We start from the raw sequence: 72089 nt of genomic DNA on the forward strand, positions 1-72089 counted from the left end.
TGTATCCCTCTGACCTTCTTATTGACGATGAAACACAGAAATTGCATCCGAATTAAATACAAAAGGCACAATGCCGACTTAAGTACAAGAAGTCTGACTCTTCTTACTGTCTATGTTTTGAACCATCCCTCTGACACTAGTTATAGTTTCCGATTACATCCCTTGGTCCTTCTTTTTGACGAAGAAACACAGAAATTGCATCGGAATTATATACAAAAGGCACAATGCCGACTTAAGTACAAGAAGACTGACTCTTATTAATGACTATGTTTTGGACCATTCCTGTGACACTAGTTATAAATTCCGATGCTTCACTTCGGGTTTACTGTATCCCTTGGTCCATCTTATTGAGGATGAAACACAGAAATTGCGTCGGATATAAATAGAAAAGGCACAATGTCGACTTAAGTACAAGAAGACTGACGCTTCTCACTGACTATGCTTTGAACCATTCCTGTGACACTAGTTATAGATTCCGATGCTTCACTTCAGGTTTACTGTATCCTTCTGACCTTCTTATTGACGATGAAACACAGAAATTGCTTTGGAATTAAATAGAAAAGGCAGTATGCCGACTTAAGTACAAGAAGACTGACTCTTCTTACTGTCTATATTTTGAACCATTCCTGTGAAACTAGTTATAGATTCCGATGCTTCACTTCAGGTTTACTGTATCCCGCTGACCTTCTTATTGACGATGAAAAACAGATATTGTATCGGAATTAAATGCAAAAGGCACAATGCCGACTTAAGGACAAGAAGACTGACACTTTTTACTATCCATGCTTTGAACCATTCCCGTGACACTAGTTATAGATTCCGATGCTTCACTGCAGGCTTACTGTGTCCCTTAGACCTTCTTATTGACGATGAAACACAGAAATTACATCGGAATTAAATACAATAGGCACAATGCCGACTTGAGTAGAAGAAGACTGACTCTTCCTACTGTCTATGTTTTGAACCATTCCTGTGACACTAGTTATAGATCCCGATGCGTCACTTCCGGTTTACTGTATCCCTCTGACCTTCTTATTGACGAGGAAACACAGAAATTGCATCGGAATTAAATAGAAACGCCACAGTGCCTACTTAAGTACGAGAAGACTGAGTCTACTTACTGGCTATGTTTTGAAACATTCCTGTGACACTAGTTATAGATTCCGATGCTTGACTTCTGTTTTACTGTATCCCTTGGACCTTCTTATTGACGATGAAACACAGATATTGCATCGGAATTAAATACAAAAGGCACAATGCCGACTTAAGTACAAGAAGACTGACCCTTCTTACAGTCTATGTTTTAACCATTCCTGTGACACTAGTTATAGATTCCGATGCTTAACTTCAGGTTTACTGTATCCCTTGGACCTTCTTATTGACGATGAAACACAGAAATTGCATCGTAATTAAATAGAAAATGCACAATGCCGACTTAAGTACATGAAGACTGATTCTTCTTACTGTCTATGTTTTGAACCATTCCAGTGACACTCGTTATAGCTTCCGATGCTTCACCTCTGGTTTACTGTATCCCTTGGACCCTCTTATTGACGATGAAACACAGAAATTGCATCGGAATTAAATACAAAAGGCACAATACCGACTTAAGTACGAGAAGTCTGACTCTTCCAACTGTCTATGTTTTGAACCATTCCTGTGACACTAGTTATAGATTCCGATCCTTCACTTCAGGTTTACTGTATCATTTGGACCTTCTTATTGACGATGAAACACAGAATTTGCATCGGAATTAAATAAAAAAGGGACAATGCCGACTTAAGTACAAGATGACTGACCCTTCCTACTGTCAATGTTTTGAACCATTCCTTTGACACTTGTTATAGACTCCGATGCCTCACTTCAGGTTTACTGTATCCCTCTGATCTTCTTATTGACGATGAAACACAGAAATTGCATCGGAATTAAACACAAAAGGTACAATGCCGACTTAAGTACAAAAAGACTGACTCTTCTTACTATGTTTTGAACCATTCCAGTGACACTAGTTATAGATTCCGATGCTTCACTTCAGGTTTACTGTATACCTCTGACCCTCTTATTGACGACGAAACACAGAAATTGCATCGGAATTAGATACAAAAGGCACAATGCCGACTTAAGTACAAGAAGTCTGACTCTTTTTACTGACTATGTTTTGAACCATTTTTGTGACCCTAGTTATAGTTTAGGATGCTTCACTTCAGGTCTACTGTATCCCTCTGACATTCTTGTTGACGATGAAACACAGAAATTGCATCGGAATTAAATAGAAAAGGCACGATGCCGACATAAGTACAAGACGACTGACTTTTCTTACTGTCTATGTTTTGAACCATTCCAGTGACACTAGTTATAGATTCCGATGCTTCACTTCCGGTTTACTGTATCCCTCAGACCTTCTTATTGACGATTAAACACAGAACTTGCATCGGAATTAAATACAAAAGGCACAATGCCGATTTAAGTACAAGAAGACTGACTCTTCTTACTCACTATGTTTTGATCCATTCCTGTGACACTAGTTACAGATTGCAACGCTTCACTTCAGGTTTACTGTATCCCTCTGACATTCTTATTGACGATGAAACACAGAAATTGCATCGGAATTAAATACAAAAGGCACAATACCGACTTAAGTACAAGAAGACTGACACTTCGAACTGTCTATGTTTTGAACCATTCCTGTGACACTAGTTATAGATTCCGATGCTTCACCCCAGGTTTACTGTATCACTTGGACTTTCTTATTGACGAAGAAACACAGATATTTCATCGGAATTAAATAGAAAAGGCTCAATGCCGACTTAAGTACAAGAAGACTGACTCTTTTTACTGACTATGTTTTGTACCATTCCTGTGACACTAGTTATAGATTCCGATGCTTCACTTCAGGTTTACTGTATCCCTTGGACCTTCTTATTGACGATGAAACACAGAAATTGCATCGGAATTAAATACAAAAGGCAAAATGCCGACTTAAGTACAAGAAGACTGACTCTTCCTACTGTCTATATTTTGAACCATTCCTGTGAAACTAGTTATAGATTCCGATGCTTCACTTCAGGTTTACTGTATCCCTCTGACCTTATTGCCGATGAAACACAGAAATTGCATCGGAATTAAATAGAAAAGGCACAATGCCGACTTAAGTACAAGAAGGCTGTCTCTTCTTCTTTGTCTATGCTTTAAACCATTCCTGTGACACTAGTTATAGATTCCGATGCTTCACTTCAGGTTTACTATATCCCTCTGACCTTATTGCCGATGAAACAAAGAAATTGGTTCGGAATTCAATACAAAAGGCACAATGCCGACATAGCTACAGGAAGACTGACTCTTCTTACTGACTATGCTTTGAACCATTCCTGTGACACTAGTTATAGATTCCGATGCTTAACTTCAGGATTACTGTATCCCTCTGACCTTCTTAGTGACGATGAAACACAGAAATTGCATCGGAATTAAATACAAAAAGCACAATGCCGACTTAAGTACAAGAATACTGACTCATCTTACTGTCTATGATTTGCACCATTCCTGTGACACTAGTTATAGATTCCGATGCTTCACTCCAGGTTTACTGTATCCCTTGGACCTTCTTATAGACGATGAAACACAGAAATTGCATCGGAATTAAATACAAAAGGCACAATGCCGACTTAAGGACAAGAAGACTGACTCTTCTTACTGACAATGTTTTGAACCATTCCTGTGACACTAGTTATAGATTCCGATACTTCACTTCATATTTACTGTATCCCGCTGAACTTCTTATTGACGATGAAACACAGATATTGCATCGGAATTAAATACAAACGGCACAATGCCGACTTAAGTACAAGAAGACTGTCTCTTCTTACTGTCTATGTTTTGGACCATTCCATTGACACTAGTTATAGATTCCGATGCTTCACTCCAGGTTTACCGTTTCCCTTGGACCATCTTATTGACGATGGAACACAGAAATTGCATCGGAATTAAATAGAAAAGGCACAATGCCGACTTAAGGACAAGAAGACTGACACTTTTGACTATCCATGCTTTGAACCATTCCCGTGACACTAGTTATAGATTCCGATGCTTCACTGCAGGCTTACTGTGTCCCTTAGACCTTCTTATTGACGATGAAACACAGAAATTACATCGGAATTAAATACAATAGGCACAATGCCGACTTGAGTACAAGAAGACTGACTCTTCCTACTGTCTATGTTTTGAACCATTCCTGTGACACTAGTTATAGATTCCGATGCTTCACTACAGGTTTGCTGTATCCCTTGGACCTTCTTATTGACGATGAAACACAGAAATTGCAATGGAATTAAATACAAAAGGCACAATGCCGACTTAAGGACAAGAAGACTGACACTTTTTACTATCCATGCTTTGAACCATTCCCGTGACACTAGTTATAGATTCCGATGCTTCACTGCAGGCTTACTGTGTCCCTTAGACCTTCTTATTGACGATGAAACACAGAAATTACATCGGAATTAAATACAATAGGCACAATGCCGACTTGAGTACAAGAAGACTGACTCTTCCTACTGTCTATGTTTTGAACCATTCCTGTGACACTAGTTATAGATTCCGATGCTTCACTTCAGTTTTACTGTATCCTTTGGACCGTCTTATTGACGATGAAACACAGATATTGCATCGGAATTAAATACAAAAGGCACAATACCGACTTAAGAACAAGACGACTGACACTTCTTACTGTCTATGTTTTGAGCCATTCCTGTGACACTAGTTATAGATTCCGATGCTTCACTCCAGGTTTACTATATCCCTTGGACCTTCTTATTGACGATGAAACACAGAAATTGCATCGGAATTAAATAGAAAAGGCACAATGCCGACTTAAGTACAAGAAGACTGACGCTTCTTACTGACTATGGTATGAACCATTCCTGTGACACTAGTTATAGATTCCGATGCTTCACTTCAGGTTTACTGTTCACCTTGGACCTTCTTATTGACTATGAAACACAGAGATCGCATCGGAATTAAATACAAAAGGCACAATTTTGACTTAAGTACAAGAAGACTGACTCTTCCCACTGTCTATATTTTGAACCATTCCTGTGACACTAGTTATAGATTCCGATGCTTCAATTTAGGTTTACTGTATCCCTCTGACCTTATTGCCGATGAAACATAGATTGCATCGGAATTAAATACAAAAGGCACAATGCCGACTTAAGGACAAGAAGACTGACCCTTCTTACTATCTATGTTTTGAACCAGTCCTGTGACACTAGTTATAGATTCCGATACTTCACTTCATGTTTACTGTATCCTTCTGACCTTCGTATTGACGATGAAACACAGAAATTGCATCGGAATTCAGTACAAAAGGCACTATGCCGACTTAAGTACAAGAAGACTGACTCTTCTTACTGTCTATGCTTTGAACCATTCCTGTGACACTAGTTATAGATTCCGATGCTTCACTTCATGTTTACTGTATCCCTTGGAAATTCTTATTGACGATGAAACACAGAAAGTGCATCGGAATTAAATACAAAAGGCACAATGCCGACTTAACTACAAGAAGACTGACTCTTCTTACTGACTATGCTTTGAACCATTCCTGTGACTCTAGTTACAGATTCCGATGCTTAACTTCAGGATTACTGTATCCCTCTGACCATCTTAGTGACGATGAAACACAGAAATTGCATCGGAATTAAATACAAAAAGCACAATGCCGACTTAAGTACAAGAATACTGACTCATCTTACGGTCTATGAATGCACCATTCCTGTGACACTAGTTATAGATTCCGATGCTTCACTTCAGGTTTTCTGTATCCCTTGGACCTTGATATTAACGATGAATCACAGAAATTGCATCGGAATTAAATACAAAAGGCACAATGCCGACTTAAGTACAAGAAGACTGACTCTTCTTACTGTCTATAATTTGAACCATTCCAGTGACACTAGTTATAGATTCCGATGCTTCACTTCAGATTTGCTGTATCCCTTGGACCTTCTTATTGACGATGAAACACAGAAATTGCTTCGGAATTAAATACAAAAGGCACAATGCCGACTTAAGTATAAGAAGTCTACCTCTTCCTACTGTCTATGTTTTGAACCATTACTGTGACACTAGTTACAGATTCCGATGCATCACTCCAGGTTTACTGTATCCCTTGGACCATCTTATTGACGGTGAAACACAGAATTTGCATCGGAATTAAATACAAAAGGCACAATGCCAACTTAAGTACAAGAAGACTGACTCTTCTTCCTGACTATGTTTTGAACCATTACTGTGACACTAGTTATAGATTCCGATGCTTCACTTCAGGTATACTGTATCCCTTGGACCTTCTTATTGACGATGAAACACAGAAATAGCTTCGGAATTAAATACAAAATACACAATGCCGACTTAAGTACAAGAAGATTGACTCTTCCAACTGTCTATGTTTTGAACCATTCCTGAGACACTAGTTATAGATTCCGATGCTTCACTCCAGGTTTACTGTATCCCTTCGACCTTTTTATTGACGATGAAACACAGAAATTGCATCGGAATTAAATACAAAATGCACAATGCCGACTTAAGTACAAGAAGACTGACTCTTCCAACTGTCTATGTTTTGAACCATTCCTGTGACTCTAGTTATACATTCCGATGCTTAACTTCCGGATTACTGTATCCCTCTGACCTTCTTATTGACGATGAAACACAGAAATTGCATCGGAATTAAATACAAAAAGCACAATGCCGACTTAAGTACAAGAATACTGACTCATCTTACTGTCTATGTTTTGAACTGTCCCTGTGACACTAGTTATTGATTCCGATGTTTCACTCCAGGTTGACTGTATCCCTTGGACCTTCTTATTGACGATGAAACACAGAAATTGCATCGGAATTAAATACAAAATGCACAATGCCGACTTAAGTACAAGAAGACTGACCCCTCTTACTGACTATGTTTTGAACCATTCCTGTGACACTAGTTATAGATTCCGTTGCTTCACTTCAGGTTTACTGTATCCCTCTGACCTTCTTATTGACGATGAAACACAGAAATTGAATCGGAATTAAATACAAAAGGCACAATGCCGAATTAAGTACAAGAAGACTGACTCTTCTTACTGTCTATGCTTTTAACCATTCCTGTGACACTACTTATTGACTCCGATGCTTCACTCCAGGTTTACTGTATCCCTTCGACCTTCTTATTGACGATGAAACACAGAAATTGCATCGGAATTAAATACAAAAGGCACAATGCCGACTTAAGTACAATAAGACTGACTCTTCTTACTGTCTATGATTTGAACCATCCCTGTGACACTAGTTATAGATTCCGATGCTTCACTGCAGGTTTACTGTGTCCCTTAGCCCTTCTTATTGACGATGAAACACAGAAATTAGATCGGAATTAAATACAATAGGCACAATGCCGACTTAAGTACAAGTAGACTGACTCTTCCTACTGTCTATGTTTTGAACCATTCGAGTGACACTAGGTATTGATTCCGATGCTTCACTTCAGGTTTACCGTATCCCTTGGCCCGTGTTATTGACGATGAAACACAGAAATTGCATCGGAAATAAATACAAAAAGCACAATACCGACTTAAGAACAAGAAGGCTGCCTCTTTTATGGACTATGCTTTGAACCATTCCTGTGACACTAGTCATAGATTCCGATGCTTAACTTCAAGATTACTGTATCCCTCTGACCTTCTTATTGACGATGAAACACAGAAATTGCATCCGAATTAAATACAAAAGGCACAATGCCGACTTAAGTACAAGAAGTCTGACTCTTCTTACTGTCTATGTTTTGAACCATCCCTCTGACACTAGTTATAGTTTCCGATTGCATCCCTTGGTCCTTCTTTTTGACGAAGAAACACAGAAATTGCATCGGAATTATATACAAAAGGCACAATGCCGACTTAAGTACAAGAAGACTGACTCTTATTAATGACTATGTTTTGGACCATTCCTGTGACACTAGTTATAAATTCCGATGCTTCACTTCGGGTTTACTGTATCCCTTGTCCATCTTATTGAGGATGAAACACAGAAATTGCGTCGGATATAAATAGAAAAGGCACAATGTCGACTTAAGTACAAGAAGACTGACGCTTCTCACTGACTATGCTTTGAACCATTCCTGTGACACTAGTTATAGATTACGATGCTTCACTTCAGGTTTACTGTATCCTTCCGACCTTCTTATTGACGATGAAACACAGAAATTGCTTTGGAATTAAATAGAAAAGGCAGTATGCCGACTTAAGTACAAGAAGACTGACTCTTCTTACTGTCTATGTTTTGAACCGTCCCTGTGACACTAGTTATAGATTCCGATGTTTCACTCCAGGATCACTGTATCCCTTGGACCTTCTTATTGACGATGAAACACAGAAATTGCATCGGAATTAAATACAAAATGCACAATGCCGACTTAAGTACAAGAAGACTGACCCTTCTTACTGACTATGTTTTGAACCATTCCTGTGACACTAGTTATAGATTCCGTTGCTTCACTTCAGGTTTACTGTATCCCTCTGACCTTCTTATTGACGGTGAAACACAGAAATTGCATCGGAATTAAATACGAAAGGCACAATGCCAACTTAAGTTCAAGAAGACTGACTCTTCTTACTGACTATGTTTTGAACCATTCCTGTGACACTAGTTATAGATTCCGTTGCTTCACTCCAGGTTTACTGTATCCCTTCGACCTTCTTGTTGACGATGAAACACAGAAATTGCATCGGAATTAAATACAAAAGGCACAATGCCGACTTAAGTACAATAAGACTGACTCTTCTTACTGTCTATGATTTGAACCATCCCTGTGACACTAGTTATAGATTCCGATGCTTCACTGCAGGTTTACTGTGTCCATTAGCCCTTCGTATTGACGATGAAACACAGAAATTAGATCGGAATTAAATACAATAGGCACAATGCCGACTTAAGTACAAGAAGACTGACTCTTCCTACTGTCTATGTTTTGAACCATTCGAGTGACACTAGGTATTGATTCCGATGCTTCACTTCAGGTTTACCGTTTCCCTTGGACCATCTTATTGAGGATGAAACACAGAAATTGCATCGGATATAAATAGAAAAGGCACAATGTCGACTTAAGTACAAGAAGACTGACGCTTCTCACTGACTATGCTTTGAACCATTCCTGTGACACTAGTTATAGATTCCGATGCTTCACTTCAGGCTTACTGTACACCTTGGACCTTCTTATTGACTATGAAACACAGAAATCGCATCGGAATTAAATAGAAAAGACACAATGCCGACTTAAGTACAAGAAGACTGACTCTTCCTACTGTCTATATTTTGAACCATTCCTGTGACACTAGTTATAGATTCCGATGCTTCAATTTAGGTTTACTGTATCCCTCTGACCTTATTGCCGCTGAAACACAGAAATTGCATCGGAATTAAATACAAAAGGCACAATGCCGACTTAAGGAAAAGAAGACTGACCCTTTTTCTATCTATGTTTTGAACCAGTCCTGTGACACTAGTTATAGATTCCGATGCTTCACTTCAGGTTTACTGTTTCCCTTGGACCTTCTTATTGGCGATGAAACACAGAAATTGCATCGGAATTAAATACAAAAGGCACAATGCCGACTTATGTACAAGAAGACTAACTCTTCCTACTGTCTATGTTTTGAACCATTTCTGTGACACTAGTTATAGAGTCCGTTGCTTCACTTCAGGTTTACTGTATCCCTTGGGCCTTCTTATTGACGGTGAAACAAAGAAATTGCATCGGAATTAAATACGAAAGGCACAATGCCAACTTAAGTTCAAGAAGACTGACTCTTCTTACTGACTATGTTTTGAACCATTCCTGTGACACTAGTTATAGATTCCGATGCTTCACTTCAGGTTTACTGTATCCTTCTGACCTTCTTATTGACGATGAAACACAGAAATTGCTTTGGAATTAAATAGAAAAGGCAGTATGCCGACTTAAGTACAAGAAGACTGACTCTTCTTACTGTCTATGTTTTGAACCATTCCTGTGACACTAGTTATAGATTCCGATGCTTCACTTCAGGTTTACTGTATCCCTTGCACCTTCTTATTGACGATGAAACACAGAAATTGGTTCGGAATTCAATACAAAGGGCACAATGCCGACTTAACTACAAGAAGACTGACTCTTCTTACTGACTATGCTTTGAACCATTCCAGTGACACTAGTTATAGATTTCGATGCCTAACCTCAGGATTACTGTATCCCACTGACCTTGTTAGTGACGATGAAACAAAGAGATTGCATCGGAATTAAATACAAAAAGTACAATGCCGACTTAAGTACAAGAATACTGACTCATCTTACTGTCTATGTTTTGAACCGTCCCTGTGACACTAGTTATAGATTCCGATGTTTCACTCCAGGATCACTGTATCCCTTGGACCTTCTTATTGACGATGAAACACAGAAATTGCATCGGAATTAAATACAAAATGCACAATGCCGACTTAAGTACAAGAAGACTGACCCTTCTTACTGACTATGTTTTGAACCATTCCTGTGACACTAGTTATAGATTCCGTTGCTTCACTTCAGGTTTACTGTATCCCTCTGACCTTCTTATTGCCGATGAAACACAGAAATTGCATCGGAATGAAATACAAATGGCACAATGCCGAATTAAGTACAAGAAGACTGACTCTTCTTACTGTCTATGCTTTTAACTATTCCTGTGACACTAGTTATAGACTCCGATGCTTCACTCCAGGTTTACTGTATCCCTTCGACCTTCTTGTTGACGATGAAACACAGAAATTGCATCGGAATTAAATACAAAAGGCACAATGCCGACTTAAGTACAAGAAGACTGACTCTACTTACTGTCTATGATTTGAACCATCCCTGTGACACTAGTTATAGATTCCGATGCTTCACTGCAGGTTTACTGTGTCCCTTAAACCTTCTTATTGACGATGAAACACAGAAATTGCATCGGAATTAAATACAAAAGGTTCAATGCCGACTTAAGTACAAGAAGACTGACTCTACTGACTGTCTATGCTTTGAACCATTCCTGTGACTCTAGTTATAGATTCCGATGCTTCAATGCAGGTCTACTGTATCCCTTGGACCTTCTTATTGAGATGAAACCCAGAAATTGCATCGGATTTAAATACAAAAGGCACAATGCCGACTTAACTACAAGAACACTGACTCTTCTTACTGACTATGCTTTGAACCATTCCAGTTACACTAGTTATAGATTCCGATGCCTAACTTCAGGATTACTGTATCCCACTGACCTTGTTAGTGACGATGAAACACAGAAATTGCATCGGACTTAAATACAAAAAGCACAATGCCGACTTAAGTACAAGAATACTGACTCATCTTACTGTCTATGATTTTCACTATTCCTGTGACACTAGTTATAGATTCCGATGCTTCACTTCAGGTTTACTGTTTCCTTTGGACCTTCTTATTGACGATGAAACACAGAAATTGCATCGGAATTAAATACAAAAGGCACAATGCCGACTTAAGTACAAGAAGACCGAATCTTCTTACTGTCTATAATTTGAACCATTCCAGTGATACTAGTTATAGATTCCGATGCTTCACTTCAGGATTACTGTATCCCTCTGACCTTCTTAGTGACGATGAAACACAGAAATTGCATCGGAATTAAATACAAAAAGCACAATGCCGACTTATGTACAAAAATACAGACTCATCTTATTGTCTATGAATTGCACCAGTCCTGTGACACTAGTTATAGATTCCGATGCTTCACTGCAGGTTTACTGTATCCCATAGACCTTCTTATTGACGATGAAACACAGAAATTCCATCGGAATTAAATACAATAGGCACAATGCCGACTTAAGTACAAGAAGACTGACTCTTCTTACTGTCTATAGTTAGAACCATTCCAGTGCCACTAGTTATAGATTCCGATGCTTGACTTCATGTTTACTGTATCCCTTGGACCTTCTTATTGACGATGAAACACAGAAATTGCATCGGAATTAAATACAAAATGCACAATGCCGACTTATGTACAAGAAGACTGACTCTTCCTACTGTCTATGTTTTGACCCATTTCTGTGACACTAGTTATAGAGTCCGATGATTCACTTCAGGTTTACTGTATCCCTTGGACCTTCTTATTGACGGTGAAACACAGAAATTGCATTGGAATTAAATACGAAAGGCACAATGCCAACTTAAGTACAAGAAGACTGACTCTTCTTACTGACTATGTTTTGAACCATTCCAGTGACACTAGTTATAGATTCTGATGCTTCACTTCAGGTTTACTGTATCCCTTAAACCTTCTTATTGACGATGAAACGCAGAAATTGCATCGGAATTAAATAATAACGGCACAATGCCGAATTAAGTACAAAAAGACTGACTCTTCTTACTGTCTATGATTTTAACCATTCCTGTGACACTAGTTATAGACTCCGATGCTTCAGTCCAGGTTTACTGTATCCCTTCGGCCTTCTTATTGACGATGAAACACAGAAATTGCATCGGAATTAAATACAAAAGGCACAATGCCGACTTAAGTACAAGAAGTCTGACTCTTCTTACTGTCTATGTTTTGAACCATCTCTGTGACACTAGTTATAGTTTCCGATGCTTCACTCCTGGTTTACTGTATCCCTTGGTCCTTCTTATTGACGAAGAAACACTGAAATTGCATCGGAATGAAATACAAAAGGCACAATGCCGTCTTAAGTACAAGAAGACTGACTCTTATTAATGACTATGTTTTGGACCATTCCTGTGACACTAGTTATAAATTCCGATGCTTCACTTCGGGTTTACTGTATCCCTTGGACCATCTTATTGACGATGAAACACAGGAATTGCATCGGAATTAAATACAAACGGCACAATGCCGAATTAAGTGCAAGAAGACTGACTCTTCTTACTGTCTATGATTTTAACCATTCCTGTGACACTAGTTATAGACTCCGATGCTTCAGTCCAGGTTTACTGTATCCCTTCGGCCTTCTTATTGACGATGAAACACAGATATTGCATCGGAATTAGATACAAAAGGCACAATGCCGACTTAAGTACAAGAAGTCTGACTCTTCTTACTGTCTATGTTTTGAACCATCCCTGTGACACTAGTTATAGTTTCCGATGCTTCACTCCTGGTTTACTGTATCCCTTGGTCCTTCTTATTGACGAAGAAACACTGAAATTGCATCGGAATGAAATACAAAAGGCACAATGCCGTCTTAAGTACAAGAAGACTGACTCTTATTAATGACTATGTTTTGGACCATTCCTGTGACACTAGTTATAAATTCCGATGCTTCACTTCGGGTTTACTGTATCCCTTGGACCATCTTATTGACGATGAAACACAGAAATTGCATCGGATATAAATAGAAAAGGCACAATGTCGACTTAAGTACAAGAAGACTGACGCTTCTCACTGACTATGCTTTGAACCATTCCTGTGACACTAGTTATAGTTTCCGATGCTTCACTTCAGGTTTACTGTACACCTTGGACCTTCTTATTGACTATGAAACACAGAAATCGCATCGGAATTAAATACAAAAGGCACAATGCCGACTTAAGTACAAGAAGACTGACTCTTCCTACTGTCTATGTTTTGAACCATTACTGTGACACTAGTTACAGATTTCGATGCTTCATCCCAGGTTTACTGTATCCCTTGGACCTTCTTATTGACGGTGAAACACGGAATTTGCATCGGAATTAAATACAAAAGGCACAATGAAAATCTTAAGTACAAGAAGACTGACTCTTCTTCCTGACTATGTTTTGAACCATTCCTGTGACACTAGTTGTAGATTCCGATGCTTCACTTCAGGTTTACTGTATCCCTTGGACCTTCTTATTGACGATGAAACACAGAAATAGCATCGGAATTAAATACAAAAAGCACAATGCCGACTTAAGTACAAGAATACTGACTCATCTTACTGTCTATGTTTTGAACTGTCCCTGTGACACTAGTTATTGATTCCGATGTTTCACACCAGGTTGACTGTATCCCTTGGACCTTCTTATTGACGATGAAACACAGAAATTGCATCGGAATTAAATACATAATGCACAATGCCGACTTAAGTACAAGAAGACTGACCCTTCTTACTGACTATGTTTTGAACCATTCCTGTGACACTAGTTATAGATTCCGATGCTTCAATTTAGGTTTACTGTATCCCTCTGACCGTATTGCCGATGAAACACAGAAATTGCATCGGAATTAAATACAAAAGGCACAATGCCGACTTAAGTACAAGAAGACTGACTCTTCCTACTGTCTATGTTTTGAACCATTACTGTGACACTAGTTATAGATTCCGATGCTTCACTCCAGGTTTACTGTATCTCTTGGACCTTTTTATTAACGGTGAAACACAGAAATTTCATCGGAATTAAATACGAAAGGCACATTGCCAACTTAAGTACAAGAAGACTGACTCTTCTTCCCGACTATGGTTTCAACCATTCCTGTGACACTAGTTGTAGATTCCGATGCTTCACTTCAGGTTTACTGTATCCCTTGGACCTTCTTATTGACGATGAAACAGAGAAATAGCATCGGAATTAAATACAAAAGACACAATGCCGACTTAAGTACAAGAAGACTGACTCTTCTTACTGTCTATAATTTGAACCATTCCAGTGACACTAATTATAGTTTCCGATGCTTCACTTCAGGTTTACTGTATCCCTTGGACCTTCTTATTGACGGTGAAACACAGAATTTGCATCGGAATTAAATACAAAAGGCACAATGAAAATCTTAAGTACAAGAAGACTGACTCTTCTTCCTGACTATGTTTTGAACCATTCCTGTGACACTAGTTGTAGATTCCGATGCTTCACTTCAGGTTTACTGTATCCCTTGGACCTTCTTATTGACGATGAAACACAGAAATTGCATCGGAATTAAATACAAAATGCACAATGCCGACTTAAGTACAAGAAGATTGACTCTTCCAACTGTCTATGTTTTGAACCATTCCTGAGACACTAGTTATAGATTCCGATGCTTCACTCCAGGTTTACTGTATCCCTTCGAACTTCTTATTGACGATGAAACACAGAAATTGCATCGGAATTAAATACAAAATGCACAATGCCGACTTAAGTACAAGAAGACTGACTCTTCCAACTGTCTATGTTTTGAACCATTCCTGTGACTCTAGTTATACATTCCGATGCTTAACTTCCGGATTACTGTATCCCTCTGACCTTCTTATTGACGATCAAACACAGAAATTGCATCGGAATTAAATACAAAAAGCACAATGCCGACTTAAGTACAAGAATACTGACTCATCTTACTGTCTATGTTTTGAACTGTCCCTGTGACACTAGTTATTGATTCCGATGTTTCACTCCAGGTTGACTGTATCCCTTGGACCTTCTTATTGACGATGAAACACAGAAATTGCATCGGAATTAAATACATAATGCACAATGCCGACTTAAGTACAAGAAGACTGACCCTTCTTACAGACTATGTTTTGAACCATTCCTGTGACACTAGTTATAGATTCCGTTGCTTCACTTCAGGTTTACTGTATCCCTCTGACTTTCTTATTGACGATGAAACACAGAAATTGCATCGGAATTAAATACAAAAGGCACAATGCCGAATTAAGTACAAGAAGACTGACTCTTCTTACTGTCTATGCTTTTAACCATTCCTGTGACACTAGTTATAGACTCCGATGCTTCACTCCAGGTTTACTGTATCCCTTCGACCTTCTTATTGACGATGAAACACAGATATTACATCGGAATTAAATACAAAAGGCACAATGCCGACTTAAGTACAAGAAGACTGACTCTTCTTACTGTCTATGATTTGAACCATCCCTGTGACACTAGTTATAGATTCTGTTGCTTCACTGCAGGTTTACTGTGTCCCTTAGCCCTTCTTATTCACGATGAAACACAGAAATTACATCGGAATTAAATACAATAGGCACAATGCCGACTTAAGTACAAGGAGACTGACTCTTCCTACTGTCTATGTTTTGAACCATTCGAGTGACACTAGGTATTGATTCCGATGCTTCACTTCAGGTTTACTGTATCCCTTGGACCGTGTTATTGACGATGAAACACAGAAATTGCATCGGAAATAAATACAAAAACCACAATACCGACTTAAGAACAAGAAGACTGACTCTTTTATGGACTATGCTTTGAACCATTCCTGTGACACTAGTCATAGATTCCGATGCTTAACTTCAAGATTACTGTATCCCTCTGACCTTCTTATTGACGATGAAACACAGAAATTGCATCCGAATTAAATACAAAAGGCACAATGCCGACTTAAGTACAAGAAGTCTGAGTCTTCTTACTGTCTATGTTTTGAACCATCCCTCTGACACTAGTTATAGTTTCCGATGCTTCACTCCAGGTTTACTGCAGCCCTTGGTCCTTCTTTTTGACGAGGAGACACAGAAATTGCATCGGAATTATATACAAAAGGCACAATGCCGACTTAAGTACAAGAAGACTGACTCTTATTAATGACTATGTTTTGGACCATTTCTGTGACACTAGTTATAAATTCCGATGCTTCACTTCGGGTTTACTGTATCCCTTGGACCATCTTATTCACGATGAAAAACAGAAATTGCATCGGATATAAATAGAAAAGGCACAATGTCGACTTAAGTACAAGAAGACTGACGCTTCTCACTGACTATGCCATGAACCATTCCTGTGACACTAGTTATAGATTCCGATGCTTCACTTCAGGTTTACTGTACACCTTGGACCTTCTTATTGACTATGAAACACAGAAATCGCATCGGAATTAAATACAAAAAGCACAATGCCGACTTAAGGACAAGAAGACTGACACTTCTTACTATCTATGTTTTGAACCAGTCCTGTGACACTAGTTATAGATTCCGATGCTTCACTTCAGGTTTACTGTTTCCCTTGGACCTTCTTATTGACGATGAAACACAGAAATTGCATCGGAATTAAATACAAAAGTCACAATGCCGACTTATGTACAAGAAGACTAACTCTTCCTAATGTCTATGTTTTGAACCATTTCTGTGACACTAGTCATAGAGTCCGTTGTTTCAATTCAGGTTTCCTGTGTCCTTTGGGCCTTCTCATTGACGGTGAAACACAGAAATTGCATCGGAATTAAATACGAAAGGCACAATGCCAACTTAAGTTCAAGAAGACTGACTTTTCTTACTGACTATGTTTTGAACCATTCCTGTGACTCTAGTTATAGATTCCGATGCTTCACTGCAAGTTTACTGTGTCCCTTAGCCCTTCTTATTGACGATGAAACACAGAAATTACATCGGAATTAAATACAATAGGCACAATGCCGACTTAAGTACAAGGAGACTGACTCTTCCTACTGTCTATGTTTTGAACCATTCGAGTGACACTAGGTATTGATTCCGATGCTTCACTTCAGGTTTACTGTATCCCTTGGACCGTGTTATTGACGATGAAACACAGAAATTGCATCGGAAATAAATACAAAAAGCACAATACCGACTTAAGAACAAGAAGACTGACTCTTTTATGGACTATGCTTTGAACCATTCCTGTGACACTAGTCATAGATTCCGATGCTTAACTTCAAGATTACTGTATCCCTCTGACCTTCTTATTGACGATGAAACACAGAAATTGCATCGGAAATAAATACAAAAAGCACAATACCGACTTAAGAACAAGAAGACTGACTGTTTTATGGACTATGCTTTGAACCATTCCTGTGACACTAGTTATAGATTCCGATGCTTCAATTTAGGTTTACTGTATCCCGCTGACCTTATTGCCGATGAAACACAGAAATTGCATCGGAATTAAATACAAAAGGCACAATGCCGACTTAAGGAAAAGAAGACTGACCCTTCTTACTATCTATGTTTTGAACCAGTCCTGTGACACTAGTTATAGATTCCGATGCTTCACTTCAGGTTTACTGTTTCCCTTCGACCTTCTTATTGGCGATGAAACACAGAAATTGCATCGGAATTAAATACAAAAGGCACAATGCCGACTTATGTACAAGAAGACTAACTCTTCCTACTGTCTATGTTTTGAACCATTTCTGTGACACTAGTTATAGAGTCCGTTGCTTCACTTCAGGTTTACTGTATCCCTTGGGCCTTCTTATTGACGGTGAAACACAAAAATTGCATCGGAATTAAATACGAAAGGCACAATGCCAACTTAAGTTCAAGAAGACTGACTCTTCTTACTGACTATGTTTTGAACCATTCCTGTGACACTAGTTATTGATTCCGATGCTTCACTTCAGGTTTACTGTATCCTTCTGACCTTCTTATTGACGATGAAACACAGAAATTGGTTCGGAATTCAATACAAAAGGCACAATGCCGACTTAAGTACAAGAAGACTGACCCTTCTTACTGACTATGTTTTGAACCATTCCTGTGACACTAGTTATAGATTCCGTTGCTTCACTTCAGGTTTACTGTATCCCTCTGACCTTCTTATTGACGATGAAACACAGAAATTGCATCGGAATTAATTACAAAAGGCACAATGCCGAATTAAGTACAAGAAGACTGACTCTTCTTACTGTCTATGCTTTTAACCATTCCAGTGCCACTAGTTATAGATTCCGATGCAGCCCGAGGCAGCAATAGACCCTTGGAGACAAGTCTGCTGGAGGACGATGTATTGGATCGCGACGCAATTTGAGTCTTCTATCGTCATTAGGAGGCGCTGCACGTTACAATTCACTATCATTTTTGCGTCGGATTCGAAAATCTAGACTCACAGGAGAAGGATCATATTGTGCCCGAGACAGCAATATCCCCTTGGAGACAAGTCGGCTGGAGGACGATGTATTGAATCTCGACGCAATTTGAGTGTCCCATCGTCATTAGGAGGCCCTAAACGTTACAATTAACTATCATTTTTCCGTCGGATTCGATAATCTAAACTCACAGGGGAACGACCATACGGTGCCCGAGGCAGCTATTGACCCTTGGAGACAAGTCGGTTGGAGGACGATGTATTGGATCGCGACGCAATTTGAGTCTTCTATCGTCATTAGGAGGCGCTGAACGTGACAATTCACTATCAGTTTTTCGTCGGATTCGAAAATCTAGACTCACAGCAGACGAACCATTTGGTGCCCGAGGCAGCAATATCCCCTTGGAGACAAATCGGCTTTAGGACGATGTATTGGATCCCGACGCCATTTTGTCTTCTATCGTCATTAGGAGGCGCTGCACGTTACAATTCACTATCATTTTTGCGTCGGATTCGAAAATCTAGGCTCACAGGAGAAGGATCATATTGTGCCCGAGACAGCAATATCCCCTTGGAGACAAGTCGGCTGGAGGACGATGTATTGAATCTCGACGCAATTTGAGTGTTCCATCGTCATTAGGAGGCCCTGAATGTTACAATTAACTATCAGTTTTTCGTCGGATTCAAAAATCTAAACTCACAGGAGAACGATCATAATGTGCCCGAGGCAGCATTAGACCGTTGGAGACAAGTCGGCTGGAGGCCGATGTATTGAATCTCGACGCAATTTCAGTGTTCCATCGTCATTACAAGGCCCTGAACCTTACAAATAACCATCAGTTTCGCGTCGGGTTCATAGGGTTCATAGGGTGCTCGAGACAGCAATATACCCCTTGGAGACAAATCGGCTGGAGGACGATGTATTGAATCTCGACGCAATTTGAGTCTTCTATCGTCATTAGGAGGCGCTGAACGTTACAATTCACTATCATTTTTGGGTCGGATTCGAAAATCTAGACTCACAGGAGAAGGATCATATTGTTCCCGAGACAGCAATATCCCCTTGGAGACAAGTCGGCTGGAGGAAGATGTATTGACTCTCGACGCAATTTCAGTGTTCCATCGTCATTAGGAGGCCCTGAGCATTACATTTAACTATCAGTTTTGCGTCGGATTCGAAAATGTTGACTCACAGGGGAACGACCATACGGTGCCCGAGGCAGCTATTGACCCTTGGAGACAAGTCGGTTGGAAGACGATGTGTTGGATCGCGACGCAAAATGAGTGTTCCATCGTCATTAGGAGGCTCTGAATGTTACTATTAACTATCAGTTTTTCGTCGGATTCGAAAATCTAAACTCACAGGAGAACGACCATAAGGTGCCCGAGGCAGCAATAGCCCCTTGGAGACAAGTCGGCTGGAGGCCGATGTATTGAATCTCGACGCAATTTGAGTGTTCCATCGGCATTAGGAGGCCCTGAACGTTAAAATTAACTATCAATTTTGCGTCGGATTCGATAATCTAAACTCACAGGAGAACGACCATACAGTGCCCGAGGCAGCAACAGACCCTTGGAGACAAGTCGGCTGGAGGACGATGTATTGAATCACGACGCAATTTGAGTGTTCCATCGTCATTACAAGGCCCTGAACGTTACAATTAAATATCATTTTTGCGTCGGATTCGAAAATCTAGACTCACAGGAGAACGACCATAAGGTGCGCGAGGCAGCAATAGACCCTTGGAGACAAGTCGGCTGGAGGCCGATGTATTGAATCTCGAAGCAATTTGAGTGTTCCATCGGCATTAGGAGGCCCTGAACGTTAAAATTAACTATCATTTTTGCGTCGGATTCGATAATCTAAACTCACAGGAGAACGACCATAAGGTGCCCGAGGCAGAAACAGACCCTTGGAGACAAGTCGGCTGGAGGCCGATGTATTCAATCTCGACGCAACTTGAGTGTTCCATCGGCATTAGGAGGCCCTGAACGTTACAATTAACTATCATTTGTGCGTCGGATTCGATAATCTAAACTCACAGGAGAACGACCATACGGTGCCCGAGGCAGCAACAGACCCTTGGAGACAAGTCGGCTGGAGGACGATGTATTGAATCTCGACGCAATTTGAGTGTTCCATCGTCATTACAAGGCCCTGAACGTTACAATTAACTATCATTTTTGCGTCGGATTCGAAAATCTAGACTCACAGGAGAACGACCATAAGGTGCCCGAGGCAGCAATAGACCCTTGGAGACAAATCGGCTGGAGGACGATGTATTGAATCCCGAAGCAATTTGAGTCTTCTATCGTCATTAGGAGGCGCTGCACGTTACAATTCACTATTATTTTTGGGTCGGATTCGAAAATCTAGACTCACAGGAGAAGGATCATATTGTGCCCGAGACACCAAAATCCCCTCGGAGGCAAGTCGGCTGGAGGAAGATGTATTGACTCTCGACGCAATTTCAGTGTTCCATCGTCATGAGGAGGCCCTGAGCATTACATTTAACTATCAGTTTTGCGTCGGATTCGAAAATGTTGACTCACAGGGGGAACGACCATACGGTGCCCGAGGCAGCTATTGACCCGTGGACACAAGTCGGTTGAAGGACGATGTATTGGATCGCGACGCAAAATGAGAGTTCCATCGTCATTAGAAGACCCTGAATGTTACAATTAACTACAGTTTTTCGTCGGATTCGAAAATATAAACTCACGGGAGAACGACCATAAGGTGCCCGAGGCAGCAATAGACCCTTGGAGACAAGTCGGCTGGAGGCCGATGTATTGAATCTCGACGCAATTTGAGTGTTCCATCGTCATAAGAAGGCCCTGAACGTTACAATTAACCATCATTTTTGCGTCGGATTCGAAAATCTAGAATCACAGGAGAACGACCATAAGGTGCCCGAGGCAGCAATAGACCCTTGGAGACAAGTCGGCTGGAGGCCGATGTATTGAATCTCGACGCAATTTGAGTGTTCCATCGGCATTAGGAGGCCCTGAACGTTACAATTAACTATCATTTTTGCGTCGGATTCGATAATCTAAACTGACAGGAGAACGACCATAAGGTGCCCGAGGCAGCAACAGACCCTTGGAGACAAGTCGGCTGGAGGACGATGTATTGAATCCCGACGCAATTTGAGTGTTCCATCGTCATTACAAGGCCCTGAACGTTTCAATTAACTATCATTTTTGCGTCGGACTCGAAAATCTAGACTCACAGGAGACGGACCACATGGAGCCCGAGGCAGTAATATCCCCTTGTAGACAAATCGGCTGAAGGAAGATGTATTGACTCTCGACGCAATTTCAGTGTTCCATCGTCATTAAGAGGCCCTGAGCATTACATTTAACTATCAGTTTCGCGTCGGATTCGAAATTGTTGACTCACAGGGGAACGACCATACGGTGCCCGAGGCAGCTATTGACCCTTGGAGACAAGTCGGTGGGAAGACGATGTATAGGATCGCGACGCAAAATGAGTGTTCCATCGTCATTAGGGGGCCCTGAATGTTACAATTAACTATCAGTTTTTGTCGGATTCGAAAATCTAAACTCACAGGAGAACGACCATAAGGTGCCCGAGGCAGCAACGGACCCTTGGAGAAAAGTCGGCTGGAGGACGATGTATTGAATCTCGACGCAATTTGAGTGTTCCATCGTCATTACAAGGCCCTGAACGTTACAATTAACTATCATTTTTGCGTCGGATTCCATAATCTAAACTCACAGGGGAACGACCATACAGTGCCCGAGGCAGCATTAGACCGTTGGAGACAAGTCGGCTGGAGGCCGATGTATTGAATCTCGAAGCAATTTGAGTGTTGCATCGGCATTAGGAGGCCCTGAACATTAAAATTAACTATCATTTTTGCGTCGGATTCGATAATCTAAACTCACAGGAGAACGACCATATGGTGCCCGAGGCAGAAACCGACCCTTGGAGACTATTCGGCTGGAGGCCGATCTATTGAATCTCGACGCAATTTGAGTGTTCCATCGTCATTAGAAGGCCCTGAACGTTACAATTAACTATCATTTTTGCGTCGGATTCGAAAATCTAGACTCACAGGAGATGAATCATATGGTGCCCGAGACAGCAATATCCCCTTGGAGACAAGTCCGCTGGAGGCCGATGTATTGAATCTCGACGCAATTAGAGTGTTCCATCGTCATCAGGAGGCTCTGAATCTTACAATTAACTATCAGTTTCGCGTCGGACTCGACAATCTAGACTCACAGGAGACGGACCACATGGAGCCCGAGGCAGTAATATCCCCTTGTAGACAAGTCGGCTGGAGGAAGATGTATTGACTCTCGACGCAATTTCAGTGTTCCATCGTCATTAGGAGGCCCTGAGCATTACATTTCACTATCACTTTTGCGTCGGATTCTAAAATGTTGACTCACAGGGGAGCGACCATACGGTGCCCGAAGCAGCTATTGACCCTTGGAGACAAGTCGGCTGGAGGCCGATGTATTGAATCTCGACGCAATTTGAGTGTTCCATCGGCATTAGGAGGCCCTGAACGTTAAAATTAACTATCATTTTTGCGTCGGATTCGATATTCTAAACTCACAGGAGAACGACCATACGGTGCCCGAGGCAGCAACAGACCCTTGGAGACAAGTCGGCTGGAAGACGATGTCTTGAATCTCGACGCAATTTGAGTGTTCCATCGTCATTACAAGGTCCTGAACGTTACTATTAACTATCATTTTTGCGTCGGATTCGAAAATCTAGAATCACAGGAGAACGACCATAAGGTGCCCGAGGCAGCAATAGACCCTTATAGACAAGTCGGCTGCAGGCCGATGTATTGAATCTCGAAGCAATTTGAGTGTTGCATCGGCATTAGGAGGCCCTGAACGTTAAAATTAACTATCATTTTTGCGTCGGATTCGATAATCTAAACTCACAGGAGAACGACCATAAGGTGCCCGAGACAGAAACAGACCCTTGGAGACAATTCGGCTCGAGGCCGATCTATTGAATCTCGACGCAATTTGAGTGTTCCATCGTCATTAGAAGGCCCTGAACGTTACAATTAACTATCATTTTTGCGTCGGATTCGAAAATCTAGACTCACAGGAGAACGACCATAAGGTGCCCGAGGCAGCAATAGCCCCTTGGAGACAAGTCGGCTGGAGGCCGATGTATTGAATCTCGACGCAATTTGAGTGTTCCATCGGCATTAGGAGGCCCTGAACGTTATAATTAACTATCATTTTTGCGTCGGATTCGATAATCTAAACTCACAGGTGACGGACCACATGGAGCACGAGGCAGCAACAGACCCTTGGAGAAAAGTCGGCTGGAGGACGATGTATTGAATCTCGACGCAATTTGAGTGTTCCATCGTCATTACAAGGCCCTGAACGTTACAATTAACTATCTTTTTTGCGTCGGATTCGAAAATCTAGACTCACAGGAGAACGAGAATAAGGTGCCCGGGGCAGCAATAGACCCTTGGAGACAAATCGGCTGGAGGCCGATGTATTGAATCTCGACGCAATTTGAGTGTTCCATCGTCATTACAAGGCCCTGAACGTTACAAATAACTATCATTTTTGCGTCGGATTCGAAAATCTAGACTCACAGGAGAACGACCATAAGGTGCCCGAGGCAGCAATAGCCCCTTGGAGACAAGTCGGCTGGAAGCCGATTTATTGAATCTCGACGCAATTTGAGTGTTCCATCGGCATTAGGAGGCCCTGAACGTTAAAATTAACTATCATTTTTGCGTCGGATTCGATAATCTAAACTCACAGGAGAACGACCATACGGTGCCCGAGGCAGAAACAGACCCTTGGAGACAAATCGGCTGGAGGACGATGTATTGAATCTCGACGCAATTTGAGTGTTCCATCGTCATTACAAGGCCCTGAACGTTACAATTAACTATCATTTTTGCGTCGGATTCGAAAATCTAGACTCACAGGAGAACGACCATAAGGTGCCCGAGGCAGCAATAGCCCCTTGGAGACAAGTCGGCTGGAAGCCGATTTATTGAATCACGACGCAATTTGAGTGTCCCATCGTCATTAGGAGACCCTAAACGTTACAATTAACTATCATTTTTGCGTCGGATTCGATAATCTAAACTCACAGGAGAACGACCATACGGTGCCCGAGGCAGAAACAGACCCTTGAAGACAAGTCGGTTGGAGGACGATGTATTGGATCGCGACGCAAAATGAGTGCTCCATCGTCATTAGGAGGCCCTGAATATTACAATTAACTATCAGTTTTTCGTCGGATTCGAAAATCTAAACACAGGAGCAGTTCATACGGTGCTCGAGACAGCAATATACCCCTTGGAGACAAGTCGGCTGGAGGCCGATGTATTGAATCTCGACGCAATTTGAGTGTTCCATCGTCATTACAAGGCCCTGAACGTTACAATTAACTATCATTTTTGCGTCGGATTCGAAAATCTACTCACAGGAGAAGTTCATACGGTGCTCGAGACAGCAATATACCCCTTGGAGACAAATCGGCTGGAGGACGATGAATTGAGTCTCGACGCAATTTGAGTCTTCTATCGTCATTAGGAGGCGCTGAACGTTACAATTCACTATCATTTTTGCGTCGGATTCGAAAATCTAGACTCACAGGAGAAAGATCATATTGTGCCCGAGACAGCAATAACCCCTTGGAGACACTCGTTTAGAGGACGATGTATTGAATCTCGACGCAATTTGAGTGTCCCATCGTCATTAGAAGGCCCTGAACGTTACAATTAACTATCATTTATGCGTCGGAATCGAAAATCTAATCACAGGAGAAGTTCATACGGTGCTCGAGACAGCAATATACCCCTTGGAGACAAATCGGCTGGAGGACGATGTATTGAATCTCGACGCAATTTGAGTGTTCCATCGTCGTTAGAAGGCCCTGAACGTTACAATTAACCATCATTTTTGCGTCGGATTCGAAAATCTAGACTCACAGGACAACGACCATAAGGTGCCCGAGGCAGCAATAGACCCTTGGAGACAAGTCGGCTGGAGGCCGATGTATTGAATCTCGTCGCAATTTGAGTGTTCCATCGGCATTAGGAGGCCCTGAACGTTATAATTAACTATCATTTTTGCGTCGGATTCGATAATCTAAACTCACAGGAGAACGACCATAAGGTGCCCGAGGCAGCAATAGACCCTTGGAGACAAGTCGGCTGGAGGCCGATGTATTGAATCTCGACGCAATTTGAGTGTTCCATCGTCATTACAAGGCCCTGAACGTTACAATTAACTATCATTTTTGCGTCGGATTCGAAAATCTAGACTCACAGGAGAACGACCATAAGGTGCCCGAGGCAGCAATAGACCCTTGGAGACAAGTCGGCTGGAGGCCGATGTATTGAATCTCGACGCAATTTGAGTGTTCCATCGGCATTAGGGGGCCCTGAACGTTACAATTAACTATCATTCTTGCGTCGGATTCGAAAATCTAGACTTACAAGAGAACGACCATAAAGTGTCCGAGGCAGCATTACATCCTTGGAGACAAGTCGGCTGGAGGACGATGTATTGGATCGCGACGCAATTTGAGTGTTCCATCGTCATTAGGAGGCTCTGAATGTTACAATTAACTATCATTTTTGCGTCCGATTCGAAAATCTAGACTCACAGGAGAACGACCATAAGGTGCCCGAGGCAGCAATAGACCCTTGGAGACAAGTCGGCTGGAGGCCGATGTATTGAATCTCGACGCAATTTGAGTGTTCCATCGGCATTAGGAGGCCCTGAACGTTAAAATTAACTATCATTTTTGCGTCGGATTCGATAAACTAAACTCACAGGAGAACGACCATACGGTGCCCGAGGCAGCAACAGACCCTTGGAGACAAGTCGGCTGGAGGACGATGTATTGAATCTCGACGCAATTTGAGTGTTCCATCGTCATTACAAGGCTCTGAACGTTACAATTAACTATCATTTTTGCGTCGGATTCGAAAATCTAGACTCACAGGAGAACGTCCATAAGGTGCCCGAGGCAGCAATAGACCCTTGGAGTCAAGTCGGCGGGAGGACGATGTATTGGATCGCGACGCAATTTGAGTCTTCTATCGTCATTAGGAGGCGCTGAACGTTACAATTAACTATCATTTTGGCGTCGGATTCGTAAATCTAGACTTACAAGAGAACGACCATAAAGTACCCGAGGCAGCATTAGACCCTTGGAGACAAGTCGACTGGAGGGCGATGTATTGGATCGCGACGCAATTTGAGTGTTCCATCGTCATTAGGAGGCCCTGAATGATACAATTAACTATCAGTTTTTCGTCGGATTCGAAAATCTAGACTCACAGCAGACGAACCATTTGGTGCCCGAGGCAGCAATATCCCCTTGGAGAAAATCGGCTGGAGGACGATGTATTGACTCCCGACGCAATTTGAGTCTTCTATCGTCATTAGGAGGCGCTGAACGTTACAATTCACTATCATTTTTGCGTCGGATTCGAAAATCTAGACTCACAGGACAACGACCATAACGTGCCCGAGGCAGCAATAGACCCTTGGAGACAAGTCGGCTGGAGGCCGATGTATTGAATCTCGACGCAATTTGAGTGTTCCATCGGCATTAGGAGGCCCTGAACGTTATAATGAACTATCATTTTTGCGTCGGATTCGATAATCTAAACTCACAGGAGAACGACCATAAGGTGCCCGAGGCAGCAATAGACCCTTGGAGACAAGTCGGCTGGAGGCCGATGTATTGAATCTCGACGCAATTTGAGTGTTGCATCGTCATTACAAGGCCCTGAACGTTACAATTAACTATCATTTTTGCGTCGGATTCGAAAATCTAGGCTCACAGGAGAACGAGGCAGCAATAGACCCTTTGAGACAAGTCGGCTGGAGGCCGATGTATTGAATCTCGACGCAATTTGAGTGTTCCATCGGCATTAGGAGGCCTTGAACGTTACAATTAACTATCATTTTGGCGTCGGATTCGAAAATCTAGACTCACAAGAGAACGACCATAAAGTGCCCGAGGCAGTATTAGATCCTTGGAGACAAGTCGGCTGGAGGACGATGTATTGGATCGCGACGCAATTTGAGTGTTCCATCGTCATTAGGAGGCCCTGAATGTTACAATTAACTATCAGTTTTTCGTCGGATTCGAAAATCTAGACTCACAGCAGACGAACCATTTGGTGCCCGAGGCAGCAATATCCCCTTGGAGAAAATCGGCTGGAGGACGATGTATTGAATCCCGACGCAATTTGAGTCTTCTATCGTCATTAGGAGGCGCTGAACGTTACAATTCACTATCATTTTTACGTCGGATTCGAAAATCTAGACTCACAGGACAACGACCATAAGGTGCCCGAGGCAGCAATAGACCCTTGGAGACAAGTCGGCTGGAGGCCGATGTATTGAATCTCGACGCAATTTGAGAGTTCCATCGGCATTAGGAGGCCCTGAACGTTTTAATTAACTATCATTTTTGCGTCGGATTCGATAATCTAAACTCACAGGAGAACGACCATAAGGTGCCCGAGGCAGCAATAGACCCTTGGAGACAAATCGGCTGGAGGACGATGTATTGAATCCCGACGCAATTTGAGTCTTCTATCGTCATTAGGAGGCGCTGAACGTTACAATTCACTATCATTTCTGCGTCGGATTCGAAAATGTAGACTCACAGGAGAAGGATCATATTGTGCCCGAGACAGCAATATCCCCTTGGAGACAAGTCGGCTGGAGGACGATGTATTGAATCTCGACGCAATTTGAGTGTTCCATCGTCATTACAAGGCCCTGAACGTTACAATTAACTATCATTTTTGCGTCGGATTCGAAAATCTAGACTCACAGGAGAACGACCATAAGGTGCCCGAGGCAGCAATAGACCCTTGGAGACAAGTCGGCTGGAGGCCGATGTATTGAATCTCGACGCAATTTGAGTGTTCCATCGGCATTAGGGGGCCCTGAACGTTACAATTAACTATCATTCTTGCGTCGGATTCGAAAATCTAGACTTACAAGAGAACGACCATAAAGTGTCCGAGGCAGCATTACATCCTTGGAGACAAGTCGGCTGGAGGACGATGTATTGGATCGCGACGCAATTTGAGTGTTCCATCGTCATTAGGAGGCTCTGAATGTTACAATTAACTATCATTTTTGCGTCCGATTCGAAAATCTAGACTCACAGGAGAACGACCATAAGGTGCCCGAGGCAGCAATAGACCCTTGGAGACAAGTCGGCTGGAGGCCGATGTATTGAATCTCGACGCAATTTGAGTGTTCCATCGGCATTAGGAGGCCCTGAACGTTAAAATTAACTATCATTTTTGCGTCGGATTCGATAAACTAAACTCACAGGAGAACGACCATACGGTGCCCGAGGCAGCAACAGACCCTTGGAGACAAGTCGGCTGGAGGACGATGTATTGAATCTCGACGCAATTTGAGTGTTCCATCGTCATTACAAGGCTCTGAACGTTACAATTAACTATCATTTTTGCGTCGGATTCGAAAATCTAGACTCACAGGAGAACGTCCATAAGGTGCCCGAGGCAGCAATAGACCCTTGGAGTCAAGTCGGCTGGAGGACGATGTATTGGATCGCGACGCAATTTGAGTCTTCTATCGTCATTAGGAGGCGCTGAACGTTACAATTAACTATCATTTTGGCGTCGGATTCGTAAATCTAGACTTACAAGAGAACGACCATAAAGTACCCGAGGCAGCATTAGACCCTTGGAGACAAGTCGACTGGAGGGCGATGTATTGGATCGCGACGCAATTTGAGTGTTCCATCGTCATTAGGAGGCCCTGAATGATACAATTAACTATCAGTTTTTCGTCGGATTCGAAAATCTAGACTCACAGCAGACGAACCATTTGGTGCCCGAGGCAGCAATATCCCCTTGGAGAAAATCGGCTGGAGGACGATGTATTGACTCCCGACGCAATTTGAGTCTTCTATCGTCATTAGGAGGCGCTCAACGTTACAATTCACTATCATTTTTGCGTCGGATTCGAAAATCTAGACTCACAGGACAACGACCATAACGTGCCCGAGGCAGCAATAGACCCTTGGAGACAAGTCGGCTGGAGGCCGATGTATTGAATCTCGACGCAATTTGAGTGTTGCATCGTCATTACAAGGCCCTGAACGTTACAATTAACTATCATTTTTGCGTCGGATTCGAAAATCTAGGCTCACAGGAGAACGAGGCAGCAATAGACCCTTTGAGACAAGTCGGCTGGAGGCCGATGTATTGAATCTCGACGCAATTTGAGTGTTCCATCGGCATTAGGAGGCCTTGAACGTTACAATTAACTATCATTTTGGCGTCGGATTCGAAAATCTAGACTCACAAGAGAACGACCATAAAGTGCCCGAGGCAGTATTAGATCCTTGGAGACAAGTCGGCTGGAGGACGATGTATTGGATCGCGACGCAATTTGAGTGTTCCATCGTCATTAGGAGGCCCTGAATGTTACAATTAACTATCAGTTTTTCGTCGGATTCGAAAATCTAGACTCACAGCAGACGAACCATTTGGTGCCCGAGGCAGCAATATCCCCTTGGAGAAAATCGGCTGGAGGACGATGTATTGAATCCCGACGCAATTTGAGTCTTCTATCGTCATTAGGAGGCGCTGAACGTTACAATTCACTATCATTTTTACGTCGGATTCGAAAATCTAGACTCACAGGACAACGACCATAAGGTGCCCGAGGCAGCAATAGACCCTTGGAGACAAGTCGGCTGGAGGCCGATGTATTGAATCTCGACGCAATTTGAGAGTTCCATCGGCATTAGGAGGCCCTGAACGTTTTAATTAACTATCATTTTTGCGTCGGATTCGATAATCTAAACTCACAGGAGAACGACCATAAGGTGCCCGAGGCAGCAATAGACCCTTGGAGACAAATCGGCTGGAGGACGATGTATTGAATCCCGACGCAATTTGAGTCTTCTATCGTCATTAGGAGGCGCTGAACGTTACAATTCACTATCATTTCGGCGTCGGATTCGAAAATGTAGACTCACAGGAGAAGGATCATATTGTGCCCGAGACAGCAATATCCCCTTGGAGACAAGTCGGCTGGAGGACGATGTATTGAATCTCGACGCAATTTGAGTGTCCCATCGTCATTAGGAGGCCCTAAACGTTCCAATTAACTATCATTTATGCGTCGGATTCGAAAATCTACTCACAGGAGATGTTCATACGGTGCTCGAGACAGCAATATCCCCTTGGAGACAATTCCGCTGGAGGCCGATGTATTGAATCTCGACGCAATTTGAGAGTTCCATCGGCATTAGGAGGCCCTGAACGTTAAAATTAACTATCATTTTTGCGTCGGATTCGATAATCTAAACTCACAGGAGAACGACCATACGGTGCCCGAGGCAGCAACAGACCCTTGGAGACAAGTCGGCTGGAGGACGATGTATTGAATCTCGACGCAATTTGAGTGTTCCATCGTCATTACAAGGCCCTGAACGTTACAATTAACTATCTTTTTTGCGTCGGATTCGAAAATCTAGACTCACAGGAGAACGAGAATAAGGTGCCCGGGGCAGCAATAGACCCTTGGAGACAAGTCGGCTGGAAGCCGATTTATTGAATCTCGACGCAATTTGAGTGTTCCATCGGCATTAGGAGGCCCTGAACGTTAAAATTAACTATCATTTTTGCGTCGGATTCGATAATCTAAACTCACAGGAGAACGACCATACGGTGCCCGAGGCAGAAACAGACCCTTGGAGACAAATCGGCTGGAGGACGATGTATTGAATCTCGACGCAATTTGAGTGTTCCATCGTCATTACAAGGCCCTGAACGTTACAATTAACTATCATTTTTGCGTCGGATTCGAAAATCTAGACTCACAGGAGAACGACCATAAGGTGCCCGAGGCAGCAATAGCCCCTTGGAGACAAGTCGGCTGGAAGCCGATTTATTGAATCACGACGCAATTTGAGTGTCCCATCGTCATTAGGAGACCCTAAACGTTACAATTAACTATCATTTTTGCGTCGGATTCAATAATCTAAACTCACAGGGGAACGACCATACGGTGCCAGAGCCAGCTATTGACCCTTGAAGACAAGTCGGTTGGAGGACGATGTATTGGATCGCGACGCAAAATGAGTGCTCCATCGTCATTAGGAGGCCCTGAATTTTACAATTAACTATCAGTTTTTCGTCGGATTCGAAAATCTAAACACAGGAGCAGTTCATACGGTGCTCGAGACAGCAATATACCCCTTGGAGACAAATCGGCTGGAGGACGATGAATTGAGTCTCGACGCAATTTGAGTCTTCTATCGTCATTAGGAGGCGCTGAACGTTACAATTCACTATCATTTTTGCGTCGGATTCGAAAATCTAGACTCACAGGAGAAAGATCATATTGTGCCCGAGACAGCAATAACCCCTTGGAGACAGTCGTTTAGAGGACGATGTATTGAATCTCGACGCAATTTGAGTGTCCCATCGTCATTAGAAGGCCCTGAACGTTACAATTAACTATCATTCTTGCGTCGGATTCGAAAATCTAGACTTACAAGAGAACGACCATAAAGTGTCCGAGGCAGCATTACATCCTTGGAGACAAGTCGGCTGGAGGACGATGTATTGGATCGCGGAGCAATTTGAGTGTTCCATCGTCATTAGGAGGCTCTGAATGTTACAATTAACTATCATTTTTGCGTCGGATTCGAAAATCTAGACTCACAGGAGAACGACCATAAGGTGCCCTAGGCAGCAATAGACCCTTGGAGACAAGTCGGCTGGAGGACGATGTATTGAATCTCGACGCAATTAGGGAGTTCCATCGTCATTAGGCGGCCCTGAACGTTACAATTAACTATCATTTTTGCGTCGGATTTGAAAATCTAGACTTACAAGAGAACGACCATAAAGTGTCCGAGGCAGCATAAGATCCTTGGAGACAAGTCGGCTGGAGGACGATGTATTGGATCGCGACGCAATTTGAGTGTTCCATCGTCATTAGGAGGCTTTGAATGTTACAATTAACTATCATTTTTGCGTCCGATTCGAAAATCTAGACTCACAGGAGAACGACCATAAGGTGCCCGAGGCAGCAATAGACCCTTGGAGACAAGTCGGCTGGAGGCCGATGTATTGAATCTCGACGCAATTTGAGTGTTCCATCGGCATTAGGAGGCCCTGAACGTTAAAATTAACTATCATTTTTGCGTCGGATTCGATAAACTAAACTCACAGGAGAACGACCATACGGTGCCCGAGGCAGCAACAGACCCTTGGAGACAAGTCGGCTGGAGGACGATGTATTGAATCTCGACGCAATTTGAGTGTTCCATCGTCATTACAAGGCTCTGATCGTTACAATTAACTATCATTTTTGCGTCGGATTCGAAAATCTAGACTCACAGGAGAACGTCCATAAGGTGCCCGAGGCAGCAATAGACCCTTGGAGTCAAGTCGGCTGGAGGACGATGTATTGGATCGCGACGCAATTTGAGTCTTCTATCGTCATTAGGAGGCGCTGAACGTTACAATTAACTATCATTTTGGCGTCGGATTCGTAAATCTAGACTTACAAGAGAACGACCATAAAGTACCCGAGGCAGCATTAGACCCTTGGAGACAAGTCGACTGGCGGTCGATGTATTGGATCTCGACGCAATTTGAGTGTTCCATCGTCATTAGGAGGCCCTGAATGTTACAATTAACTATCAGTTTTTCGTCGGATTCGAAAATCTAGACTCACAGGACAACGACCATAAGGTGCCCGAGGCAGCAATAGACCCTTGGAGACAAGTCGGCGGGAGGCCGATGTATTGAATCTCGACGCAATTTGAGTGTTCCATCGTAATTACAAGGCCCTGAACGTTACAATTAACTATCATTTTTGCGTCGGATTCGAAAATCTAGACTCACAGGACAACGACCATAAGGTGCCCGAGGCAGCAATAGACCCTTGGAGACAAGTCGGCTGGAGGCCGATGTATTGAATCTCGTCGCAATTTGAGTGTTCCATCGGCATTAGGAGGCCCTGAACGTTATAATTAACTATCATTTTTGCATCGGATTCGATAATCTAAACTCACAGGAGAACGACCATAAGGTGCCCGAGGCAGCAATAGACCCTTGGAGACAAGTCGGCTGGAGGCCGATGTATTGAATCTCGACGCAATTTGAGTGTTCCTTCGTCATTACAAGGCCCTGAACGTTACAATTAACTATCATTTTTGCGTCGGATTCGAAAATCTAGACTCACAAGAGAACGACCATAAGGTGCCCGAGGCAGCAATAGACCCTTGGAGACAAGTCGGCTGGAGGCCGATGTATTGAATCTCGACGCAATTTGAGTGTTCCATCGGCATTAGGGGGCCCTGAACGTTACAATTAACTATCATTCTTGCGTCGGATTCGAAAATCTAGACTTACAAGAGAATGACCATAAAGTGTCCGAGGCAGCATTACATCCTTGGAGACAAGTCGGCTGGAGGACGATGTATTGGATCGCGACGCAATTTGAGTGTTCCATCGTCATTAGGAGGCTCTGAATGTTACAATTAACTATCATTTTTGCGTCGGATTCGAAAATCTAGACTCACAGGAGAACGATCATAAGGTGCCCTAGGCAGCAATAGACCCTTGGAGACAAGTCGGCTGGAGGACGATGTATTGAATCTCGACGCAATTAGAGAGTTCCATCGTCATTAGGCGGCCCCGAACGTTACAATTAACTATCATTTTTGCGTCGGATTCGAAAATCTAGACTTACAAGAGAACGTCCATAAGGTGTCCGAGGCAGCATTAGATCCTTGGAGACAAGTCGGCTGGAGGACGATGTATTGGATCGCGACGCAATTTGAGTGTTCCATCGTCATTAGGAGGCTCTGAATGTTACAATTAACTATCATTTTTGCGTCGGATTAGATAAACTAAACTCACAGGAGAACGACCATACGGTGCCCGAGGCAGCAACAGACCCTTGGAGACAAGTCGGCTGGAGGACGATGTATTGAATCTCGACGCAATTTGAGTGTTCCATCGTCATTACAAGGCCCTGAACGTTACAATTAACTATCATTTTTGCGTCGGATTCGAAAATCTAGACTCACAGGAGAACGTCCATAAGGTGCCCGAGGCAGCAATAGACCCTTGGAGACAAGTCGGCTGGAGGCCGATGTATTGAATCTCGACGCAATTTGAGTGTTCCATCGGCATTAGGAGGCCCTGAACGTTATAATTAACTTTCATTTTTGCGTCCGATTCGATAATCTAAACTCACAGGAGAACGACCATAAGGTGCCCGAGGCAGCAATAGACCCTTGGAGACAAGTCGGCTGGAGGCCGATGTATTGAATCTCGACGCAATTTGAGTCTTCTATCGTCATTAGGAGGCGCTGAACGTTACAATTAACTATCATTTTGGCGTCGGATTCGTAAATCTAGACTTACAAGAGAACGACCATAAAGTACCCGAGGCAACATTAGACCCTTGGAGACAAGTCGGCTGGAGGACGATGTATTGAATCTCGACGCAATTTGAGTGTTCCATCGGCATTAGGAGGCCTTGAACGTTACAGTTAACTATCATTTTGGCGTCGGATTCGAAAATCTAGACTCACAAGAGAACGACCATAAAGTGCCCGAGGCAGCATTAGATCCTTGGAGACAAGTCGGCTGGAGGACGATGTATTGGTACGCGGAGCAATTTGAGTGTTCCATCGTCATTAGGAGGCCCTGAATGTTACAATTAACTATCAGTTTTTCGTCGGATTCGAAAATCTAGACTCACAGCAGACGAACCATTTGGTGCCCGAGGCAGCAATTTCACCTTGGAGAAAATCGGCTGGAGGACGATGTATTGAATCCCGACGCAATTTGAGTCTTCTATCGTCATTAGGAGGCGCTGAACGTTACAATTCACTATCATTTTTACGTCGGATTCGAAAATCTAGACTCACAGGACAACGACCATAAGGTGCCCGAGGCAGCAATAGACCCTTGGAGACAAGTCGGCTGGAGGCCGATGTATTGAATCTCGACGCAATTTGAGAGCTCCATCGGCATTAGGAGGCCCTGAACGTTATAATTAACTATCATTTTTGCGTCGGATTCGATAATCTAAACTCACAGGAGAACGACCATAAGGTGCCCGAGGCAGCAATAGACCCTTGGAGACAAGTCGGCTGGAGGCCGATGTATTGAATCTCGACGCAATTTGAGTGTTGCATCGTCATTACAAGGCCGTGAACGTTACAATTAACTATCATTTTTGCGTCGGATTCGAAAATCTAGACTCACAGGAGAACGTCCATAAGGTGCCCGAGGCAGCAATAGACCCTTCGAGACAAGTCGGCTGGAGGACGATGTATTGGATCGCGACGCAATTTGAGTCTTCTATCGTCATTAGGAGGCGCTGAACGTTACAATTAACTACCATTTAGGCGTCGGATTCGTAAATCTAGACTTACAAGAGAACGACCATAAAGTGCCCGAGGCAGCATTAGACCCTTGGAGACAAGTCGACTGGAGGGCGATGTATTGGATCGCGACGCAATTTGAGTGTTCCATCGTCATTAGGAGGCCCTGAATGTTACAATTAACTATCAGTTTTTCGTCGGATTCGAAAATCTAGACTCACAGCAGACGAACCATTTGGTGCCCGAGGCAGCAATATCCCCTTGGAGAAAATCGGCTGGAGGACGATGTATTGAATCCCGACGCAATTTGAGTCTTCTATCGTCATTAGGAGGCGCTGAACGTTACAATTCACTATCATTTTTGCGTCGGATTCGAAAATCTAGACTCACAGAACAACGACCATAAGGTGCCCAAGGCAGCAATAGACCCTTGGAGACAGGTCGCCTGGAGGCCGATGTATTGAATCTCGACGCAATTTGAGTGTTGCATCGTCATTACAAGGCCCTGATCGTTACAATTAACTATCATTTTTGCGTCGGATTCGAAAATCTAGACTCACAGGAGAACGACCATAAGGTGCCCGAGGCAGCAATAGACCCTTTGAGACAAGTCGGCTGGAGGCCGATGTATTGAATCTCGACGCAATTTGAGTGTTCCATCGGCATTAAGAGGCCCTGAACGTTACAATTAACTATCATTTTTGCGTCGGTTTCGAAGATCTAGACTCACAGGAGAACGACCATAAGGTGCCCGAGGCAGCAATAGACCCTTGGAGAAAATCGGCTGGAGGACGATGTATTGAATCCCGACGCAATTTGAGTCTTCTATCGTCATTAGGAGGCACTGAACGTTACAATTCACTATCATTTTTACGTCGGATTCGAAAATCTAGACTCACAGGACAACGACCAAAAGGTGCCCGAGGCAGCAATAGACCCTTGGAGACAAGTCGGCTGGAGGCCGATGTATTGAATCTCGACGCAATTTGAGTGTTCCATCGGCATTAGGAGGCCCTGAACGTTATAATTAACTATCATTTTTGCGTCGGATTCGATAATCTAAACTCACAGGAGAACGACCATAAGGTGCCCGAGGCAGCAATAGACCCTTGGAGACAAGTCGGCTGGAGGCCGATGTATTGAATCTCGACGCAATTTGAGTGTTCCATCGGTATTAGGAAGCCCTAAATGTTACAATTAACTATCATTTTTGCGTCGGATTCGAAAATCTAGACTGACAGGAGAACGACCATAAGGTGCCCGAGGCAGCAATAGACCCTTGGAGACAAGTCGGCTGGAGGCCGATGTATTGAATCTCGACGCAATTTGAGTGTTCCATCGGCATTAGGAGGCCCTGAACGTTAAAATTAACTATCATTTTTGCGTCGGATACGAAAATCTAGACTCACAGGAGAACGACCATAAGGTGCCCGAGGCAGCAATTGACCCTTAGAGACAAGTGGGCTGGAGGACGATATATTGAATCTCGACGCAATTTGAGAGTTCCATTATCATTACGCGGCCCTGAACGTTACAATTAACTATCTTTTTGGCGTCGGATTCGTAAATCTAGACTTACAAGAGAACGACCATAAAGTGCCCGAGGCAGCATTAGACCCTTGGAGACAAGTAGCCTGGAGGACGATGTATTGAATCTCGACGCAATTTGAGAGTTCCATCGTCATTAGGCGGCCCTGAACGTAACAATTAACTATCATTTTGGCGTCGGATTCGTAAATCTAGACTTACAAGAGAACGACCATAAAGTGCCCGAGGCAGCATTAGACCCTTGGAGACAAGTCGGCTGGAGGGCGATGTATTGGATCGCGACGCAATTTGAGTGTTCCATCGTCATTAGGAGGCCCTGAATGTTACAATTAACTATCAGTTTTAAGTCGGATTCGAAAATCTAGACTCACAGCAGACGAACCATTTGGTGCCCGAGGCAGCAATATCCCCTTGGAGAAAATCGGCTGGAGGACGATGTATTGAATCCCGACGCAATTTGAGTCTTCTATCGTCATTAGGAGGCGCTGAACGTTACAATTCACTGTCATTTTTACGTCGGAATCGAAAATCTAGACTCACAGGAGAAGGACCATGTGGAGCCCGAGGCAGCGATATCCCCTTGGAGACAAGTCGGCTGGAGGCCGATGTATTGAATCTCGACGCAATTTGAGTGTTCCACCGTCATTAGAAGGCCCTGAACGTTACAATTAACTATCATTTTTGCGTCGGGTTCGAAAATCTAGACTCACAGGAGAACGACCATAAAGTGCCCGAGGCAGCAATAGACCCTTGGAGACAAGTCGGCTGGAGGACGATGTATTGAATCTCGTCGCAATTTGAGTGTTCCATCGGCATTAGGAGGCCCTGAACGTTACAATTAACTATCATTTTTGCGTCGGGTTCGAAAATCAAGACTCACAGGAGAACGACCATAAAGTGCCCGAGGCAGCAATAGACCCTTGGAGACAAGTCGGCTGGAGGACGATGTATTGAATCTCGACGCAATTTGAGAGTTCCATCGTCATTAGGCGGCCCTGAACGTTACAATTAACTATCATTTTCTCGTCGGATTCGAAAATCTAGACTCACAAGAGAACGACCATAAAGTGCCCGAGGCAGCATTAGATCCTTGGAGACAAGTCGGCTGGAGGACGATGTATTTGATCGCGACGCAATTTGAGTGTTCCATCGTCATTAGGAAGCCCTAAATGTTACAATTAACTATCATTTTTGCGTCGGATTCGAAAATCTAGACTGACAGGAGAACGACCATAAGGTGCCCGAGGCAGCAATAGACCCTTGGAGACAAGTCGGCTGGAGGCCGATGTATTGAATCTCGAACCAATTTAGGTGTTCCATCGGCATTAGGAGGCCCTGAACGTTAAAATTAACTATCATTTTTGCGTCGAATTCGATAATCTAAACTCACAGGAGAACGACCATACGGTGCCCGAGGCAGCAACAGGCCCTTGGAGACAAGTCGGCTGGAGGACGACGTATTGAATCTCAACGCAATTTGAGTGTTCCATCGTCATTACAAGGCCCTGAACGTTACAATTAACTATCATTTTTGCGTCGGATTCGAAAATCTAGACTCACAGGAGAACGACCATAAGGTGTCCGAGGCAGCAATAGACCCTTGGAGACAAGTCGGCTGGAGGACGATGTATTGGATCGCGACGCAATTTCAGTCTTCTATCGTCATTAGAAGGCGCTGAACGTTACAATTCACTATCATTTTTGCGTCGGATTCGAAAATCTAGACTCACAGGAGAAGGACCATGTGGAGCCCGAGGCAGCGATATCCCCTTGGAGACAAGTCGGCTGGAGGCCGATGTATTGAATCTCGACGCAATTTGAGTGTTCCACCGTCATTAGAAGGCCCTGAACGTTACAATTAACTATCATTTTTGCGTCGGATACGAAAATCTAGACTCACAGGAGAACGACCATAAGGTGCCTGAGGCAGCAATTGACCCTTCGAGACAAGTGGGCTGGAGGACGATGTATTGAATCTCGACGCAATTTGAGAGTTCCATCGTCATTACGCGGCCCTGAACGTTACAATTAACTATCTTTTTGGCATCGGATTCGTAAATCTAGACTTACAAGAGAACGACCATAAAGTGCCCGAGGCAGCATTAGACCCTTGGAGACAAGTAGCCTGGAGGACGATGTATTGAATCTCGACGCAATTTGAGAGTTCCATCGTCATTAGGCGGCCCTGAACGTTACAATTAACTATCATTTTGACGTCGGATTCGTAAATCTAGACTCACAGCAGACGAACCATTTGGTGCCCGAGGCAGCAATATCCCCTTGGAGAAAATGGGCTGGAGGACGATGTATTGAATCCCGACGCAATTTGAGTCTTCTATCGTCATTAGGAGGCGCTGGACGTTACAATTCACTATCATTTTTACGTCGGATTCGAAAATCTAGACTCACTTGACAACGACCATAAGGTGCCCAAGGCAGCAATAGACCCTTGGAGACAAGTCGGCTGGAGGACGATGTATTGGATCGCGACGCAATTTGAGTCTTCTATCGTCATTAGGAGGCGCTGAACGTTACAATTCACTATCATATTTGCATCGGATTCGAAAATCTAGACTCACAGGAGAAGGACCATGTGGAGCCCGAGGCAGCGATATCCCATTGGAGACAAGTCGGCTGGAGGCCGATGTATTGAATCTCGACGCAATTTGAGTGTTCCATCGTCATTAGAAGGCCCTGAACGTTACAATTAACTATCATTTTTGCGTCGGATACGAAAATCTAGACTCACAGGAGAACGACCATAAGGTGCCCGAGGCAGCAATTGACCCTTGGAGACAAGTGGGCTGGAGGACGATGTATTGAATCTCGACGCAATTTGAGAGTTCCATCGTCATTACGCGGCCCTGAACGTCTCAATTAACTATCTTTTTGGCGTCGGATTCGTAAATCTAGACTTACAAGAGAACGACCATAAAGTGCCCGAGGCAGCATTAGACCCTTGGAGACAAGAAGCCTGGAGGACGATGTATTGAATCTCGACGCAATTTGAGAGTTCCATCGTCATTAGGCGGCCCTGAACGTTACAATTAACTATCATTTTGGCGTCGGATTCGTAAATCTAGACTTACAAGAGAACGACCATTAAGTGCCCGAGGCAGCATTAGACCCTTGGAGACAAGTCGGCTGGAGGGCGATGTATTGGATCGCGACGCAATTTGAGTGTTCCATCGTCATTAGGAGGCCCTGAATGTTACAATTAACTATCAGTTTTTCGTCGGATTCGAAAATCTAGACTCACAGCAGACGAACCATTTGGTGCCCGAGGCAGCAATATCCCCTTGGAGAAAATCGGCTGGAGGACGATGTATTGAATCCCGACGCAATTTGAGTCTTCTATCGTCATTAGGAAGCGCTGAACGTTACAATTCACTATCATTTTTACGTCGGAATCGAAAATCTAGACTCACAGGACAACGACCATAAGGTGCCCGAGGCAGCAATAGACCCTTGGAGATAAGTCGGCTGGAGACCGATGTATTGAATCTCGACGCAATTTGAGTGTTCCATCGGCATTAGGAGGCCCTGAACGTTATAATTAACTATCATAATTGCGTCGGATTCGATAATCTAAACTCACAGGAGAACGACCATAAGGTGCCCGAGGCAGCAATAGACCCTTGGAGACAAGTCGGCTGGAGGCCGATGTATTGAATCTCGACGCAATTTGAGTGTTCCATCGGCATTAGGAGGCCCTGAACGTTACAATTAACTATCATTTTTGCGTCGGGTTCGAAAATCTAGACTCACAGGAGAACGACCATAAAGTGCCCGAGGCAGCAATAGACCCTTGGAGACAAGTCGGCTGGAGGACGATGTATTGAATCTCGACGCAATTTGAGAGTTCCATCGTCATTAGGCGGCCCTGAACGTTACAATTAACTATCATTTTCTCGTCGGATTCGAAAATCTAGACTCACAGGAGAACGACCATAAGGTGCCCGAGGCAGCAATAGACCCTTGGAGACAAGTCGGCTGGAGGACGATGTATTGGATCGCGACGCAATTTCAGTCTTCTATCGTCATTAGAAGGCGCTGAACGTTACAATTCACTATCATTTTTGCGTCGGATTCGAAAATCTAGACTCACAGGAGAAGGACCATGTGGAGCCCGAGGCAGCGATATCCCCTTGGAGACAAGTCGGCTGGAGGCCGATGTATTGAATCTCGACGCAATTTGAGTGTTCCACCGTCATTAGAAGGCCCTGAACGTTACAATTAACTATCATTTTTGCGTCGGATACGAAAATCTAGACTCACAGGAGAACGACCATAAGGTGCCTGAGGCAGCAATTGACCCTTCGAGACAAGTGGGCTGGAGGACGATGTATTGAATCTCGACGCAATTTGAGAGTTCCATCGTCATTACGCGGCCCTGAACGTTACAATTAACTATCTTTTTGGCATCGGATTCGTAAATCTAGACTTACAAGACAACGACCATAAAGTGCCCGAGGCAGCATTAGACCCTTGGAGACAAGTAGCCTGGAGGACGATGTATTGAATCTCGACGCAATTTGAGAGTTCCATCGTCATTAGGCGGCCCTGAACGTTACAATTAACTATCATTTTGACGTCGGATTCGTAAATCTAGACTCACAGCAGACGAACCATTTGGTGCCCGAAGCAGCAATATCCCCTTGGAGAAAATCGGCTGGAGGACGATGTATTGAATCCCGACGCAATTTGAGTCTTCTATCGTCATTAGGAGGCGCTGGACGTTACAATTCACTATCATTTTTACGTCGGATTCGAAAATCTAGACTCACTGGACAACGACCATAAGGTGCCCAAGGCAGCAATAGACCCTTGGAGACAAGTCGGCTGGAGGACGATGTATTGGATCGCGACGCAATTTGAGTCTTCTATCGTCATTAGGAGGCGCTGAACGTTACAATTCACTATCATATTTGCATCGGATTCGAAAATCTAGACTCACAGGAGAAGGACCATGTGGAGCCCGAGGCAGCGATATCCCATTGGAGACAAGTCGGCTGGAGGCCGATGTATTGAATCTCGACGCAATTTGAGTGTTCCATCGTCATTAGAAGGCCCTGACGTTACAATTAACTATCATTTTTGCGTCGGATTCGATAATCTAGACTCACAGGAGAACGACCATAAGGTGCCCGAGGCAGCAATTGACCCTTGGAGACAAGTGGGCTGGAGGACGATGTATTGAATCTCGACGCAATTTGAGAGTTCCATCGTCATTACGCGGCCCTGAACGTCTCAATTAACTATCTTTTTGGCGTCGGATTCGTAAATCTAGACTTACAAGATAACGACCATAAAGTGCCCGAGGCAGCATTAGACCCTTGGAGACAAGAAGCATGGAGGACGATGTATTGAATCTCGACGCAATTTGAGAGTTCCATCGTCATTAGGCGGCCCTGAACGTTACAATTAACTATCATTTTGGCGTCGGATTCGTAAATCTACACTTACAAGAGAACGACCATAAAGTGCCCGAGGCAGCATTAGACCCTTGGAGACAAGTCGGCTGGAGGGCGATGTATTGGATCGCGACGCAATTTGAGTGTTCCATCGTCATTAGGAGGCCCTGAATGTTACAATTAATTATCAGTTATTCGTCGGATTCGAAAATCTAGACTCACAGCAGACGAACCATTTGGTGCCCGAGGCAGCAATATCCCCTTGGAGAAAATCGGCTGGAGGACGATGTATTGAATCCCGACGCAATTTGAGTCATCTATCGTCATTAGGAGGCGCTGATCGTTACAATTCACTATCATTTTTACGTCGGATTCGAAAATCTAGACTCACAGGAGAACGACCATAAGGTGCCCGAGGCAGCAACAGACCCTTGGAGACAAGTCGGCTGGAGGCCGATGTATTGAATCTCGACGCAATTTGAGTGTTCCATCGGCATTAGGAGGCCCTGAACGTTAAAATTAACTATCATTCTTGCGTCGGATTCGATAATCTAAACTCACAGGAGAACGACCATAAGGTGCCCGAGGCAGCAACAGACCCTTGGAGACAAGTCGGCTGGAGGACGACGTATTGAATCTCAACGCAATTTGAGTGTTCCATCGTCATTACAAGGCCCTGAACGTTACAATTAACTATCATTTTTGCGTCGGATTCGAAAATCTAGACTCACAGGAGAACGACCATAAGGTGCCCGAGGCAGCAATAGACCCTTGGAGAAAATCGGCTGGAGGACGATGTATTGAATCCCGACGCAATTTGAGTCTTCTATCGTCATTAGGAGGCACTGAACGTTACAATTCACTATCATTTTTACGTCGGATTCGAAAATCTAGACTCACAGAACAACGACCAAAAGGTGCCCGAGGCAGCAATAGACCCTTGGAGACAAGTCGGCTGGAGGCCGATGTATTGAATCTCGACGCAATTTGAGTGTTCCATCGGCATTAGGAGGCCCTGAACGTTATAATTAACTATCATTTTTGCGTCGGATTCCATAATCTAAACTCACAGGAGAACGACCATAAGGTGCCCGAGGCAGCAATAGACCCTTGGAGACAAGTCGGCTGGAGGCCGATGTATTGAATCTCGACGCAATTTGAGTGTTCCATCGGCATTAGGAGGCCCTGAACGTTACAATTAACTATCATTTTTGCGTCGGGTTCGAAAATCTAGACTCACAGGAGAACGACCATAAAGTGCCCGAGGCAGCAATAGACCCTTGGAGACAAGTCGGCTGGAGGACGATGTATTGAATCTCGACGCAATTTGAGAGTTCCATCGTCATTAGGCGGCCCTGAACGTTACAATTAACTATCATTTTCTCGTCGGATTCGAAAATCTAGACTCACAAGAGAACGACCATAAAGTGCCCGAGGCAGCATTAGACCCTTGGAGACAAGTAGCCTGGAGGACGATGTATTGAATCTCGACGCAATTTGAGAGTTCCATCGTCATTAGGCGGCCATGAACGTAACAATTAACTATCATTTTGGCGTCGGATTCGTAAATCTAGACTTACAAGAGAACGACCATAAAGTGCCCGAGGCAGCATTAGACCCTTGGAGACAAGTCGGCTGGAGGGCGATGTATTGGATCGCGACGCAATTTGAGTGTTCCATCGTCATTAGGAGGCCCTGAATGTTACAATTAACTATCAGTTTTTCGTCGGATTCGAAAATCTAGACTCACAGCAGACGAACCATTTGGTGCCCGAGGCAGCAATATCTCCTTGGAGAAAATCGGCTGGAGGACGATGTATTGAATCCCGACGCAATTTGAGTCTTCTATCGTCATTAGGAGGCGCTGAACGTTACAATTCACTATCATTTTTACGTCGGAATCGAAAATCTAGACTCACAGGACAACGACCATAAGGTGCCCGAGGCAGCAATAGACCCTTGGAGACAAGTCGGCTGGAGGCCGATGTATTGAATCTCGACGCAATTTGAGTGTTGCATCGTCATTACAAGGCCCTGAACGTTACAATTAACTATCATTTTTGCGTCGGATTCGAATACCTAGACTCACAGGAGAACGACCATAAGGTGCCCGAGGCAGCAATAGACCCTTGGAGACAAGTCGGCTGGAGGCCGATGTATTGAATCTCGACGCAATTTGAGTGTTCCATCGGCATTAGGAGGCCCTGAACGTTAAAATTAACTATTTTTTTTGCGTCGGATATGAAAATCTAGACTCACAGGAGAACGACCATAAGGTGCCCGAGGCAGCAATTGACCCTTGGAGACAAGTGGGCTGGAGGACGATGTATTGAATCTCGACGCAATTTGAAAGTTCCATTATCATTACGCGGCCCTGAACGTTACAATTAACTATCTTTTTGGCGTCGGATTCGTAAATCTAGACTTACAAGAGAACGACCATAAAGTGCCCGAGGCAGCATTAGACCCTTGGAGACAAGTAGCCTGGAGGACGATGTATTGAATCTCGACGCAATTTGAGAGTTCCATCGTCATTAGGCGGCCATGAACGTAACAATTAACTATCATTTTGGCGTCGGATTCGTAAATCTAGACTTACAAGAGAACGACCATAAAGTGCCCGAGGCAGCATTAGACCCTTGGAGACAAGTCGGCTGGAGGGCGATGTATTGGATCGCGACGCAATTTGAGTGTTCCATCGTCATTAGGAGGCCCTGAATGTTACAATTAACTATCAGTTTTTCGTCGGATTCGAAAATCTAGACTCACAGCAGACGAACCATTTGGTGCCCGAGGCAGCAATATCCCCTTGGAGAAAATCGGCTGGAGGACGATGTATTGAATCCCGACGCAATTTGAGTCTTCTATCGTCATTAGGAGGCGCTGAACGTTACAATTCACTATCATTTTTACGTCGGAATCGAAAATCTAGACTCACAGGACAACGACCATAAGGTGCCCGAGGCAGCAATAGACCCTTGGAGACAAGTCGGCTGGAGGCCGATGTATTGAATCTCGACGCAATTTGAGTGTTGCATCGTCATTACAAGGCCCTGAACGTTACAATTAACTATCATTTTTGCGTCGGATTCGAATATCTAGACTCACAGGAGAACGACCATAAGGTGCCCGAGGCAGCAATAGACCCTTCGAGACAAGTCGGCTGGAGGCCGATGTATTGAATCTCGACGCAATTTGAGTGTTCCATCGGCATTAGGAGGCCCTGAACGTTACAATTAACTATCATTTTTGCGTCGGGTTCGAAAATCTAGACTCACAGGAGAACGACCATAAAGTGCCCGAGGCAGCAATAGACCCTTGGAGACAAGTCGGCTGGAGGACGATGTATTGAATCTCGACGCAATTTGAGAGTTCCATCGTCATTAGGCGGCCCTGAACGTTACAATTAACTATAATTTTCTCGTCGGATTCGAAAATCTAGACTCACAAGAGAACGACCATAAAGTGCCCGAGGCAGCATTAGATCCTTGGAGACAAGTCGGCTGGTGGACGATGTATTGGATCGCGACGCAATTTGAGTGTTCCATCGTCATTAGGAAGCCCTAAATGTTACAATTAACTATCATTTTTGCGTCGGATTCGAAAATCTAGACTGACAGGAGAACGACCATAAGGTGCCCGAGGCAGCAATAGACCCTTGGAGACAAGTCGGCTGGAGGACGATGTATTGGATCGCGACGCAATTTCAGTCTTCTATCGTCATTAGGAGGCGCTGAACGTTACAATTCAGTATCATTTTTGCGTCGGATTCGAAAATCTAGACTCACAGGAGAAGGACTATGTGGAGCCCGAGGCAGCGAAATCCCCTTGGAGACAAGTCGGCTGGAGGCCGATGTATTGAATCTCGACGCAATTAGAGTGTTCCACCGTCATTAGAAGGCCCTGAACGTTACAATTAACTATCATTTTTGCGTCGGATACGAAAATCTAGACTCACAGGAGAACGACCCTTCGAGACAAGTGGGCTGGAGGACGATGTATTGAATCTCGACGCAATTTGAGAGTTCCATCGTCATTACGCGGCCCTGAACGTCTCAATTAACTATCTTTTTGGCGTCGGATTCGTAAATCTAGACTTATAAGAGAACGACCATAAAGTGCCCGAGGCAGCATTAGACCCTTGGAGACAAGAAGCCTGGAGGACGATGTATTGAATCTCGACGCAATTTGAGAGTTCCATCGTCATTAGGCGGCCCTGAACGTTACAATTAACTATCATTTTGGCGTCGGATTCGTAAATCTAGACTTACAAGAGAACGACCATAAAGTGCCCGAGGCAGCATTAGACCCTTGGAGACAAGTCGGCTGGAGGGCGATGTATTGGGTCGCGACGCAATTTGAGTGTTCCATCGTCATTAGGAGGCCCTGAATGTTACAATTAACTATCAGTTTTTCGTCGGATTCGAAAATCTAGACTCACAGCAGACGAACCATTTGGTGCCCGAGGCAGCAATATCCCCTTGGAGAAAGTCGGCTGGAGGACGATGTATTGAATCCCGACGCAATTTGAGCCATCTATCGTCATTAGGAGGCGCTGAACGTTACAATTCACTATCATTTTTACGTCGGATTCGAAAATCTAGACTCACAGGACAACGACCATAAGGTGCCCGAGGCAGCAATAGACCCTTGGAGACAAGTCGGCTGGAGGCCGATGTATTGAATCTCGACGCAATTTGAGTATTCCATCGGCATTAGGAGGCCCTGAACGTTAAAATTAACTATCATTTTTGCGTCGGATTCGATAATCTAAACTCACAGGAGAACGACCATACGGTGCCCGAGGCAGCAACAGACCCTTGGAGACAAGTCGGCTGGAGGACGACGTATTGCATCTCAACGCAATTTGAGTGTTCCATCGTCATTACAAGGCCCTGAACGTTACAATTAACAATCATTTTTGCGTCGGATTCGAAAATCTAGGCTCACAGGAGAAGGACCATGTGGAGCCCGAGGCAGCGATATCCCCTTGGAGACAAGTCGGCTGGAGGCCGATGTATTGAATCTCGACGCAATTTGAGTGTTCCATCGGCATTAGGAGGCCCTGAACGTTAAAATTAACTATCATTCTTGCGTCGGATTCGATAATCTAAACTCACAGGAGAACGACCATAAGGTGCCCGAGGCAGCAACAGACCCTTGGAGACAAGTCGGCTGGAGGACGACGTATTGAATCTCAACGCAATTTGAGTGTTCCATCGTCATTACAAGGCCCTGAACGTTACAATTAACTATCATTTTTGCGTCGGATTCGAAAATCTAGACTCACAGGAGAACGACCATAAGGTGCCCGAGGCAGCAATAGACCCTTGGAGAAAATCGGCTGGAGGACGATGTATTGAATCCCGACGCAATTTGAGTCTTCTATCGTCATTAGGAGGCACTGAACGTTACAATTCACTATCATTTTTACGTCGGATTCGAAAATCTAGACTCACAGGACAACGACCAAAAGGTGCCCGAGGCAGCAATAGACCCTTGGAGACAAGTCGGCTGGAGGCCGATGTATTGAATCTCGACGCAATTTGAGTGTTCCATCGGCATTAGGAGGCCCTGAACGTTATAATTAACTATCATTTTTGCGTCGGATTCCATAATCTAAACTCACAGGAGAACGACCATAAGGTGCCCGAGGCAGCAATAGACCCTTGGAGACAAGTCGGCTGGAGGCCGATGTATTGAATCTCGACGCAATTTGAGTGTTCCATCGGCATTAGGAGGCCCTGAACGTTACAATTAACTATCATTTTTGCGTCGGGTTCGAAAATCTAGACTCACAGGAGAACGACCATAAAGTGCCCGAGGCAGCAATAGACCCTTGGAGACAAGTCGGCTGGAGGACGATGTATTGAATCTCGACGCAATTTGAGAGTTCCATCGTCATTAGGCGGCCCTGAACGTTACAATTAACTATCATTTTCTCGTCGGATTCGAAAATCTAGACTCACAAGAGAACGACCATAAAGTGCCCGAGGCAGCATTAGACCCTTGGAGACAAGTAGCCTGGAGGACGATGTATTGAATCTCGACGCAATTTGAGAGTTCCATCGTCATTAGGCGGCCATGAACGTAACAATTAACTATCATTTTGGCGTCGGATTCGTAAATCTAGACTTACAAGAGAACGACCATAAAGTGCCCGAGGCAGCATTAGACCCTTGGAGACAAGTCGGCTGGAGGGCGATGTATTGGATCGCGACGCAATTTGAGTGTTCCATCGTCATTAGGAGGCCCTGAATGTTACAATTAACTATCAGTTTTTCGTCGGATTCGAAAATCTAGACTCACAGCAGACGAACCATTTGGTGCCCGAGGCAGCAATATCTCCTTGGAGAAAATCGGCTGGAGGACGATGTATTGAATCCCGACGCAATTTGAGTCTTCTATCGTCATTAGGAGGCGCTGAACGTTACAATTCACTATCATTTTTACGTCGGAATCGAAAATCTAGACTCACAGGACAACGACCATAAGGTGCCCGAGGCAGCAATAGACCCTTGGAGACAAGTCGGCTGGAGGCCGATGTATTGAATCTCGACGCAATTTGAGTGTTGCATCGTCATTACAAGGCCCTGAACGTTACAATTAACTATCATTTTTGCGTCGGATTCGAATACCTAGACTCACAGGAGAACGACCATAAGGTGCCCGAGGCAGCAATAGACCCTTGGAGACAAGTCGGCTGGAGGCCGATGTATTGAATCTCGACGCAATTTGAGTGTTCCATCGGCATTAGGAGGCCCTGAACGTTAAAATTAACTATTTTTTTTGCGTCGGATATGAAAATCTAGACTCACAGGAGAACGACCATAAGGTGCCCGAGGCAGCAATTGACCCTTGGAGACAAGTGGGCTGGAGGACGATGTATTGAATCTCGACGCAATTTGAAAGTTCCATTATCATTACGCGGCCCTGAACGTTACAATTAACTATCTTTTTGGCGTCGGATTCGTAAATCTAGACTTACAAGAGAACGACCATAAAGTGCCCGAGGCAGCATTAGACCCTTGGAGACAAGTAGCCTGGAGGACGATGTATTGAATCTCGACGCAATTTGAGAGTTCCATCGTCATTAGGCGGCCATGAACGTAACAATTAACTATCATTTTGGCGTCGGATTCGTAAATCTAGACTTACAAGAGAACGACCATAAAGTGCCCGAGGCAGCATTAGACCCTTGGAGACAAGTCGGCTGGAGGGCGATGTATTGGATCGCGACGCAATTTGAGTGTTCCATCGTCATTAGGAGGCCCTGAATGTTACAATTAACTATCAGTTTTTCGTCGGATTCGAAAATCTAGACTCACAGCAGACGAACCATTTGGTGCCCGAGGCAGCAATATCCCCTTGGAGAAAATCGGCTGGAGGACGATGTATTGAATCCCGACGCAATTTGAGTCTTCTATCGTCATTAGGAGGCGCTGAACGTTACAATTCACTATCATTTTTACGTCGGAATCGAAAATCTAGACTCACAGGACAACGACCATAAGGTGCCCGAGGCAGCAATAGACCCTTGGAGACAAGTCGGCTGGAGGCCGATGTATTGAATCTCGACGCAATTTGAGTGTTGCATCGTCATTACAAGGCCCTGAACGTTACAATTAACTATCATTTTTGCGTCGGATTCGAATATCTAGACTCACAGGAGAACGACCATAAGGTGCCCGAGGCAGCAATAGACCCTTCGAGACAAGTCGGCTGGAGGCCGATGTATTGAATCTCGACGCAATTTGAGTGTTCCATCGGCATTAGGAGGCCCTGAACGTTACAATTAACTATCATTTTTGCGTCGGGTTCGAAAATCTAGACTCACAGGAGAACGACCATAAAGTGCCCGAGGCAGCAATAGACCCTTGGAGACAAGTCGGCTGGAGGACGATGTATTGAATCTCGACGCAATTTGAGAGTTCCATCGTCATTAGGCGGCCCTGAACGTTACAATTAACTATAATTTTCTCGTCGGATTCGAAAATCTAGACTCACAAGAGAACGACCATAAAGTGCCCGAGGCAGCATTAGATCCTTGGAGACAAGTCGGCTGGTGGACGATGTATTGGATCGCGACGCAATTTGAGTGTTCCATCGTCATTAGGAAGCCCTAAATGTTACAATTAACTATCATTTTTGCGTCGGATTCGAAAATCTAGACTGACAGGAGAACGACCATAAGGTGCCCGAGGCAGCAATAGACCCTTGGAGACAAGTCGGCTGGAGGACGATGTATTGGATCGCGACGCAATTTCAGTCTTCTATCGTCATTAGGAGGCGCTGAACGTTACAATTCAGTATCATTTTTGCGTCGGATTCGAAAATCTAGACTCACAGGAGAAGGACTATGTGGAGCCCGAGGCAGCGAAATCCCCTTGGAGACAAGTCGGCTGGAGGCCGATGTATTGAATCTCGACGCAATTAGAGTGTTCCACCGTCATTAGAAGGCCCTGAACGTTACAATTAACTATCATTTTTGCGTCGGATACGAAAATCTAGACTCACAGGAGAACGACCCTTCGAGACAAGTGGGCTGGAGGACGATGTATTGAATCTCGACGCAATTTGAGAGTTCCATCGTCATTACGCGGCCCTGAACGTCTCAATTAACTATCTTTTTGGCGTCGGATTCGTAAATCTAGACTTATAAGAGAACGACCATAAAGTGCCCGAGGCAGCATTAGACCCTTGGAGACAAGAAGCCTGGAGGACGATGTATTGAATCTCGACGCAATTTGAGAGTTCCATCGTCATTAGGCGGCCCTGAACGTTACAATTAACTATCATTTTGGCGTCGGATTCGTAAATCTAGACTTACAAGAGAACGACCATAAAGTGCCCGAGGCAGCATTAGACCCTTGGAGACAAGTCGGCTGGAGGGCGATGTATTGGGTCGCGACGCAATTTGAGTGTTCCATCGTCATTAGGAGGCCCTGAATGTTACAATTAACTATCAGTTTTTCGTCGGATTCGAAAATCTAGACTCACAGCAGACGAACCATTTGGTGCCCGAGGCAGCAATATCCCCTTGGAGAAAGTCGGCTGGAGGACGATGTATTGAATCCCGACGCAATTTGAGTCATCTATCGTCATTAGGAGGCGCTGAACGTTACAATTCACTATCATTTTTACGTCGGATTCGAAAATCTAGACTCACAGGACAACGACCATAAGGTGCCCGAGGCAGCAATAGACCCTTGGAGACAAGTCGGCTGGAGGCCGATGTATTGAATCTCGACGCAATTTGAGTATTCCATCGGCATTAGGAGGCCCTGAACGTTAAAATTAACTATCATTTTTGCGTCGGATTCGATAATCTAAACTCACAGGAGAACGACCATACGGTGCCCGAGGCAGCAACAGACCCTTGGAGACAAGTCGGCTGGAGGACGACGTATTGCATCTCAACGCAATTTGAGTGTTCCATCGTCATTACAAGGCCCTGAACGTTACAATTAACAATCATTTTTGCGTCGGATTCGAAAATCTAGGCTCACAGGAGAAGGACCATGTGGAGCCCGAGGCAGCGATATCCCCTTGGAGACAAGTCGGCTGGAGGCCGATGTATTGAATCTCGACGCAATTTGAGTGTTCCACGTCATTAGAAGGCCCTGAACGTTACAATTAACTATCATTTTTGCGTCGGATTCGTAAATCTAGACTTACAAGAGAACGACCATAAAGTGCCCGAGGCAGCATTAGACCCTTGGAGACAAGTCGGCTGGAGGGCGTGTATTGGATCGCGACGCAATTTGAGTGTTCCATCGTCATTAGGAGGCTATGAATGTTACAATTAACTATCAGTTTTTCGTCGGATTCGAAAATCTAGACTCACAGCAGACGAACCATTTGGTGCCCGAGGCAGCAATATCCGCTTGGAGAAAATCGGCTGGAGGACGATGTATTGAATCCCGACGCAATTTGAGTCTTCTATCGTCATTAGGAGGCGCTGAACGTTACTATTCACTATCATTTTTACGTCGGATTCGAAAATCTAGACTCACAGGACAACGACCATAAGGTGCCAGAGGCAGCAATAGACCCTTGGAGACAAGTCGGCTGGAGGCCGATGTATTGAATCTCGACGCAATTTGAGTGTTCCATCGGCATTAGGAGGCCCTGAACGTTGTAATTAACTATCATTTTTGCGTCGGATTCGATAATCTAAACTCACAGGAGAACTACCATAAGGTGCCCGAGGCAGCAATAGACCCTTGGAGACAAGTCGGCTGGAGGCCGATGTATTGAATCTCGACGCAATTTGAGTGTTGCATCGTCATTACAAGGCCCTGAACGTTACAATTAACTATCATTTTAGCGTCGGATTCGAATATCTAGACTCACAGGAGAACGACCATAAGGTGCCCGAGGCAGCAATAGACCCTTTGAGACACGTAGGCTGGAGGCCAATGTATTGAATCGCGACGCAATTTGAGTGTTCCATCGGCATTAGGAGGCCCTGAACGTTACAATTAACTATCATTTTTGCGTCGGGTTCGAAAATCTAGACTCACAGGAGAACGACCATAAAGTGCATGAGGCAGCAATAGACCCTTGGAGACAAGTCGGCTGGAGGACGATATATTGAATCTCGACGCAATTTGAGAGTTCCATCGTCATTAGGCGGCCCTGAACGTTACAATTAACTATCATTTTTGCGTCGGATTCGAAAATCTAGACTCACAAGAGAACGACCATAAAGTGCCCGAGGCAGCATTAGATCCTTGGAGACAAGTCGGCTGGAGGACGATGTATTGGATCGCGACGCAATTTGAGTGTTCCATCGTCATAAGGAAGCCCTAAATGTTACAATTAACTATCATTTTTGCGTCGGATTCGATAATCTAGACTCACAGGAGAACGACCATAAGGTGCCCGAGGCAGTATTAGACCCTTGGAGACAAGTAGCCTCGAGGACGATGTATTGAATCTCGACGCAATTTGAGAGTTCCATCGTCATTAGGCGGCCCTGAACGTTACAATTAACTATCATTTTGGCGTCGGATTCGTAAATCTAGACTTACAAGAGAACGACCATAAAGTGCCCGAGGTAGCATTAGACCCTTGGATACAAGTCAGCTGGAGGGCGATGTATTGGATCGCGACGCAATTTGAGTGTTCCATCGTCATTAGGAGGCCCTGAACGTTATAATTAACTATCATTTTTGCGTCGGATTCGATAATCTAAACTCACAGGGGGAACGACCATACGGTGCCCGAGGCAGCTATTGACCCTTGGAGACAAGTCGGTTGGAGGACGATGTATTGGATCGCGACGCAAAATGAGTGTTCCATCGTCATTAGGAGGCCCTGAATGTTACAATTAACTATCAGTTTTTCGTCGGATTCGAAATTCTAATCTCACAGGAGAACGACCATAAGGTGCCCGAGGCAGCAATAGACCGTTGGAGACAAGACGGTTGGAGGACGATGTATTGGATCGCGACGCAATTTGAGTGTTCCATCGTCCTTAGGAGGCCCTGAATGTTACAATTAACAATCAGTTTTTCGTCGGATTCGAAAATCTAGACTCACAGCAGACGAACCATTTGGTGCCCGAGGTAGCAATATCCCCTTGGAGACAAATCGGATGGAGGACGATGTATTGAATCCCGACGCAATTTGAGTCTTCTATCGTCATTAGCAGGCGCTGAACGTTACAATTCACTATCATTTTTGCGTCGGATTCGAAAATCTAGTCTCACAGGAGAAGGATCATATTGTGCCCGAGACAGCAATATCCCCTTGGAGACAAGTCGGTTGGAGGACGATGTATTGGATCGCGACGCAAAATGAGTGTTCCATCGTCATTAGGAGGCCCTGAATATTACAATTAACTATCATTTTTGCGTCGGATTCGAAAATCTAGACTTACAAGAGAACGACCATAAGGTGCCCGAGGCAGCATTAGACCCTTGGAGACAAGTCGGCTGGAGTACTATGTATTGAATCTCGACGCAATTTGAGTCTTCTATCGTCATTAGGAGGCGCTGAACGTTACAATTCACTATCATATTTACGTCGGATTTGAAAATCTAGACTCACAGGAAAACGACCATAAAGTGCCCGAGGCAGCAATAGACCTTTGGAGACAAGTCGGATGGAGGCCGATGTATTGAATCTCGACGCAATATGAGTGTTCCATCGGCATTAGGAGGCCCTGAACGTTATAATTAACTATCATTTTTGCGTCGGATTCGATAATCTAAACTCACAGGGGGAACGACCATACGGTGCCCGAGGCAGCTATTGACCCTTGGAGACAAGTCGGTTGGAGGACGATGTATTGGATCGCGACGCAAAATGAGTGTTCCATCGTCATTAGGAGGCCCTGAATGTTACAATTAACTATCAGTTTTTCGTCGGATTCGAAATTCTAATCTCACAGGAGAACGACCATAAGGTGCCCGAGGCAGCAATAGACCGTTGGAGACAAGACGGTTGGAGGACGATGTATTGGATCGCGACGCAATTTGAGTGTTCCATCGTCATTAGGAGGCCCTGAATGTTACAATTAACTATCAGTTTTTCGTCGGATTCGAAAATCTAGACTCACAGCAGACGAACCATTTGGTGCCCGAGGTAGCAATATCCCCTTGGAGACAAATCGGATGGAGGACGATGTATTGAATCCCGACGCAATTTGAGTCTTCTATCGTTATAAGGAGGCGCTGAACGTTACAATTCACTATCATTTTTGCGTCGGATTCGAAAATCTAGTCTCACAGGAGAAGGATCATATTGTGCCCGAGACAGCTATATCCCCTTGGAGACAAGTCGGTTGGAGGACGATGTATTGGATCGCGACGCAAAATGAGTGTTCCATCGTCATTAGGAGGCCCTGAATGTTACAATTAACAATCATTTTTGCGTCGGATTCGAAAATCTAGTCTCACAGGAGAAGGATCATATTGTGTCCGAGACAGCAATATCCCCTTGGAGACAAGTGGGCTGGAGGACGATGTATTGAATCTCGACGCAATTTGAGAGTTCCATCGTCATTACGCGGCCCTGAACGTCTCAATTAACTATCTTTTTGGCGTCGGATTCGTAAATCTAGACTTACAAGAGAACGACCATAAAGTGCCCGAGGCAGCATTAGACCCTTGGAGACAAGAAGCCTGGAGGACGATGTATTGAATCTCGACGCAATTTGAGAGTTCCATCGTCATTAGGCGGCCCTGAACGTTACAATTAACTATCATTTTGGCGTCGGATTCGTAAATCTAGACTTACAAGAGAACGACCATAAAGTGCCCGAGGCAGCATTAGACCCTTGGAGACAAGTCGGCTGGAGGGCGATGTATTGGATCGCGACGCAATTTGAGTGTTCCATCGTCATTAGGAGGCCCTGAATGTTACAATTAACTATCAGTTTTTCGTCGGATTCGAAAATCTAGACTCACAGCAAACGAACCATTTGGTGCCCGAGGCAGCAATATCCCCTTGGAGAAAGTCGGCTGGAGGACGATGTATTGAATCCCGACGCAATTTGAGTCATCTATCGTCATTAGGAGGCGCTGAACGTTACAATTCACTATCATTTTTACGTCGGATTCGAAAATCTAGACTCACAGGACAACGACCATAAGGTGCCAGAGGTAGCAATAGACCCTTGGAGACAAGTCGGCTGGAGGCCGATGTATTGAATCTCGACGCAATTTGAGTGTTCCATCGGCATTAGGAGGCCCTGAACGTTAAAATTAACTATCATTTTTGCGTCGGATTCGATAATCTAAACTCACAGGAGAACGACCATACGGTGCCCGAGGCAGCAACAGACCCTTGGAGACAAGTCGGCTGGAGGACGACGTATTGCATCTCAACGCAATTTGAGTGTTCCATCGTCATTACAAGGCCCTTAACGTTACAATTAACAATCATTTTTGCGTCGGATTCGAAAATCTAGGCTCACAGGAGAAGGACCATGTGGAGCCCGAGGCAGCGATATCCCCTTGGAGACAAGTCGGCTGGAGGCCGATGTATTGAATCTCGACGCAATTTGAGTGTTCCACGTCATTAGAAGGCCCTGAACGTTACAATTAACTATCATTTTTGCGTCGGATACGAAAATCTAGACTCACAGGAGAACGACCATAAGGTGCCCGAGGCAGCAATTGACCCTTGGAGACAAGTGGGCTGGAGGACGGTATATTGAATCTCGACGCAATTTGAGAGTTCCATCGTCATTACGCGGCCCTGAACGTTACAATTAACTATCTTTTTGGCGTCGGATTCGTAAATCTAGACTTACAAGAGAACGACCATAAAGTGCCCGAGGCAGCATTAGACCCTTGGAGACAAGTAGCCTGGAGGACGATGTATTGAATCTCGACGCAATTTGAGAGTTCCATCGTCATTAGGCGGCCCTGAACGTTACAATTAACTATCATTTTGGCGTCGGATTCGTAAATCTAGACTTACAAGAGAACGACCATAAAGTGCCCGAGGCAGCATTATACCCTTGGAGACAAGTCGGCTGGAGGGCGATGTATTGGATCGCGACGCAATTTGAGTGTTCCATCGTCATTAGGAGGCTATGAATGTTACAATTAACTATCAGTTTTTCGTCGGATTCGAAAATCTAGACTCACAGCAGACGAACCATTTGGTGCCCGAGGCAGCAATATCCGCTTGGAGAAAATCGGCTGGAGGACGATGTATTGAATCCCGACCCGACGCAATTTGAGTCTTCTATCGTCATTAGGAGGCGCTGAACGTTACAATTCACTATCATTTTTACGTCGGATTCGAAAATCTAGACTCACAGGACAACGACCATAAGGTGCCAGAGGCAGCAATAGACCCTTGGAGACAAGTCGGCTGGAGGCCGATGTATTGAATCTCGACGCAATTTGAGTGTTGCATCGTCATTACAAGGCCCTGAACGTTACAATTAACTATCATTTTAGCGTCGGATTCGAATATCTAGACTCACAGGAGAACGACCATAAGGTGCCCGAGGCAGCAATAGACCCTTGGAGACAAGTCGGCTGGAGGCCGATGTATTGAATCTCGACGCAATTTGAGTGTTCCATCGTCATTAGAAGGCCCTGAACGTTACAATTAACTATCATTTTTGCGTCGGATACGAAAATCTAGACTCACAGGAGAACGACCATAAGGTGACCGAGGCAGCAATTGACCCTTGGAGACAAGTGGGCTGGAGGACGATGTATTGCATCTCGACGCAATTTGAGAGTTCCATCGTCATTACGCGGCCCTGAACGTTACAATTAACTATCATTTTGGCGTCGGATTCGTAAATCTAGACTTACAAGAGAACGACCATAAAGTGCCCGAGGTAGCATTAGACCCTTGGATACAAGTCAGCTGGAGGGCGATGTATTGGATCGCGACGCAATTTGAGTGTTCCATCGTCATTAGGAGGCCCTGAATATTACAATTAACTATCAGTTTTTCGTCGGATTCGAAAATCTAGACTCACAGCAGACGAACCATTTGGTGCCCGAGGCAGCAATATCCCCTTGGAGAAAATCGGCTGGAGGACGATGTATTGAATCCCGACGCAATTTGAGTCTTCTATCGTCATTAGGAGGCGCTGAACGTTACAATTCACTATCATATTTACGTCGGATTCGAAAATCTAGACTCACAGGAAAACGACCATAAAGTGCCCGAGGCAGCAATAGACCTTTGGAGACAAGTCGGATGGAGGCCGATGTATTGAATCTCGACGCAATTTGAGTGTTCCATCGGCATTAGGAGGCCCCGAACGTTATAATTAACTATCATTTTTGCGTCGGATTCGATAATCTAAACTCACAGGGGGAACGACCATACGGTGCCCGAGGCAGCTATTGACCCTTGGAGACAAGTCGGTTGGAGGACGATGTATTGGATCGCGACGCAAAATGAGTGTTCCATCGTCATTAGGAGGCCCTGAATGTTACAATTAACTATCAGTTTTTCGTCGGATTCGAAATTCTAATCTCACAGGAGAACGACCATAAGGTGCCCGAGGCAGCAATAGACCGTTGGAGACAAGACGGTTGGAGGACGATGTATTGGATCGCGACGCAATTTGAGTGTTCCATCGTCATTAGGAGGCCCTGAATGTTACAATTAACTATCAGTTTTTCGTCGGATTCGAAAATCTAGACTCACAGCAGACGAACCATTTGGTGCCCGAGGCAGCAATATCCCCTTGGAGAAAATCGGCTGGAGGACGATGTATTGAATCCCGACGCAATTTGAGTCTTCTATCGTCATTATTATGCGCTGGACGTTACAATTCACTATCATTTTTACGTCGGATTCGAAAATCTAGACTCACTGGACAACGACCATAAGGTGCCCAAGGCAGCAATAGACCCTTGGAGACAAGCTGGCTGGAGGACGATGTATTGAATCTCGACGCAATTTGAGAGTTCCATCGTCATTAGGCGGCCCTGAACGTTACAATTAACTATCATTTTCTCGTCGGATTCGAAAATCTAGACTCACAAGAGAACGACCATAAAGTGCCCGAGGCAGCATTAGATCCTTGGAGACAAGTCGGCTGGAGGACGATGTATTGGATCGCGACGCAATTTGAGTGTTCCATCGTCATTAGGAACCCCTAAATGTTACAATTAACTATCATTTTTGCGTCGGATTCGAAAATCTAGACTGACAGGAGAACGACCATAAGGTGCCCGAGGCAGCAATAGACCCTTGGAGACAAGTCGGCTGGAGGCCGATGTATTGAATCTCGACGCAATTTGAGTGTTCCATCGGCATTAGGAGGCCCTGAACGTTAAAATTAACTATCATTTTTGCGTCGGATTCGATAATCTAAACTCACAGGAGAACGACCATACGGTGCCCGAGGCAGCAATATCCCCTTGGACAAAATCGGCTGGAGGACGATGTATTGAATCCCGACGCAATTTGAGTCTTCTATCGTCATTAGGAGGCGCTGGACGTTACCATTCACTATCATTTTTACGTCGGATTCGAAAATCTAGACTCACTGGACAACGACCATAAGGTGCCCAAGGCAGCATTAGACCCTTGGAGACAAGTCGGCTGGAGCACGATGTAATGGATCGCGACGCAATTTGAGTCTTCTATCGTCATTAGGAGGCGCTGAACGTTACAATTCACTATCATTTTTGCATCGGATTCGAAAATCTAGACTCACAGGAGAAGGACCATGTGGAGCCCGAGGCAGCGATATCCCATTGGAGACAAGTCGGCTGGAGGCCGATGTATTGAATCTCGACGCAATTTGAGTGTTCCATCGTCATTAGAAGGCCCTGAACGTTACAATTAACTATCATTTTTGCGTCGGATACGAAAATCTAGACTCACAGGAGAACGACCATATGGTGCCCGAGGCAGCAATTGACCCTTGGAGACAAGTGGGCTGGAGGACGATGAATTGAATCTCGACGCAATTTGAGAGTTCCATCGTCATTACGCGGCCCTGAACGTCTCAATTAACTATCTTTATGGCGTCGGATTCGTAAATCTAGACTTACAAGAGAACGACCATAAAGTGCCCGAGGCAGCATTAGACCCTTGGAGACAAGAAGCCTGGAGGACGATGTATTGAATCTCGACGCAATTTGAGAGTTCCATCGTCATTAGGCGGCCCTGAACGTTACAATTAACTATCATTTTGGCGTCGGATTCGTAAATCTAGACTTACAAGAGAACGACCATAAAGTGCCCGAGGCAGCATTAGACCCTTGGAGACAAGTCGGCTGGAGGCCGATGTATTGAATCTCGACGCAATTTGAGTGTTCCACGTCATTAGGAGGCCCTGAACGTTACAATTAACTATCATTTTTGCGTCGGATACGAAAATCTAGACTCACAGGAGAACGACCATAAGGTGCCCGAGGCAGCAATTGACCCTTGGAGACAAGTGGGCTGGAGGACGATATATTGAATCTCGACGCAATTTGAGAGTTCCATCGTCATTACGCGGCCCTGAACGTTACAATTAACTATCTTTTTGGCGTCAGATTCGTAAATCTAGACTTACAAGAGAACGACCATAAAGTGCCCGAGGCAGCATTAGACCCTTGGAGACAAGTCGGCTGGAGGGCGATGTATTGGATCGCGACGCAATTTGAGTGTTCCATCGTCATTAGGAGGCTATGAATGTTACAATTAACTATCAGTTTTTCGTCGGATTCGAAAATCTAAACTCACAGGGGGAACGACCATACGGTACCCGAGGCAGCTATTGACCCTTGGAGACAAGTCGGTTGGAGGACGATGTATTGGATCGCGACGCAAAATGAGTGTTCCATCGTCATTAGGAGGCCCTGAATGTTACAATTAACTATCAGTTTTTCGTCGGATTCGAAATTCTAATCTCACAGGAGAACGACCATAAGGTGCCCGAGGCAGCAATAGACCGTTGGAGACAAGACGGTTGGAGGACGATGTATTGGATCGCGACGCAATTTGAGTGTTCCATCGTCATTAGGAGGCCCTGAATGTTACAATTAACTATCAGTTTTTCGTCGGATTCGAAAATCTAGACTCACAGCAGACGAACCATTTGGTGCCCGAGGCAGCAATATCCCCTTGGAGAAAATCGGCTGGAGGACGATGTATTGAATCCCGACGCAATTTGAGTCTTCTATCGTCATTATTATGCGCTGGACGTTACAATTCACTATCATTTTTACGTCGGATTCGAAAATCTAGACTCACTGGACAACGACCATAAGGTGCCCAAGGCAGCAATAGACCCTTGGAGACAAGCTGGCTGGAGGACGATGTATTGAATCTCGACGCAATTTGAGAGTTCCATCGTCATTAGGCGGCCCTGAACGTTACAATTAACTATCATTTTCTCGTCGGATTCGAAAATCTAGACTCACAAGAGAACGACCATAAAGTGCCCGAGGCAGCATTAGATCCTTGGAGACAAGTCGGCTGGAGGACGATGTATTGGATCGCGACGCAATTTGAGTGTTCCATCGTCATTAGGAACCCCTAAATGTTACAATTAACTATCATTTTTGCGTCGGATTCGAAAATGTAGACTGACAGGAGAACGACCATAAGGTGCCCGAGGCAGCAATAGACCCTTGGAGACAAGTCGGCTGGAGGCCGATGTATTGAATCTCGACGCAATTTGAGTGTTCCATCGGCATTAGGAGGCCCTGAACGTTAAAATTAACTATCATTTTTGCGTCGGATTCGATAATCTAAACTCACAGGAGAACGACCATACGGTGCCCGAGGCAGCAATATCCCCTTGGAGAAAATCGGCTGGAGGACGATGTATTGAATCCCGACGCAATTTGAGTCTTCTATCGTCATTAGGAGGCGCTGGACGTTACCATTCACTATCATTTTTACGTCGGATTCGAAAATCTAGACTCACTGGACAACGACCATAAGGTGCCCAAGGCAGCATTAGACCCTTGGAGACAAGTCGGCTGGAGCACGATGTAATGGATCGCGACGCAATTTGAGTCTTCTATCGTCATTAGGAGGCGCTGAACGTTACAATTCACTATCATTTTTGCATCGGATTCGAAAATCTAGACTCACAGGAGAAGGACCATGTGGAGCCCGAGGCAGCGATATCCCATTGGAGACAAGTCGGCTGGAGGCCGATGTATTGAATCTCGACGCAATTTGAGTGTTCCATCGTCATTAGAAGGCCCTGAACGTTACAATTAACTATCATTTTTGCGTCGGATACGAAAATCTAGACTCACAGGAGAACGACCATATGGTGCCCGAGGCAGCAATTGACCCTTGGAGACAAGTGGGCTGGAGGACGATGAATTGAATCTCGACGCAATTTGAGAGTTCCATCGTCATTACGCGGCCCTGAACGTCTCAATTAACTATCTTTATGGCGTCGGATTCGTAAATCTAGACTTACAAGAGAACGACCATAAAGTGCCCGAGGCAGCATTAGACCCTTGGAGACAAGAAGCCTGGAGGACGATGTATTGAATCTCGACGCAATTTGAGAGTTCCATCGTCATTAGGCGGCCCTGAACGTTACAATTAACTATCATTTTGGCGTCGGATTCGTAAATCTAGACTTACAAGAGAACGACCATAAAGTGCCCGAGGCAGCATTAGACCCTTGGAGACAAGTCGGCTGGAGGCCGATGTATTGAATCTCGACGCAATTTGAGTGTTCCACGTCATTAGGAGGCCCTGAACGTTACAATTAACTATCATTTTTGCGTCGGATACGAAAATCTAGACTCACAGGAGAACGACCATAAGGTGCCCGAGGCAGCAATTGACCCTTGGAGACAAGTGGGCTGGAGGACGATATATTGAATCTCGACGCAATTTGAGAGTTCCATCGTCATTACGCGGCCCTGAACGTTACAATTAACTATCTTTTTGGCGTCAGATTCGTAAATCTAGACTTACAAGAGAACGACCATAAAGTGCCCGAGGCAGCATTAGACCCTTGGAGACAAGTCGGCTGGAGGGCGATGTATTGGATCGCGACGCAATTTGAGTGTTCCATCGTCATTAGGAGGCTATGAATGTTACAATTAACTATCAGTTTTTCGTCGGATTCGAAAATCTAAACTCACAGGGGGAACGACCATACGGTGCCCGAGGCAGCTATTGACCCTTGGAGACAAGTCGGTTGGAGGACGATGTATTGGATCGCGACGCAAAATGAGTGTTCCATCGTCATTAGGAGGCCCTGAATGTTACAATTAACTATCAGTTTTTCGTCGGATTCGAAATTCTAATCTCACAGGAGAACGACCATAAGGTGCCCGAGGCAGCAATAGACCGTTGGAGACAAGACGGTTGGAGGACGATGTATTGGATCGCGACGCAATTTGAGTGTTCCATCGTCATTAGGAGGCCCTGAATGTTACAATTAACTATCAGTTTTTCGTCGGATTCGAAAATCTAGACTCACAGCAGACGAACCATTTGGTGCCCGAGGCAGCAATATCCCCTTGGAGAAAATCGGCTGGAGGACGATGTATTGAATCCCGACGCAATTTGAGTCTTCTATCGTCATTAGGAGGCGCTGGACGTTACAATTCACTATCATTTTTACGTCGGATTCGAAGATCTAGACTCACTGGACAACGACCATAAGGTGCCCAAGGCAGCAATAGACCCTTGGAGACAAGCTGGCTGGAGGACGATGTATTGAATCTCGACGCAATTTGAGAGTTCCATCGTCATTAGGCGGCCCTGAACGTTACAACTAACTATCATTTTCTCGTCGGATTCGAAAATCTAGACTCACAAGAGAACGACCATAAAGTGCCCGAGGCAGCATTGGATCCTTGGAGACAAGTCGGCTGGAGGACGATGTATTGGATCGCGACGCAATTTGAGTGTTCCATCGTCATTAGGAACCCCTAAATGTTACAATTAACTATCATTTTTGCGTCGGATTCGAAAATCTAGACTGACAGGAGAACGACCATAAGGTGCCCGAGGCAGCAATAGACCCTTGGAGACAAGTCGGCTGGAGGCCGATGTATTGAATCTCGACGCAATTTGAGTGTTCCATCGTCATTAGGAACCCCTAAATGTTACAATTAACTATCATTTTTGCGTCGGATTCGAAAATCTAGACTGACAGGAGAACGACCATAAGGTGCCCGAGGCAGCAATTGACCCTTGGAGACAAGTGGGCTGGAGGACGGTATATTGAATCTCGACGCAATTTGAGAGTTCCATCGTCATTACGCGGCCCTGAACGTTACAATTAACTATCTTTTTGGCGTCGGATTCGTAAATCTAGACTTACAAGAGAACGACCATAAAGTGCCCGAGGCAGCATTAGACCCTTGGAGACAAGTAGCCTGGAGGACGATGTATTGAATCTCGACGCAATTTGAGAGTTCCATCGTCATTAGGCGGCCCTGAACGTTACAATTAACTATCATTTTGGCGTCGGATTCGTAAATCTAGACTTACAAGAGAACGACCATAAAGTGCCCGAGGCAGCATTATACCCTTGGAGACAAGTCGGCTGGAGGGCGATGTATTGGATCGCGACGCAATTTGAGTGTTCCATCGTCATTAGGAGGCTATGAATGTTACAATTAACTATCAGTTTTTCGTCGGATTCGAAAATCTAGACTCACAGCAGACGAACCATTTGGTGCCCGAGGCAGCAATATCCGCTTGGAGAAAATCGGCTGGAGGACGATGTATTGAATCCCGACGCAATTTGAGTCTTCTATCGTCATTAGGAGGCGCTGAACGTTACAATTCACTACCATTTTTACGTCGGATTCGAAAATCTAGACTCACAGGACAACGACCATAAGGTGCCAGAGGCAGCAATAGACCCTTGGAGACAAGTCGGCTGGAGGCCGATGTATTGAATCTCGACGCAATTTGAGTGTTGCATCGTCATTACAAGGCCCTGAACGTTACAATTAACTATCATTTTAGCGTCGGATTCGAATATCTAGACTCACAGGAGAACGGCCATAAGGTGCCCGAGGCAGCAATAGACCCTTGGAGACAAGTCGGCTGGAGGCCGATGTATTGAATCTCGACGCAATTTGAGTGTTCCATCGTCATTAGAAGGCCCTGAACGTTACAATTAACTATCATTTTTGCGTCGGATACGAAAATCTAGACTCACAGGAGAACGACCATAAGGTGACCGAGGCAGCAATTGACCCTTGGAGACAAGTGGGCTGGAGGACGATGTATTGCATCTCGACGCAATTTGAGAGTTCCATCGTCATTACGCGGCCCTGAACGTTACAATTAACTATCATTTTGGCGTCGGATTCGTAAATCTAGACTTACAAGAGAACGACCATAAAGTGCCCGAGGTAGCATTAGACCCTTGGATACAAGTCAGCTGGAGGGCGATGTATTGGATCGCGACGCAATTTGAGTGTTCCATCGTCATTAGGAGGCCCTGAATATTACAATTAACTATCAGTTTTTCGTCGGATTCGAAAATCTAGACTCACAGCAGACGAACCATTTGGTGCCCGAGGCAGCAATATCCCCTTGGAGAAAATCGGCTGGAGGACGATGTATTGAATCCCGACGCAATTTGAGTCTTCTATCGTCATTAGGAGGCGCTGAACGTTACAATTCACTATCATATTTACGTCGGATTCGAAAATCTAGACTCACAGGAAAACGACCATAAAGTGCCCGAGGCAGCAATAGACCTTTGGAGACAAGTCGGATGGAGGCCGATGTATTGAATCTCGACGCAATTTGAGTGTTCCATCGGCATTAGGAGGCCCCGAACGTTATAATTAACTATCATTTTTGCGTCGGATTCGATAATCTAAACTCACAGGGGGAACGACCATACGGTGCCCGAGGCAGCTATTGACCCTTGGAGACAAGTCGGTTGGAGGACGATGTATTGGATCGCGACGCAAAATGAGTGTTCCATCGTCATTAGGAGGCCCTGAATGTTACAATTAACTATCAGTTTTTCGTCGGATTCGAAATTCTAATCTCACAGGAGAACGACCATAAGGTGCCCGAGGCAGCAATAGACCGTTGGAGACAAGACGGTTGGAGGACGATGTATTGGATCGCGACGCAATTTGAGTGTTCCATCGTCATTAGGAGGCCCTGAATGTTACAATTAACTATCAGTTTTTCGTCGAATTCGAAAATCTAGACTCACAGCAGACGAACCATTTGGTGCCCGAGGCAGCAATATCCCCTTGGAGAAAATCGGCTGGAGGACGATGTATTGAATCCCGACGCAATTTGAGTCTTCTATCGTCATTATTATGCGCTGGACGTTACAATTCACTATCATTTTTACGTCGGATTCGAAAATCTAGACTCACTGGACAACGACCATAAGGTGCCCAAGGCAGCAATAGACCCTTGGAGACAAGCTGGCTGGAGGACGATGTATTGAATCTCGACGCAATTTGAGAGTTCCATCGTCATTAGGCGGCCCTGAACGTTACAATTAACTATCATTTTCTCGTCGGATTCGAAAATCTAGACTCACAAGAGAACGACCATAAAGTGCCCGAGGCAGCATTAGATCCTTGGAGACAAGTCGGCTGGAGGACGATGTATTGGATCGCGACGCAATTTGAGTGTTCCATCGTCATTAGGAACCCCTAAATGTTACAATTAACTATCATTTTTGCGTCGGATTCGAAAATCTAGACTGACAGGAGAACGACCATAAGGTGCCCGAGGCAGCAATAGACCCTTGGAGACAAGTCGGCTGGAGGCCGATGTATTGAATCTCGACGCAATTTGAGTGTTCCATCGGCATTAGGAGGCCCTGAACGTTAAAATTAACTATCATTTTTGCGTCGGATTCGATAATCTAAACTCACAGGAGAACGACCATACGGTGCCCGAGGCAGCAATATCCCCTTGGAGAAAATCGGCTGGAGGACGATGTATTGAATCCCGACGCAATTTGAGTCTTCTATCGTCATTAGGAGGCGCTGGACGTTACCATTCACTATCATTTTTACGTCGGATTCGAAAATCTAGACTCACTGGACAACGACCATAAGGTGCCCAAGGCAGCATTAGACCCTTGGAGACAAGTCGGCTGGAGCACGATGTAATGGATCGCGACGCAATTTGAGTCTTCTATCGTCATTAGGAGGCGCTGAACGTTACAATTCACTATCATTTTTGCATCGGATTCGAAAATCTAGACTCACAGGAGAAGGACCATGTGGAGCCCGAGGCAGCGATATCCCATTGGAGACAAGTCGGCTGGAGGCCGATGTATTGAATCTCGACGCAATTTGAGTGTTCCATCGTCATTAGAAGGCCCTGAACGTTACAATTAACTATCATTTTTGCGTCGGATACGAAAATCTAGACTCACAGGAGAACGACCATATGGTGCCCGAGGCAGCAATTGACCCTTGGAGACAAGTGGGCTGGAGGACGATGAATTGAATCTCGACGCAATTTGAGAGTTCCATCGTCATTACGCGGCCCTGAACGTCTCAATTAACTATCTTTATGGCGTCGGATTCCTAAATCTAGACTTACAAGAGAACGACCATAAAGTGCCCGAGGCAGCATTAGACCCTTGGAGACAAGAAGCCTGGAGGACGATGTATTGAATCTCGACGCAATTTGAGAGTTCCATCGTCATTAGGCGGCCCTGAACGTTACAATTAACTATCATTTTGGCGTCGGATTCGTAAATCTAGACTTACAAGAGAACGACCATAAAGTGCCCGAGGCAGCATTAGACCCTTGGAGACAAGTCGGCTGGAGGCCGATGTATTGAATCTCGACGCAATTTGAGTGTTCCACGTCATTAGGAGGCCCTGAACGTTACAATTAACTATCATTTTTGCGTCGGATACGAAAATCTAGACTCACAGGAGAACGACCATAAGGTGCCCGAGGCAGCAATTGACCCTTGGAGACAAGTGGGCTGGAGGACGATATATTGAATCTCGACGCAATTTGAGAGTTCCATCGTCATTACGCGGCCCTGAACGTTACAATTAACTATCTTTTTGGCGTCAGATTCGTAAATCTAGACTTACAAGAGAACGACCATAAAGTGCCCGAGGCAGCATTAGACCCTTGGAGACAAGTCGGCTGGAGGGCGATGTATTGGATCGCGACGCAATTTGAGTGTTCCATCGTCATTAGGAGGCTATGAATGTTACAATTAACTATCAGTTTTTCGTCGGATTCGAAAATCTAAACTCACAGGGGGAACGACCATACGGTGCCCGAGGCAGCTATTGACCCTTGGAGACAAGTCGGTTGGAGGACGATGTATTGGATCGCGACGCAAAATGAGTGTTCCATCGTCATTAGGAGGCCCTGAATGTTACAATTAACTATCAGTTTTTCGTCGGATTCGAAATTCTAATCTCACAGGAGAACGACCATAAGGTGCCCGAGGCAGCAATAGACCGTTGGAGACAAGACGGTTGGAGGACGATGTATTGGATCGCGACGCAATTTGAGTGTTCCATCGTCATTAGGAGGCCCTGAATGTTACAATTAACTATCAGTTTTTCGTCGGATTCGAAAATCTAGACTCACAGCAGACGAACCATTTGGTGCCCGAGGCAGCAATATCCCCTTGGAGAAAATCGGCTGGAGGACGATGTATTGAATCCCGACGCAATTTGAGTCTTCTATCGTCATTAGGAGGCGCTGGACGTTACAATTCACTATCATTTTTACGTCGGATTCGAAGATCTAGACTCACTGGACAACGACCATAAGGTGCCCAAGGCAGCAATAGACCCTTGGAGACAAGCTGGCTGGAGGACGATGTATTGAATCTCGACGCAATTTGAGAGTTCCATCGTCATTAGGCGGCCCTGAACGTTACAACTAACTATCATTTTCTCGTCGGATTCGAAAATCTAGACTCACAAGAGAACGACCATAAAGTGCCCGAGGCAGCATTAGATCCTTGGAGACAAGTCGGCTGGAGGACGATGTATTGGATCGCGACGCAATTTGAGTGTTCCATCGTCATTAGGAACCCCTAAATGTTACAATTAACTATCATTTTTGCGTCGGATTCGAAAATCTAGACTGACAGGAGAACGACCATAAGGTGCCCGAGGCAGCAATAGACCCTTGGAGACAAGTCGGCTGGAGGCCGATGTATTGAATCTCGACGCAATTTGAGTGTTCCATCGTCATTAGGAACCCCTAAATGTTACAATTAACTATCATTTTTGCGTCGGATTCGAAAATCTAGACTGACAGGAGAACGACCATAAGGTGCCCGAGGCAGCAATAGACCCTTGGAGACAAGTCGGCTGGAGGCCGATTTATTGAATCTCGACGCAATTTGAGTGTTCCATCGGCATTAGGAGGCCCTGAACGTTAAAATTAACTATCATTTTTGCGTCGGATTCGATAATCTAAACTCACAGGAGAACGACCATACGGTGCCCGAGGCAGCAATATCCCCTTGGAGAAAATCGGCTGGAGGACGATGTATTGAATCCCGACGCAATTTGAGTCTTCTATCGTCATTAGGAGGCGCTGGACGTTACCATTCACTATCATTTTTACGTCGGATTCGAAAATCTAGACTCACTGGACAACGACCATAAGGTGCCCAAGGCAGCATTAGACCCTTGGAGACAAGTCGGCTGGAGCACGATGTATTGGATCGCGACGCAATTTGAGTCTTCTATCGTCATTAGGAGGCGCTGAACGTTACAATTCACTATCATTTTTGCATCGGATTCGAAAATCTAGACTCACAGGAGAAGGACCATGTGGAGCCCGAGGCAGCGATATCCCATTGGAGACAAGTCGGCTGGAGGCCGATGTATTGAATCTCGACGCAATTTGAGTGTTCCATCGTCATTAGAAGGCCCTGAACGTTACAATTAACTATCATTTTTGCGTCGGATACGAAAATCTAGACTAACAGGAGAACGACCATATGGTGCCCGAGGCAGCAATTGACCCTTGGAGACAAGTGGGCTGGAGGACGATGAATTGAATCTCGACGCAATTTGAGAGTTCCATCGTCATTACGCGGCCCTGAACGTCTCAATTAACTATCTTTATGGCGTCGGATTCGTAAATCTAGACTTACAAGAGAACGACCATAAAGTGCCCGAGGCAGCATTAGACCCTTGGAGACAAGTGGGCTGGAGGACGATGTATTGAATCTCGACGCAATTTGAGAGTTCCATCGTCATTAGGCGGCCCTGAACGTTACAATTAACTATCATTTTGGCGTCGGATTCGTAAATCTAGACTTACAAGAGAACGACCATAAAGTGCCCGAGGCAGCATTAGACCCTTGGAGACAAGTCGGCTGGAGGCCGATGTATTGAATCTCGACGCAATTTGAGTGTTCCACGTCATTAGGAGGCCCTGAACGTTACAATTAACTATCATTTTTGCGTCGGATACGAAAATCTAGACTCACAGGAGAACGACCATAAGGTGCCCGAGGCAGCAATTGACCCTTGGAGACAAGTGGGCTGGAGGACGATATATTGAATCTCGACGCAATTTGAGAGTTCCATCGTCATTACGCGGCCCTGAACATTACAATTAACTATCTTTTTGGCGTCAGATTCGTAAATCTAGACTTACAAGAGAACGACCTTAAAGTGCCCGAGGCAGCATTAGACCCATGGAGACAAGTCGGCTGGAGGGCGATGTATTGGATCGCGACGCAATTTGAGTGTTCCATCGTCATTAGGAGGCTATGAATGTTACAATTAACTATCAGTTTTTCGTCGGATTCGAAAATCTAGACTCACAGCAGACGAACCATTTGGTGCCCGAGGCAGCTATATCCCCTTGGAGAAAATCGGCTGGAGGACGATGTATTGAATCCCGACGCAATTTGAGTCTTCTATCGTCATTAGGAGGCGCTGGACGTTACAATTCACTATCATTTTTACGTCGGATTCGAAAATCTAGGCTCACTGGACAACGACCATAAGGTGCCCAAGGCAGCAATAGACCCTTGGAGACAAGCTGGCTGGAGGACGATGTATTGAATCTCGACGCAATTTGAGAGTTCCATCGTCATTAGGCGGCCCTGAACGTTACAATTAACTATCATTTTCTCGTCGGATTCGAAAATCTAGACTCACAAGAGAACGACCATAAAGTGCCCGAGGCAGCATTAGATCCTTGGAGACAAGTCGGCTGGAGGACGATGTATTGGATCGCGACGCAATTTGAGTGTTCCATCGTCATTAGGAACCCCTAAATGTTACAATTAACTATCATTTTTGCGTCGGATTCGAAAATCTAGACTGACAGGAGAACGACCATAAGGTGCCCGAGGCAGCAATAGACCCTTGGAGACAAGTCGGCTGGAGGCCGATGTATTGAATCTCGACGCAATTTGAGTGTTCCATCGGCATTAGGAGGCCCTGAACGTTAAAATTAACTATCATTTTTGCGTCGGATTCGATAATCTAAACTCACAGGAGAACGACCATACGGTGCCCGAGGCAGCAATATCCCC

Source organism: Schistocerca serialis, unplaced genomic scaffold (genome assembly GCF_023864345.2).
Source record: "Schistocerca serialis cubense isolate TAMUIC-IGC-003099 unplaced genomic scaffold, iqSchSeri2.2 HiC_scaffold_1370, whole genome shotgun sequence".
Taxonomy (NCBI): domain Eukaryota; kingdom Metazoa; phylum Arthropoda; class Insecta; order Orthoptera; family Acrididae; genus Schistocerca; species Schistocerca serialis.